Source organism: Nelumbo nucifera, chromosome 7 (genome assembly GCF_055504915.1).
Source record: "Nelumbo nucifera cultivar China Antique chromosome 7, China Antique-T2T, whole genome shotgun sequence".
In the NCBI taxonomy this organism is placed as follows: domain Eukaryota; kingdom Viridiplantae; phylum Streptophyta; class Magnoliopsida; order Proteales; family Nelumbonaceae; genus Nelumbo; species Nelumbo nucifera.
In genome coordinates, this window is record NC_142655.1 from 13,384,799 (window position 1) to 13,456,887 (window position 72,089).

The 72,089-nt window shown below is 40.3% G+C and overlaps 3 protein-coding genes and 1 pseudogene across 5 annotated transcripts; 1 reads left to right on the plus strand and 3 right to left on the minus strand.

Annotated features, from left to right (window-relative positions):
* Nucleotides 1-585: 585 nt before the first annotated feature.
* On the minus strand, nucleotides 586-2,029 carry LOC104611366 (transcription factor ORG2-like). Its single transcript, XM_088892363.1, has 3 exons — nucleotides 1,572-2,029; nucleotides 1,121-1,477; nucleotides 586-771 (listed from the first exon to the last, which is right to left on the minus strand). Exons 1-3 carry the CDS (start codon nucleotides 1,890-1,892, stop codon nucleotides 694-696), a joined length of 756 nt encoding a protein of 251 aa, XP_088748489.1. The 5' UTR covers nucleotides 1,893-2,029; the 3' UTR covers nucleotides 586-693.
* A 14,387-nt stretch (nucleotides 2,030-16,416) lies between these two features.
* Nucleotides 16,417-21,674, plus strand: LOC104611322 (uncharacterized). Of its 2 annotated transcripts, none has more exons than XM_010278336.3 (8): nucleotides 16,417-16,891; nucleotides 16,982-17,266; nucleotides 18,393-18,452; nucleotides 18,573-18,782; nucleotides 19,329-19,447; nucleotides 19,591-19,679; nucleotides 21,099-21,223; nucleotides 21,312-21,674. In XM_010278336.3, the coding sequence occupies exons 1-8, from the start codon at nucleotides 16,667-16,669 to the stop codon at nucleotides 21,441-21,443; spliced, it is 1,245 nt and encodes a 414-aa protein (XP_010276638.2). In that variant the 5' UTR covers nucleotides 16,417-16,666; the 3' UTR covers nucleotides 21,444-21,674. The 2 variants fall into 2 exon arrangements, with proteins under 2 accessions (XP_010276638.2, XP_010276637.2); XM_010278335.3 differs by having other exon boundaries at nucleotides 16,421-16,891; nucleotides 19,588-19,679.
* Nucleotides 21,675-24,358: 2,684 nt separating this feature from the next.
* Nucleotides 24,359-26,686, minus strand: LOC104611323 (L-type lectin-domain containing receptor kinase V.9-like). The gene has a single exon (XM_010278337.2). The coding sequence runs from the start codon at nucleotides 26,589-26,591 to the stop codon at nucleotides 24,570-24,572; it is 2,022 nt and encodes a 673-aa protein (XP_010276639.2). The 5' UTR covers nucleotides 26,592-26,686; the 3' UTR covers nucleotides 24,359-24,569.
* Nucleotides 26,687-64,027: 37,341 nt separating this feature from the next.
* On the minus strand, nucleotides 64,028-66,495 carry LOC104611324 (L-type lectin-domain containing receptor kinase V.9 pseudogene; annotated as a pseudogene). Its single transcript, XR_016078319.1, has one exon. The product of XR_016078319.1 is annotated as an L-type lectin-domain containing receptor kinase V.9 pseudogene (transcript).
* Between the last annotated feature and the right edge of the window lie 5,594 nt (nucleotides 66,496-72,089).

Here is a 72,089-nt window from a genome sequence, read left to right on the forward strand (position 1 = left end):
CAATCTGAATCCAATCCGGTTTTTACCCTAAATCTAACCCAACTTCTAAATGTTAATTGTGTATTCAGATTCTAAATTTATGATTAGGATTATGCTTTATTGAGTTTCATCGTCATCATCATCTAAACCTTGTCCCATCTATATCAGGGTTGGCTACATGTATCCTGTTTTTATCATTTCGTTCTATTGTTATATTCATTACTAAACTATGGATGCTTAAATCGTTGCTTATTGCACTTTGTTGAATCATTTTTTTTATATTACGTAGAAAAGAATATTAATAATTTTTTTATGGGAGAACTAACAGATTCATTATAAATCCCTTATGACTAATTAAGTTACGATTAATTCTTCATCATCATAATTATCTAAGCCTTTGTCCCAACTATATGGGTTTGCTACATGACTCCTTTTTGGTCATTCTGTTCTTTTCAGGCCCTAGCATGAGCATGAAAAGATAATTAAATTAAAACTAATTAGATTTTGAAAATGAAGTCATTGATTAAATAATCAACATATATTCCCTAGATAGTACTGGAATTTATTCCAATTTATAAATTCCAAACATGAAATGTTGTTGGATCCTCAAAGTGGTGATCATTATTTGTCTTTTCCATAAGTACTTTGGCTTGATTACAACCACTCCCCTGTTTTAAAATATATACAGTGAAAGCAAAATACAAAATTAAAAAACTACTCTTCCCGGCTGTGATACATTGACATTAGCTTCTGACTCAATACCTCACACTCCACTCCTTGGCTTTCTCTCACCTGTTCGACCAAATTCCACAAAGGAAACAAAGAGTTTAGAAGAGTTGCATCCTTGGGCCTTTTCTCGGAAAAAAAAAAAAATAAATAGCAAAGAGAAACTTCTCGAGCTAACCCCTAAAATATATGGAGAAGTCGGTTGATCAAATAGTTGAAACAATCCAATTATAGTGCAGATGGGTTCATGGGCATCCGAACTAATTGCACTCTGAAGTCTTAGCAATATATTTTGCATTCATTTTTCTTTCCCATTTTGAACAAAACTAGAATAGCAAAAAATTTTGTTTGAAAATAAGACTGAAGAAGCAAAAATGGGTAAAAAGAAGGGATGAACAAAATAGAGAAGTAGAACCTGAAGATGAAGATTGTAGAAGGCCGTTTCCCCAAATGTGGCAAAAGCTGAAGCATTCAAGACCTGAAGACCCTCTTGCTCCAAATGAAGCAAAACCTCAGAGAGTGGGCTTTTCTTGACCTTAACTGCACAAATTTGAATCACAATTTCCCCATCACCGGCGCGACTCGCCGAAACAGTAGGCGAAGACGTCTGAACCGTGGCTTTTCTTCTCTTCTCCTGATGGTTGTGATCTCTATGTCTAGTAATACTTGATAATATCTCTTGTTTCCTTTGTTTCAGCCTCTCGACTCTCTTCTGGAGCTCTGGAATGTATTTCAGTACTCGAGAAACAGTGGCCGGAATGCTTTGTTTCGTCTGCATTCGCAGTTGACCCAATTAAAATCGTTACAACTACACATCTAGCTATAAACATAACCAAAAATTAATGAAGTGTTAATTATGTCAATACCGTTTGGTCAGTCTCTGGAAGAAGCGAGCGGAGGGAGGAGTAGAGACTGTTCATTTTCTTCCGACGGTCACGTTCACTAGCATTGTGATTCAATTTCTTAACCATTGCAGGATCCCTGCTAGTTGTTCCACAAGACTTGAACTCATTGCACTCAGCTTCTGGTCGAGACGAAGTAAAGAGAAAGAATGATTCTGAAGCTTGTTTTTCTCTGAAGTTGCAATTCACAAAAGGGTTGTCGCTCATCCAGCTCTTCTGTTCAGGGCTTGTATCAGCTTCTGATGGCCACCCAAGGATTGAAAACTGAGGAGAAAGTGATAACATGATTGGGACTTCGGGCTAACTGCTTGAGTTATCACAGTTTGACAGGAAATTAAGACTCAAGACGAGCATATATATATAGCCTCCGCCTCCGATCAACCATCTAATCTATTCACATTCTAGCTCTAATGGTGGAGATGATCAGGAGAGAATAAGTATTAAAAAAAATAAAAGAAATCTGACTTCTTTTATTGTATTGGTTTAATTGGTGTATCAAGAAAACGATAATGTGTTTTTGTTAAATCAAAACAGTCAATCATTCCTCCCTAATCCCATTTAATTGTATATATATGTCCAAATAAACTAGTATCTTAAGACTGAAGCAGTGACGAAAATGCCTCTCTTTTTTTTATATCAAATATGGGTCATGATGAAAGAGTAATTTGGAGTCTTAATCAACAAAATTTTATCAAACACTTCAGAATAATAAGAATAAGTGACTAATTGATAAGGGTACTATATCATACCCTGGTTAAACTATCATCTGTATTGGTTTAATTTATGATAAAATTAAACCATCTATGAAGTGTGTAAAAAATTTTTGAAGTTTCTGATTGAATTGGCCGAATAAGCAAAGCATCCAGCTTATGAAGCATAGACCATATATAAATATAATAATATTAATCCATATTTCTAAGGCCCATGGCTTAGCATTTTGGTTTTTTTTTTCCAGTTATGATAATTAACCAAAGAAAATTTTCTCAAAAATGTGAAAAAAATAGTCTCTCAAAATTCCAAATTTTTTGAAATTTTATTTCAGATATTGGGCCCAAAATGGATGAAATTTCAGCTGAAACCTAAAATCTTGCTAATTGAGATCAACCTGTTTAGACAAAAATAAGATCAGAATCATGTTCATACAAGATTCCCATAACTCCCATTCCTCATGGCAAGTTTCAGATAAATAGCCCCACTTCATATGTGGCTAAAAAAGACTACTTTTATTTCTGTACATGGGAAGATACAGGACAATTACATTATCTTGTGGCTATTATTTTATATGCTGGCCCATAATACAAATAGGGGTGAAAGTCAGTCAGATTATTTTGTGACTATTACTTTTATTTCTGAAGTGCTGAACCCCTAACCATAATCCTAACCCGACCCTACCCGACCCATCTCCATCTGAACTATTTCGGACTTGGTTAAGTTGTATTCCTAATTACAAAGTCTACATAGAGGAAAGAATACCTTGTATTACTGTAACCATGCATATAAAAAAACATGATTAGAAATGAATAACCATTTAATACTTAATTCCATAGCTTGATTGTGCAAGGTGATGTTTGAATTTCAGGTTATTTTTAATCATTCCTCTACCTTGCCTTTGCTTACATTAGAAAGCACGTGTCTCCACGTGCCAGTCGTATGTCCAGAATCCTATTTCATGCGCATAAACCACTGTAACCCGTGACAAGCACATGCCATGTTGTTTCCAAAATAAGTTCTATGAACTCCTAGCAACTGTATATTATATTGCAGTGGTGATGAATTAGAGATAAATGACAGATAATTGTTTATTGATTATAGATATAAGCAATTGATGAATCTACCCAAAATGTTATTTATTTTAGGGTTATTTACTTAGACACTCCTCCTATAGTTCGATATATTTATTGAAAACTATCTTTTAGTTTGTGTATTATTAAAACAATCCTTATAGGTTGCAACCACTTCACTTGATCAATCTTTTATAAGGAATAATCATTTGTATTTCCATCTACAAATGGTTAGATGATCTCTTAATTAAAATGAACAGAAGGTTCTGAAATGGCATACTTCCCAGTTTTTATTCCAAGAATATACCTAGTTTCTCCAAGGTAACTCTGAGGAGAACTCGTGGGAGCTACTAGCTTAGTTAACCAATCTGCTGCTTGATTTCCCTCTCTTCAAGTATGGGAGTGCGCAATCCAGAGAGATCTATCTTCTCTGATGCTGAGGCACTCTTTCAATGGCTACTGTCAAGAACTTCTATGGTGGGAGGTGAGCTGTTGAGGAGGCTGTCAATGATTAGCTTGAAATCACCTTCGATCCAAATCCTGTTGCTAGAAAGTTGTGCGCACTGCAACCCTGTGGGCAGGGAAGGAGCCATGGTCCCCCCTGTGGTTCAGAAAATCTCAACTATATTACAACTTTCTATGTAAGTTTTTTCCTCCCCCACTCTCTACCTCAATGTTTGGCCCCCCTTATGGGTCCATCCATACCTTCATTTAAGTTTTGGCCCCCCTTAAAAAAGTTTCCTGACAACACCCCTGCCTGTGGGGTTCCAGAGAGGCTAGACTTGGCTGCGCTGATGGAGGTGGCTCCAATTGGACCTGTTTATGCCCGAATGGTTCTGCCTCCGTGATCCCTGGCTATACATCCAATCGAGCATATCACATTGCTTCTTCTTGAGGCATCACAATTGGTTTTAATTGTTACTTCCTGACACAGGTTCTATTTAACCCATGCCCTTGGTTTCGCATGTTCACTTTCTGAAGTTTTCGAGCAAAGTTTAGTTGAACGCTTTAGCTGTTCAACGAGTTGTGTAACCAATGATAAGGTTTTATGTCAGTATTAAATATATAGAGTGCCATGAATTTATTACTGACATAAAACCTCATCATTAATTCCACAGTCCGGTGAACAGCTAAAGCACTCAGCTAATCCAAATTCAAGGTTTTCATGTTAAAGCTATTGTATTCCAGGAAAGCCCTTGCTGCTTTTTCTATTAACTGCCCTGGATTGAGGCTATTGTTTTGATTCGGTTTATTGCCTTATGTGCCAACATGGAAAAGCAGTTCTTTCCCAGAACTTGTTTTGAATTAGGTGTATTCACTCTTCCTCGGCCCTATACCACCAATTGGTGATGGATTCATTATTTTCCATGGGGAATCTGGTAGTGATTTCCATTAGGCTCCAAATTTGTATCGTAAATTGGTAGTTCTTGAGGATGTGATCCAGATCTTCCAATTATAACTTGGTTTGATAAGCAAGAAGTACGCATGATATGAGATCTGCCAAAAATAACCTTGGATCCATACAATTTCACATTTTCCACTTGTTTTAAGAGGGCATCTGATTATAAAGCATGGAGTAGTAATACACAAACTAGAGGGTAGGTACTTGCATTAAAAAATAGAGGGTAGGTTTTAATAAAATTGTGAAGCAGCAGAAGGTCTCTAAATAAATGACCCTTTGTTTTATCTATTTGGTGTTTTGTCAATGTGAATGGTTTTGTTTTCTAAAATAAAAGTAGCTGCCATTTTAGCAAAAAATAATATATTTTGCTGGCATGGCAGCTATTAGTGTAAGTTCTATTTCAGCAAATGTAGTAATTATTTTTTGGGAAAATTCTTGATAGGTACCTTGTACTTTAGCTTGAATGCCAATTTAGTACTTGAACTTTAAAACGTGACAATCTAATACCCGAACTTTCAAAATGCGACAATTTAATACCTACCGTTATGGAACCGTCAGTTATGTATATCACGTGACCTCATGTACGATTTAAGACTTTCAAAAATGTTAAAATTACCCTTAAAAATAAGCACATTGTTCATCTTCTTGAAATAGAGTCCAAGCTCTCAATAGTTCTGACCATAGGCTAAATGTCAGATATTGTTGTGAGCGCTGGATCCCTTTTATAATCGTCATTTTCGATGATTCTGGGTTTGAAGGTTGTGTTATTCTGAACCGGATTGACTTCTAGAGAGGATGGAACCATAGGTGGAGCTGCTTACATGGACGTTGGAGCCAATGGACAGGTAATCCTGCTCCGACCTGCGTGGAATTGTTTGTCAAGAGACCACACCAGTGAGGGTCTATAATCTTTTATATCTTTATTATATAGGAAAATGTCGATGCCATTGATACAGTTGAGATCATTACAGTGGATGGGAGGCATCAAATTTTGTACAGAAGTGATCTCGCGTTTGGGTACCGCATGTCACCCTTTCAAGCGATGCAAGATTTGGCAGCAATTGTGTCTGTAACATTTCGTCTATTGCCTTCAGCATTAGCCAATGAGCGTCAACAAGCATACCTGAGAAAGTAACAAGATTTCAAAATTTGCTTCTTAAATTCTTCATTGTTCTCCTCAGAGATGCCAATGGGATATGGTTTTATTTATAGGAGGCGATGGTCTCAGTCTGTGCGGGAACGAACTACTGGATCGGTGTTCAGAAATCCTCCTGGCAAGGGAGCTTCAGCAGGGGAGCTTATTGAGAAGGCTAGACTGAAAGGCTTTAAAGTTGACAGTGCAGAGGTTTCCAAAGTTCATGCTAACTTCTCCATCAATACCAGCTTTAGGTGCCAGAACCATGTGGGTATAAAATGGCAAAACGACAACTGTTCCCATAGAGAGAGGAGAAAAAAAGAAAGAATAATGGCCATGGGGAGCGCTATGCACCGCCGCTGTTCGAGAGCTTGAAGAGGATGACCAGTGGCGGTGAACAGTAGTTTAGGGCAATGAGAAACATTGAGTCATCAGTCTTTGAGTTAAACGCATCTCAGCACTCATCAGTCTTCGATGGAAAAATCTGGAAGGGCATTTCTTACACAGTTGTTGCTGATGGATGGTAAAGAAAATTAGATGATACCTGAAGGGCATTTGTGTCTTTTACCATAATACTTAACGGCTGGTTAACGATAGGTACTAAATTGTCGCATTTTGAAAGTTCGGGTACTAAATTGGCACTCAGCCTAAAGTACAAAGTACCTATCAGGAATTTTCCCTTATTTTTATTTAAAATCCAAAACCATTCATATTAACTAGTGTTTTGAATTTGACATTTTAAGGAAAAACTGTAATTTGAACAATCAATTTTCTTTTTATTCAAATCCCTTTCATTAAGTGTTATATTTAAGTTGTAAACTCCCATTAACATTCATTGAATCCTATTCTTAACTAGAATACCCCCATTTTTTAATGGATAAATTTCTAAAACTTCTCCTGAATTTTCTAAGGGTCCGTTTGGTTCGTAGTCGGAATCGGAATCGGAATCAGAATGGTCCATTCCCATAGTCTGTTTGGTTCAGACAGGAATGAAAATGGGAATTAAAATCAGCAGGAATGTGATTTCATTCCCAAGGGAGGGGCAAGGAATGACCATTCCCTCAAATAGGGGAATGCCATTCTAGTAAGAATGGGAATGGGATTCCGATTCCGCCCAACCAAACAATTGGAATCGGAATAACCCATTCCAATTCCGATTCCAAACCCCTATTCTAGCAAACCAAATGGACCCTAAATGTAGTTGAAAATTAAGGTGAGCAAATAGTTATGTTCTACCTAGAACCGAAGGGCCCCGACCTTGAACCGGCCTTGAACTGGCCCTACCTGGTCTGTTACAAGGTAGGGTCTAGTTCTAAATTCTTGGAACCGACCCCCACCCAGGTTGGTTCCAGGGGCCTAGGGTTTACCTTGCTCGAACTGACCCGATAAATTGACCTTGGTTGGCCTTAGTGGAACCGACCTTAGTGGAACCTACTTTGGAATAGGACTTGCCTTGATCTAAACCCCAAAATACTTTTGGAGATGTAATGATTTGAACCCAAGCACTCATGGTTACAAAGGCCATAGTCTCACTTGACCATTGAGTTACTTTAAGTGATTTAATCATTTGTTTTTTTGTTAATATTTGAACGTGTATTATAAGTAATCTAAAAGGTAATATTTACAAAATTTAAATTCAAATTATAAGTTTTGAACCATATAGTGATAATCTACATGTTAACTTACTCAATTTAATAAATAAAAGATAATATAAGTTTTAAACTATATATATCATATTTATTGAAAATCAAGTTTTTTAAGAAACATGGTTTTTTTTTTTCAAGGGTGAGAGTAAACAAAGAACAAGTTCCATGGGTAAACCCTAGAACTGACCCCGGAACCACCAAGGCCAGAACCGACCTTCATAGGGCATGTTCTGGTTCCAAAACCTAGAACCACATCCTATAGGGTAGGTTCCAGGTTCTGCCATGGAATTGAACTGAACCGACCCATGCTCACCCCTAGTTGAAAACCTCCCCTTAAATTTGGCAATTCCAATCACCTCCCTTGAACTTTCTGATAGATTTGTAAGTAGACCCCCTCTGTTAAAATCCTCTAATAAGAAGTACAAAAATGTCCAAAATACCTATGTAGTTACTACTAAGGTTGATTTCTACAGAAAATAATACAAATAGGTGTTTTTGAACTGTTGTTGACTTAGATGATTGGATTGTTAAGTTTGGGAACCATCAAGGCAACTAGTTTCGTTTCACCTTTAACCTAGTCCTTGACCAAAAACCATTCATTTGGTCAGCAACCCGTTGACCCGGTTGGTCGAATTGTTAACTCATTTGACTCATTCAATGGATGTTTTTTATCTTAATTATTTTAATTATTTTTTATTTTTTAAGTTTGAATGGGTTGTCAGTTTCAATTGAACAATCAAACTATCAACTTGGAAATCGGTGGCCAAAATAGTACTAATTCTGGGTCGGTTTTTAAAACCTTGATAGAAACTTTATAAACAACAAAGAAAATATAGTTTAAATTGTAGTTTTACCTTTGAGCGATTGATATGAAGGGAAATTTTGGAATATAAATCAATTTCAGAAGAGAGACTGGAGAGGCTTGGGTAGTGATTGATGTGAAGAAAAAAATTGGAAAATCAACATTTTGGTCAAAAGTATCTGCATGGGTATTTTCAACATTTTTGTGCCTCTTGTTTGAGGATTCTAATAAAGAAGTCTACTTGCAATTGCGTCAGAAAGTTCAGGGGAAGTGATTGCAATTTCCAAACTTCAAGGGAGGTTTCGACAATGACCAAAAAATTCAGGGGAGGTTTTAGCAATTTATCCTTTTTGAATTTGATTCCTCTATTGTGAGGGAACAAAGTGTAATTTGAACTACCTTATTTCTTCTCACTCAATTCCCTCTCATTAAGTTTTATATTTATGGTATAACTCTCATTCTTTCATTAAAACCTATATTAACTAACCACGTTAATGAAAAATAAGTGTGACAAAGAATAAATGTTTTTATTGATGATATAAATAAAATACACATTTAAAACTAATACAAATATTGTTCATGACAAGGGATTGTGGGTTAAGACATATTTTCTAATCCTTAATTAATATTTAATAAACACTTGATAAAGATTATTAATATATTAGGTAAACTATTCAATATTATAAGGGTACAAGATTTTTTTTTCTTTTTGTGAAAAGCCATGCCTTTATGCTGAATTTATCCTAAAGGTGCTTGTAATACTCAAGTAATTAGTTTTAAAAAATGATTATATATACCGAATTAATTACAAAAAGAGGTTGTGAGTAGCTTTTTTTTCTTTGCTAATAAAGGAAATTTTGCCAAAATAAGAGAGAGAGAGAGAGAGAGAGAGAGAGCAAAAAATACAAAAGGGCTTATGCAAAAAAAACAAGGAATCCAACCCTCAAAAGATGGTCAATCAAGCAACATAAGAACAAAACCTATGCTATCTAAACATTTATGAAGGATGTGGCTTTGTAATTAATTCGGTAGTAATTGATATGAAGGGATTGGGGTAGTGATTGATATGAAGGAAAAATTTGGAAAATAAATATTTTGGTCAAAAGTAATTACATGAATATTTTCAATATTTTTGTGCTTTTTGTTAGAAGATTCTAATAGAGCGTCTACTTGTAGCTATGTCAAAAAGTTCATTGCTTTTACCAAACTTTAGGGGGGGGGGGGGGGGGGGGGTTCGGCAATGATTAAAAATTTTACAAGAGGTTTTAACAATTACCCTTTCATTTATTTAAATTAAAAGAAACTTGAAAGTACATCACATGTTCTCAATAACCAATGTAGGGTCACATTAACCACAACGAAGAGATTTCCAACTTGCAAATGGATGAGCAATTTATTTGTTAAACTATTTTCTTATTTTTTAAAATATTTTAAACCTATTTTCATTGGTCTAGTTCTTGATCATTAAGGTAGCATATGGTTTTCTCTTATTTATTCCCACTATATGGTGGGTTAATTTTTCATTTCCATTACCTTAAAGCCCACATCATTGGATGTCAAGATATCTGTAAGAGTAAGTGATACTTTTTATTGCAGTTCATTGTAAGGTTTTAGCGGTTGAAGGAGCTGAAGTTGGATTTATCATATAGAAGTTAATTCTTACAAGGGTAAAGAGAATTCAAATAAAATTCTGATGAAGGTAATTGATAAAAATTATTAATTTTATTAATGAACCATAATAAATAAGAACAATAAGGATTTCATTAATTCTCGTTACCCTTGCAAGAATTTTATTTGGACATATCTTTATGTTAATGAACCATAATAAACATGATAGATAAGAATACTTTTTATAGATGTAGAAATATAAAAAAAATGTAAAAAAATTTTGGAAATATATTATATACTATCATCCTCACCAAATTTGTCATATGCAAAGCACGTATACAAATACTTGTGTGTGTATCTATCTATCTATCTATCTATCTATCTATCTATCTATCTATATATATATATATAGACACACACACATACATATATTACAAAATATAATATATTTCTAGGTAGGTTTCAAAAAAGAAAAGATTTGCATGTAGTAATGACTAAGGCATGGTAGAGCAAAACCCGACCCCCCACCCCCACCCCCTTTGTATGTGTGCCTTAACATCCCCCATAGAACGAGGATAGGCCACACAGATTGCCATATAGAGAAGAAAAGTGAGAGCCCAATGGCTTGGTCATAACATTATCTAGTTGATCCTTGAAAGACAAAAATTGCAATTACAACTTATGGCAACTATAGATCGTGGATAAAATGGATGCCCAACTCAATATGTGTAAAGCGTGAATGAAAAATGGAGTTGGCATTGAGGTAGGTGGCACTAATGCTGTCACACAACATCACCAAGGTGAATAAGAAGAGACACCTAGTTTAATAAGGAGAAAAGTAATCCACATAATGGCAATATGGCTAAATTAGGTGGCACCAATGCTGTCACACTGCATTACTAGGTCCTTAGCGAACCATATGGTGGAGTAAATCAATGATGTAGGATTCATAAGAACCAATTACAAGAGTTCAAATTAGCCCCCCCCACAATTTCCCACAACACATCCCCATTGTGTATTGAGAACATCTCCTGATAATGCCTCATCATTTTTGGTACCTATCATTGGGAGATGTTTCCAATACACTGGGGATGTGCTGTGGGACATTGTGGGGGGCTGACTTCAACTCCAATTACAATAGTGTCATCTATGTAGATAAGGATGAATGTGCAAGAATGCACATACTAAAGAATGGACAATGAGTAATTGATAAAAACAATTATTCATATTAATAAAAATAATAATCAAAAGAAAAACTCTAATTCCATGGTCGTTGTTGTTTGTTACCACCTGGATATGAGTCCCACCCACCATCAAGTTCCTTTTGCCTCACTACCATTCTCGAACTTAATGACCATGATGCAAGCTTTATCTGTTCCTTAGCAAATCTACTTTTTCTCCTGAATAAATAGTTACTGGGAGACCCCCAATTCCCTGTTCTCACCTTTGGCCATTGTTAAACCTGAATTCAAATCAAGGCTTGGATGTGATGACCCAACACCATTCAACCCTGATGGAGAGCCAGGCATGCTCATAATGAATGATGGTTGGGAGTAAGAGGGGTTGGGGCTGGAGATCCCACTATCTATGGAACCACAGGGGCTACCATGTATGGAACAAAGCCAGGTCCATACATAAATGGTGAAAGAGATATAGAAGGCCCCATGTGAAGCCACTGTAACTAAACACCAGAGGTGTGGGTGTATATGTCATCACTGGATATGCTACAATGCCACTATCTAAGCTTGCTGAATTGATTCCTATTACATATTCAGCAACCTGCCCATTTGGCAAGAACGACCGAGTTGGAGGTAAAAACTCATTTTATTAACCTCCACTTTTGTACCCATGATAGAGATGGCAGGACCATTCATGCCTTAGGAAGTTGATTTCATCTCAACATGTCGATCATGAGAATCATCAAAGATAGAAAAGCTGTCATTCAAGTCTATATTCCTCATTGAAGGTTGTCTTGATGATGAAGCAGAGGAAGGAGACAAGCTTTGATTGCCATTACGGTGATGATAAGGGGGTTTTTCATCCATCCTCCAATTTGATGATGGGGCATCTTCATTTTCATCAACACTATTCAAGTCTAGCTCGAGTCTCTCTGCCCTTCTTGAACTCACTTCAATGGAAGATTCCTCGAAAAGAAAGCTAGAAGATATTGGCATTTGTTTCATCAGTGTCGTATTAGTGACCTGTCATCAATATCAAGAACATCCCACCTCTGCTTTGAACTATAATTGCTTCCCTTGACAGAGGCCATCTTTTCACCATCCAGAGTCCTGTGTGGAGATGGTGGGTGAAAAGCACTTGTTGCAGTAGACCCCTTCCATCCCAGTGCCCCCTCTATAGAGGAGTCACAGAGTAATACAAAGTACAGGATCAAGTTGGAAATAAATGTCCATGGTAGCGTTGACATGCCCACGAGAAATAATCATGGACGATATTTTGACCTGTCGTGTAGACCGACCCATAATATAGTGTGGTTCGATCTACACCATAGTGTAACCGAACAATAGATTTTGGTGTTGTGCATTTCTAAACGTAATATATTGTGGTGCATCCACACCACCAAACACCACCTAAATTGCAAATAAATAAACCCAACCTCTAGAAGGAAAGGATCCGATAAGAGGCCCGTGGGGCCTATTTCAACCCATAACAAAACTTCAATTGCAAACACACTATTCGGTCTAGAGGGGTCTTGAAACCAAGGGCAAATTCAGTCCTCATAGAATTGTCCTCACAAGCACAACCTTTTCCATCCGTGTATTGATAACATCTCCATATTTGAATCTTTTTATTCATGAAGAGATATTTGCAATACACGAGGCTATGAGGATAGTGTGAGGATGGTTTTGTGTAGACCAAATCTGATTTCCTCGAAACCGAAGAGGTTGTTAAATATAAATAGGTTTAGTTACCTAATTAAATTAACATAATTATCCTAATTTTAAATGAACTTAAATTAAGTAACATAATTAATCAACTTTAAATTATGTTACCCTAATTAACTTATATAACCTAATTAATGAAGTTAACCTTAACCCAATGTTTTAAAAGTCAAAATGAAAATGAAATCATTTTTGCCTTTGGGTTTTGAGTTAGAGGTTCAATCATTGGGTTCGAAATGGATCCACATACGATATTCATCCATGTTTTTAAAACTAAGTAGGAGCTGGAACTGCTTTGGCCACTGGTTTTTAGGTTAACAGTTCGACCATTTGGTTTGAACGGATGACCCATTTCAATTTTAAAAATAAAAATTTAAAAATAATTAAAAGAAAAATGGCCAAAAACTATTGTCTGGGTCAAACAGATTGACAACTTAATTGTCCAAGTTAGCAGTCTAACCATTTTGGCCAAGATATAGATTAAGGGTGAAATAGAACCAGTTGTCTCAACGGTTTTTGGCCAAATGGTACAACCATCAAGGTCAACGACAGTTCGAAAACCATGATACTCATCATAAATATAGCAAAATATTCAAATTATGAAAAAATAGTTATTAGTTTATGAATGGTTGTGCACTTTAGAAAGTTCAATGATTATACAATCTAGATCAAAGGTCCATTGGCCAAAATCAACTATATTTTACAAAATAATGAGATAATTGGTAACTAAACAAAAAATGTGACCAATTTTCCATTAAAAGAGCTAAGCTCAATGATCTTTGGTAGGGGAGGAGCCAAAATTTTTTACGGGTGCCAAAACCTAATTAAATGGATGGGGATGGGAGAATAAACATGGATGGGGGTGGGGCTTTGAGGGACTAATCATTGGATGAAAGTAGGGTGAGAGGGAAAATTTACATGGAGAGGTATAGTGTAAGTGGGGATTAGGGTTCCCCTGGGTCGCCCTGGCTCCACCCATGATCCTTGGGGTTGCTTTACCCCTTGCTTATCTTAGAGCATTTCCCTCTTGTATCCAAAAAAAAAAAGGAAAAGAAAAAAGAAAAAATAACCAACTTGGGTTGGCTTGACCTAATTAGGAATGTCATAAGAAGACTATTACCTTAAATATATTTGACAAACCCTTTGAATCGCACAGGTCCCAACTAGTAAAATCCAAATGAAAGGTAGAAGCGAAAATAATGAGCAAGACAACTTTAAGGCAATCAACCCACGTAAACCTGTTTAAATATACATTATTTATATATAATATATAATATATTTATTTATTAAATTATTATCAAATATTAATTTACTATTCAAAAAACATGAATTAATGTATTAAATTATTAAATTATTACCAAATTAATATAATATTAGTTTATTAAATTACACCAAAAATAGGATATTTTATGTATAGATTGGGCTTCGAACTTCAAGCCTTATATAAGGGCTGAACTCGGGCTCAAGATCTAGGCCTGAAGGTCAGGTCAGGCTTAGGCTCGGGCCTAAACATTTTCTGTTGATAAAAATGCAAAGCCCTACCCTGGCCTTGCCCATAAACAGGTCTAATTGGGACGTCCAACTCAAACTCATCAAGCTTTGACCTTAGGTTGGTAAGGGTCGTAAGGCCGGTATTCAAGACCAATCTTAGGGTTGGGCCAGGCCTTAAGAAAAAATAAAATAGATATAATATTTAGTAGATTTATTGTCAAATTACAACTTACAAGCTAACTGCCAACTAGACAACTACAATTGAGTCTTATTGGATTAAACCCAACAAGCCAATCTTTTACTAATTTACTAGCACATCAAGAGAAATCGAAGTCATTTTCTAAAACACCTCCGTAATTTTACAGATTTATTAAAACCTATCTTATAGTTTGTATTTTACTAAAATATCCCCTATAGTCTGCAACTGACTTTACTTGGGGCGGTGTTTAGAACCAATGGCATTTCTTGAGAGGCATTCTTTGAAAAAACGGTGCTCCATTGGTATGCTGTTTTCTCAGAAAACATTTTCTTTTTTCTATTTGGTACCATTGTTGTTGCTGCTACATAGATGTTTTTCAATGAACAATAGTAGAAAAGCAAGAAAACACTAAATAGGTGTTTAGCATGGATGCCATTTCCTTAGCATTTCTCAGACCACACCTTCCTGGTTTTCTCTACTGTTGCTAGTAATGGTATGCTAATATGGCATTGAAAAATGTATATGTGGCAGTAACAACAATGGTAGTAAATAGAAAATTTGAGAAAATAACATGCTTATGCTGGAAATGACATTGTTCCAAACACTGCTCGAAAAAGGCATTTTCTCATACCACACCATTCTTGATTTGTAAGGCATGGTCTGAGAGAATATTTTTCAAAAAAAACAAACAAACACATAACTGAGCCGAGATGTAAAAAAGAAAAAATGGAAAAATTGTTCTTGCATTTGTTAAAGTGTTGGCAACCACCTCATTTAGTTAGTTTAGTTTTATATTCAAAGAAGGAAGTCAGTGTTTTAGTCCGTTTGGATGGTCATGTGACTCGGGGTGGATTCAAGCTGAGCCGAGATGAATAGTATGAGGCTATGAGGCTCAAGCTCGACTCGCCTAGGAAGTAGAAGGCTCGAGCTTAGTTCAAGCTAAAACCTTGAGCTTGAGCTCGGCTCAGCTCAAGCTCGATTTGAGAAAAATATTTTATAAAAATTAAAAATTATATATAAAAATATTTTTTTATTTAATATTTAAAAAAATAAGAATTATAATATTTTTATTATATATATATAAACTATATTCGAGCTGGCTCGCGAGCCTCATGATCTGAGTTCTATTAGGCTTGAGCTCGGCTTGTTTGTTAATCGAACTTGTAATATGGGCTTGAGCTCGAACTCGGTTGAAACTAAGCCGAGTCAAGCTTTTCACGAGCCAAGCTCGAATAGCTCGTGAAGTGCTCGACTCGTGGCCACCCCTACATATGACCATTTTATAAATAGTTCTTAACAATAGGCCAATGAAGTATTGTAAACTATATATGAGTGTTTTAGTAAGGCTATATTTGAAATCAATGTAAAACACTGAACCATGAAAATGATCGTTGCTTTTTTAAAATAATGATGGGTGGAAGAGTATAAAGTTTTACATCAATAAAATCAATATAGATTTTACATCAATTATCGATGTAAAACTTTAAAGTTGATGAAATTTTACATCGATTGTTCACGTAAAACTCCACTCCATGTAAACCCATGCAAAACTGAATCAATATAAAATTTTACGTGAATAATAATTACACCCTCTTTACAAAAGCCTACAAAACCTTACTTTGATTTATATCGCATCCAAATGCCGACTAAAATTTTATTCACGTAAATGAAAGAATTAAAATCGTGTGTTATTTTCGGTATGGGACCAGGTCAGGTCTTAGACGCAAAACCAACCCGACCCATTTACCGTCATATCCACACGTATATTTATTTATTTTCGAAAGATATCCACACGTTTATCTGGTATCTGCAAAAAATTCCACACATAACAGTCTGACAGACAGTCCTAGATCTTTTCCTACTACGGTACAAATTACATGCAAAACAACAAAACAGGGTGGAGAAGATGAACAAAAATATCTCCAACCACTGAACTCTGCACAAATTTGTCTCCCCTGTTCTTATACATCCATTTCCAGAAATCTATCCACCAATACCCATTGCACAAAAGAGTACGACTCTGCTTTGTCTCTCTGACAGACTGAAATTTTCTCACAATCCAGAACCCACCTCTTCTCCTCTCCGTCGTCGAAACATGGTGGCCATGAGTTCTCTGACTCCATGGACTGCAGCAACATCCTCCCCTCTCACCACTTCACCCCCTTCCTCTCGCTCCAACTTCCCAAAGCACCTTCCATTTCCGTCATCGTCTCCACCTTGCCTCATCTTCCGATGCCAGAGCCAGAACCTCACCCAAGACCACCAGTTCGTCCTCCACGACGCCCTCGACGCTTCTGGGTTCGACACCCACCATGCCCGGGTGAGATTTCCTTCTTCTGTCTCAATCTATGCCTTCATTTCCTTTCTTTTATTCACTTAATCCATTTCCCGGACGGCGACCATTCTGCAGGCGGCGAGAGACAGTTTCTGCTCTCAGATTAGTCGGTTGTCGAGTTTGGAGAGGGAGACTAGCATTTGCATTGACAGAGGAGTTGACTTGGGGACAACGGCCCTCCACATTGCTGCCGAAGATCATAACCTCGTATCTCAATCTTCAGAGGCATTCCCGGTCGACGAGTTCGTTGATAGGTTGGATGATGTCTCAATGGGCTGCTTGTCTCGCTGCAGTTCTTCCTTCAGATCGTCTCCTGAGGATTTTCTTGGCAGCCTGGAGAGATACTTGTATGGCTACATGGTATATGAGTATATCAGCTTCCTTGCTTCTCCTTTCTTCATGTTTTCTTCCCTAATTATCCATAAAGGTTAATTTCTTTGTCTTTTGTTTCTTTTATTCTTTCTGCTATTTAAATATAGTTTGAAGTAGAACTTAACCAATAAATTATGAAAAGCATAATTCCAGTCCAAACCTGCTGGTTGAACCATAAACCTATGAACCATCTTCCCTTTAGCATGACCATTGGATTTGTATTAAAGCTGGATGCTGGTTTTTCTCATTTGGTGTTGAAGGGTCATTAGTGAGACCGCAGGAGTTTGGGGCTAGACCTGCTTAAATGTTATGTTGGTATATACATCATTGCAATTATTTGGTTAATTAATTGGTTGGCTTACAGAATGAACCGGGTGGTTCAATTCATCCCCTTTCTGGTTTGATATCTTGGATTGTTATGACTACTGGAGCACAGGGGTCTTCTTATACTAACAATGATGTGTACATAATGAAGTAAAAGCATCAGTTGCCAGTTCATGCTTGGGTGCAATCAAGAGATTGGTATTTACCCAAAATGAATATCAAGTGGATGAGCAAATATTCTTCACTTGAGCCCAAAATGTGCATCCCAAAACAGAGTACTTTTACAGCATCTGATGTGGATTTTCAGGAACCAAAAGCGGAAAAGTGCATTTTCATGTAAAATATTTAACTTGTTTTTATGACCTTTCAGAACAAATTATTTCTTAGCTAATAGCACTGACATGCTAGTAATGGTTTAAACTTTTAAGATATGTCATTCGAGTTCATTGTTGAATAAAAGTAGGTAGCCAGATGAGTTAAAGCTGTGTTTATTTGTGGTTAAATTGTAGGAACCCAAATTTCATCTGTCAAGGGCCCATTTAATGTGTAGATATACAAATTTCTGGATTTCTTTTTCTTTGTTTCACAGACAGTGCACTCATGATTTCCATCAGTTTCAATTTATCCTCTCTCAGTTCACTGGGCTAAAATTGAGCTTGTTTTGTCTATTTTCAAAGAGAATTTAAAGAAAATAAAACCTCATATAACATACTTCTGCACTCGGAAATTTCTCTGGTGTTACCCATGTTACAATTGTCTTCGTTCCTTATTTGTGGTTCAATTGTATCAGGGTTTCCGGAGAGCCACTGCCAGGAACCAATCAGAGACACAAGCTTTATATCTTGATTCAGTATGCCTCTCCACTTGTCATTTTGTTTTAGCCTACTATTAAATAATGCATATATATATATATATTGATATTTGTAGCATTCTCTTCAATACTTTATTGATGTATTGATGTTGTTGACAGGTTTTGACACATCGTTCAGGTTCTGTTGTTATGCTTTCGCTCATCTACTCAGAAATCTTAAAAATGGTACGCATGTGGGACCTTTTGAACTTCGATGTAGAGATTTACTTCCCTCATGATCTTGTTAGTCTTCCTAGAGGCTATCAGAAACAAAAAAGCAAGGTGGCTGACCAATCACATATAATGACTTCACAGTCACTCCTAGCGGAGGTAGGTTTTGATTTGTGAAATCTGTTCTGTTGTCAGTTTGCCTTGTTCTCTATCATTAGTAATTATATTCAATATTTGAATGTTGATTGTCTGTGCAGAAATTGATTCTTCTGCTACTATATTCTTCATGTTTAGTCATTACACAGACGGAGTTAATGATCAGAAAAATAAAGAAGTTTTAGACAATAAGACTTGCTGCAAAATTCTATCTTGATGAATTACACGTTGAATTTTATGTGATCTTTGCCCCCTTTTATACTTAAGCCACAAAATTACTTAATTTTAGTACAAAACTGATGTGTCAGATGAGTTGAAACTCCTAGACTGAAATGTCTAGGTAACAAAGTTACAACAACTCAATTAGACATCAAAAGTTTGCAAATGAGCTGTCAAGTGCTAAATGTTGTGTTTGAAGTGGGGTTAAATTTTCACTTCCGAATTGAATATCCTTGCCTCAGTCTCATTCTGTATTATGTTTAGAATCATCTTTACCAGAAGTATTGTTTTGTTACAATTTATGGTAGTACTAGCATTATATACATGCAGGTCTTGAGAAATCTGAAGGAAGCTTTTTGGCCATTCAAGTATGATCATACCATGAGTCTGTTTTTAAGAGCAGCCCATGCAGCTAACTGCATTGGTAGACCAAGCATTCTGGAACAAAGGTCATTCAACTCTTGCAATAATTTGATTTGTACCTCATTGTTCTTTGTATGAAAGCTTGTTGTAAACTTCTTCTCATAGTACATTGACATCCTTTATTTCTATGCCTGGTTCTTTCTTTGTGTCATCTATTTTACATTAGAAGTGGTGGCATTGAGATTGCATCAGCTAAAGCTATTAAACATAAGGCCGAATATGGAGTCTGGAATGGAGATATGCGCTGTGCATTGTCAGGTATGGACTACATCATCTTCTTTCCTAATAAATAGTTGAGTGAAATCCAGTTCACGCTATTGATAATATGGAAATTTAGTTTATGCATATACAGATACATATTTGTACATTGGTGGCTATCCATATCATGTAATGTTAGTGGAGTCACCTGCTTGGCTGATTGGTAATTTGGTTGGAGACTTTGGCTAGCTAAAATTAAAATGAAATCCTCGTTGAGTTTTGAGTTTTGTTCTGGTCATTTTTCAACCTATGATTGTGTTGTAAGGATGAATTGTCCCAGCGGTGGTGTGCTTTTGAATCCCGCTATTATCATATCTGCAAGAAAAGAGCTGTTGATGTGATGTTGTAATGTTCACTTGAAAGAGTATCCACCCCTATGGGGGTGTCAGGCAGTGGAAAAAAAACAGCCAACCATATGATATTAAAAATGAAATGTACAGAATCATAGTTTCGGAATAAACACAAGAAGCTGATAATTCTTCTTCAGTGCTTCTCCTCTTTTGTGGTTATATTTGGCTTGCATATATGTAACTATGTAACCAAGAAGCCCATTGTCTAGCAAAATTTGCAGTTAGACATACAAGTCTATGTACATGGTCTGTTGTACCAGACTTTCAAAACTCTATCTTCTAACTTCTCTATCCAGGAAACTGATGAACTGTGGCTCTGGAGCCAAGATTGTGGCTTCTGTTCACCGAGATTTGATATTCCAACCCATGGTTTTAAAGCAATTACCATCTCCTCTAAGGAACTTCAGCTCATCATATCCATTCATGGGATAAAAGGATCAACTCTAAAATTTTAGTCTGAGGTAGATAACCCTAAATGGTCTGATAAGAGGATCCTAATATCTCTCCCTTCATTGATTTCTCTGAAGCATATGTGCAAGTATGAAATAGATTTTGATGAGTCAATTTTGAAGCAGGCATTCTTTATGAATCCCTCCATTAAGGATCAACCCCAACTTGAGCTTCATTAGTTATTTTAAATTCAAGATCAACTCTCCACTCTTGTGAGAATATTTTCGAAACGGAAAGCAATCAGTACGAACTCCGCCAGTGTGAGCTTGTCTTACACTGCCAGTCCCAAGCCTGGATAAGGGAGGGCAGAGGAGGGTGCATCTGGTTGGCAGCCTGCACTAAAATGTTTTCCAAACTCTCATGATATGGATCCTGATTATGACGAAAGCAATCAGTACCAAGTTTAGCAATATAATGTATTATTTTTCGATGTCCATAGCATGGGCACTGGTCTAGTGGTCTGTTATCATCTAATATGTCATCACTTCTTTCAAAATATGTTTAAAAATATAATTCATCATCTTTGACATTCCTATCATCATTTTGATACACAGAAAATCTAGTTTTCGTAATCTTTTGCACCAGGTCTAATGTTGGTATTTGTTTTCCTGTTTTACAGCCTGTGAGCGTCTTATTCTACTGGAGTCTGGTTCCAATGAATTAAGAGATTACAGTGTTCTTCTTTATCACTGTGGGTTTTATCAGGAATCTCTGCATTACCTCAAGTTGTATCAATCCTTAAGGGTAAAATATCTGCACCTAATTTGGATACTCGAAATGTGGAGGAACTTTTAACTCTAGCGTAAAAGAAATTCCATTTTTGTTATTGCAGAATTCTTGCATACAAAAGCAATCTTCCAATGCATCAAGAAACCTGGAGGAAGATGAAGTGGAGAAACTGATGATTCGTCTTAATCTCATTTTGATGGAGCAAGGCTGGACCAGGTCATCGTGTGTTGCATAAAATACTTGTTTTTGCAACTGCAACATCTACGCAAGTCAGAGTAGAAGATGATCTTCTTTATTTTAATGAGAAGGATCAAATTGTCATATCGATAGATTGAATTTTATATTCTAATTCTTATGTGCAGTGACCTCTTGAGAGTTGCAGGAAAATTAACATTGAATGTATACGGGACCTTGGGATGAATTATTTGTACCCATAATGCATGTATTATACCACTTATTTCTTACATTTCATCCCTGTTGGTTTGCTGCTAAGTTAGTTGGTCCATTGCTCCATTGATCTTGGGTTTTTCAAGCAATCTTTCTTATTTTATTAGAGTGATGGATTCGTTTTTTGGTGGCTGTTACTGTTAAACTTATAGAAGTGAAAATCAGAGGTAGAATGACAAAAAGTTCTGAAAATCCAATGAGCTGAAATCTTTAAACATGAGAACGATATAGATATGTTTGTGCAAGTACTACTCTCCTTTAATGGTGTTCCGTTATCCTTGAATTATTTTCTGAAAGGGAAATTCTCAATTCACAAAACCAGTCTTGGCAAGCATGCAAGATAAGGGATATATCAGTGAATAAAAATGGTATGTGAAGGTGGTTGTGTATAGGCAACTAACGGGGTATTGGTCCTAGTGTGATTCTATTCGTTTGCTATTGACCAGAGACACTGATCAAGTAGTTAAGGTTTCAGACTTCGTATGGTAAGTAATACTTGATCAATCACCCTTGGGCTGTATTTGATTTGAAAGAAAAGGTGGGAAGGAAGGGAAAGGTAGGGAAATCTGTACAAGGCTTTGGGAGAGGGAGAGCTCAATCGATTAGCATCTGCTAGAGTCATCCGATCCATTAGCGTGGTCAAAAGAGTAGGAATTGCAACGGGGGTCATATTTTTTTTTCCCCGATTCTGATTCTAAAATTAATTCCCATCCCCGTCCTCAATCCCTGCCGGAGATAAAAGTTGTCTTCTATCCCATGAGACCCAAATCCCATGACCCAAATCTCTGAAATTTTTTGAAAATTTAATTTACTTCAAATAAATAAAATTTTAAAATACAAATAATATTTTAAATATATTTTAATTTATACAAATAATATAAAATATATAAATAATAATATAATACCATATATATAACATAAATAATATTTACCATATACATAATCGGAGTCAGGATAGAATAGAGACTTCAATCCCCATCACTACAAAAGAATCATCCGTTAGCTTTTCCATGTAAGAGATTTCTAGGTTGTCCAGGGAGCTTCCATGAATGAGAAAACTTCGACAGCTTTGTGATGTCTACAAGCTCTCTCTCCATGTGACACATTCGCCCGTATAACTGTGTACCTCCAGTTTTGTATGGGCTAACGTGTCTTGCAGGGAGAACTCTGCAGAGAACAGGCTGTCAAATGTAGATAGTCAATAGTTTTTCCTCTATAAACGATTTGATTACCTAGCAAACCTGTTGGTATTAATCCTAGGTGGGCCAGGGTGCCAAAAGATATTGACTTGAAGGTGTGAAGTGTTACAGTTGGAAATGTTGGGTTCAACCCAATGGTTCAGCCACCTTGGCATCGCCTCTGATCTGAGAATTCCCCTTCTTTTTCTGATATAAATGAAGCTTAAATTTCTTTAATAAATAAGGCGTGAAGTGTCAGCTAGGGTTGCAACTTGTGCGTACCCAATTCAATAGAGGTTCAGGGTGGTACAACCCTATCTTTTGCAAGATTGAACCTAGATTTCTGGTTTGGGATGAGCCTGGTTCGGAAAAGTTGGACACAGCTTTCACTTGATCACTTTGGCTTGGATTAAGGCCTCTAGTAGCCATAGCCTGGCCCAGCAAAAACTGATCCTTATTCGCCTTGTGTAATACTTTTATATCCAGAATCGGAACTGTTTGGCTATTGGTTTTTAGGTCAGAGGTTTGATCATTTGGTTCGAATGAACGATCCTTTTCAAATTAAAAAAATAATTAAAACAAAAAAGTCAAAAACTATTGTCTGAGTCATGCAGGTTAATGGTTCGACCATCTATGTCAGTGGGTTTTAAGTAGGGGTGTTCACGGGTCGGGTTGGGTCGGTTTATTGGGGTTTTCCCAACCGACCCGACCTGGTCGGGTTACCTGAGGTGGAAACCGAAACCGACCCACTGATAGGCCAAACCGACCTGGTCGGTTTGAGTCGGATTGGGTCGGTTTCGGTTTTGCTCTGTACAAAATGACACCTAATTGAATTCTAATTGTAATTGCCTAATGGGTTGCCTATTTGGTATAAAAGATTATAGAAAGTTAGAAACTATGATAGATTGCCTATTCTAATTGTAATTGCCTAATGGGCCTTCTAGTTTTAATAGAAGACTAGTTATAGTTAAGTAGGAAACTACTCAAACTAGGAACTACCGAACTAATAGAAGACTAGTTCAGTTCAGGTCGGGTTGGTTTCGGTTTTCACACAAGAAAACTGAAACCGACCCGATATATCGGTTTATATATTTGCCCAACCCGAAACCGACCGGTACTGATGAAAACCCGGCCGACTTGGGTTGGGTCAGTCCGGGTTGGTCGGTTTGGTCAGGTTGGGCATTATTATGAACAGCCCTAGTTTTAAGTCAACAGTTTTTGGCCAAAGAAAGGGCCCGTGTTCCATTTCCAGGTCACAAAGGAAAATTATCAATACTTGAATGGAACAAAATTGTCTCTTTTAGTAACAGTTTTTTTTATGATTAAAATAGTTATTATCTTATTTATTTAAAAAATAAAAAATATGGATAAATACACTAATAAATATATTTATACGAATAAATAGCTAGTTGAAAAAGTTGGTATGATTTAGCTTGGGGTAAAGCTTGAACCAATCATTTTACTATTGGGAATTAATTACCTTAGGTTAGAGGAGGTCTGTGGCTGAAGGATGAAGTCCTACTGTCCTAGCCTTGGGTCTGGCCATCTGGGTTGGGGTCAATTTGACTTGGAAAAGTCAATTGATGAGTCAAGGCATCAAAGTCATGCCGGGCAAGGAATGCAATATGAAAGTTTGAATGTTTCGTTGATTTAAATGAACACAAACATGTGTGATGTTTTGCCACGTGGCAAAAATTTGGGAAAACTGCAATAACATTTTTCAACACCCAACTACATCAACGACCAACAGAGATGAATTGCTCTGTGATTGTCAATGACCGGCGAGAACCCTTCTCGGACGAAGGATTTGATGTAGCTATTTCATTGGAATTCTCATTCCGCCCCTGAACTAAAACATTGGCATTGAAATCCTCCGGCAGCGGGGCATCGCCATTGAGATATCGTACAACACTTAGCATGCTCGGCCTAGCTGCGGCCACAGGGTGCGAGCAAAGCAACCCAAGCTTCAACACCAACTCGGCTTCCTCCACAACATACTCCATCCCTAGCTTAGGATCCAAAGTCTGCAGAATGTCTTCCCTCCCCCAACAATCTGTGACCCAGTCCACCAGAATTATCTTCTCTAGCTCTACTCGTGGCTCCACTGGTCTTCTGCCACAAGCCACCTCCAGCAAAAACGAGCCAAATGCAAACAAGTCAGACCTCGTAGTAGCTTTCCCCGTTCTAGCAAGCTCAGGTGCAATATAACCCAGGGTGCCTGCTAGGTTTGTAGTTTGAGGATCAGTTCCGTGATCGCACCATTTCGCAAGGCCAAAGTCTCCCAATCTTCCATTCATTTCACCGTCTATTAACACGTTGCTGGCCTTGATATCTCTGTGAATGATCACCTGTACCCATTGATGGTGCAGATAAAGGAGCCCAGAAGCCACATCCCTGATTATCTTAAATCTTTGTGCCCAGCTAAGCGTCAACCTGGGTTGATCGAAAAGGAACTTGTTGAGGCTGCCTTTGGGCATATAATCATAAACCAAAAGCAGCTCTCCTTTACGCCTGCAGTAGCCCAGGAGTCGTACTAGATTGGGGTGTCGGAGCCTGCCGATGGTTGCAATTTCTGCGACGAACTCTCTCATGCCTTGTCTTGAATCATGAGAAACTCTCTTCACGGCCACATGGATTTTGGAGGTGGGTAGCACTCCTCGATAGACCCCACCGAAACCACCCCTTCCGAGAAGCTTCCTCTCTTTGAAGCCTTTGGTGGCAATAAACAGATCCTTGTATGTGAATCTGTGAGGTCCATATTGGACCTCCCAATCTTCCAGTACTTCCATGTATCTTCTCTTCCACTTCACGGTTATAAGGGCGATGACCGATATGGTTGCTAACAGAAGCACAAGTGAAGCAGAGGACAGAGAAATTGCCAAAACCTTGGGCTTCTTTTTCTTTTTGGTAGGATTTTCCTGCTGTCGACCTTGAGGGAACTTAGGGAGGCGTGAGAGGTCGAAGTCTTTAGCTTGCCCATTCATCTTAAAGCTCCAAGCCAATATATAATGAGTTGCTCGAATGGAGCCAGTAGATGATGAGAAACCTACATACATATCATCCAAGATGAATGGGGAAAGATCTTGTCTCAAGGACAAGAGAGGACGATGGGGTCTGGGTATGTTGGGAGGATACAGTGTTACATTAAGTTGCTTTTCAGCACCGTCATATTCCACCCATATCTGCAACGGATCTCCACTTATTAGACTTAAATTCATAAACCCACCACCATTATCATCAGCGTGATATCCTGCTTTAGCGGATTCAATGGATATTAAGCTATTGATATCAATTCCTACATGGTTGTCGTTGATATCACTGAACTCGCGGCTTAAGATGGTGTCCACCTCCACTGCAACGATATGATTGGATGGATCACCAATGTTAGAGTTATTGAATAGGCCAAGATATTGACTGGGTAAAACTCCAGGGAGGTCTTTTGAAGGTGAAATGACAAAGGCAAGTCCATGCCCACTAATGTGATATTGGTCATCAGGAAGTATTGCAAAGATAAAAGAGGTAGAGAAAGAGAGAACACTACCGTTCGGTTTCTTAAATCGGAGAGGAAGGGAGTAGAAGACATGGCCTGTTGTTTGCCGACCAGTAGCGTTTGTCAGTTTGAAAAGGCCGTCGGATTCGATCTCTGCAGTACCGTCCACACTCAAATTGTCTCCGCTAAACATGAACTCATCGTGAATATTTGAAGATACAAACTTCAGACGATGGAGTAAAAACAGTATCAGAACTATGAGAGACATGGCTAAGGCCTACTAAGCTGCAACTTGCAAGAATGTAAAAAAGGTGGGCAGAGAATACATCTAAATCTCTCTCTCTCTCTCTCTCTCTCCCCCTCTCATTCGTGGATTTGACGAGGTTTGGCAATACTTCCATCTTGCCCCACAATTTTCTTACTTGTGCAACTTCCCGGAAGGAGATAAGGTGGGTGCTTTCAGGTTTCTTTGGAGAAAATATGTCCTGGTCACTGGTGCACCCACTTGGATACACCCACCGATGCACAGATTTTTTGATGCATTTAAAAACTCCATGCGGTCATTATAAAATTAAAAAAAAAAAACCTAAAAAAAGCATGACTATCGGTACTTTTCTTCAACTTTTTTTCTCTGATCATTTGTAATAAATTTCTTTTTTTCTTTCTATTAGTTAAAACATAGAATGAAGCAATGATCAAAGTATTGGTATCGGCTATCATATGGGATAGTTTGGATGCGGATTCAGATATAGATATGCGTGGGAAATGCATTGATACGAACGAAAGATATGGAAATACATGGATACATAGGAAAATAATACAAATTTCATAAATACATCAATATACAAATTTAAAAGTCAAAATATCTATAAACAAAGTACAAATACATAAAAATGCATATTTTAATGATAAAGAAATATATTACTAATACAACAAGATACATAAATATCATAGGATTGTGTTGATAATCTATCAATCAAGAGTCCAAGATTCATATTATATAGTTTTTACAAAACAGAACATGCACAAAACCATTATTATATTAAATTTTATAAGTTCAAGACACAAAACATATGCAATTATTATATTCTAATTACTATAGCGATTATTTTTCAACATTAACAAAAAGGTCAATTAAATATTAGATTTTGAAATGTTTGATAGTATCAAAATTATTAACATATGACATTCATGATTTTTCTAAGATACATATATTATTATCATATTTTTACTTTTAATCTTAACTGAAAATATGTCAAAATTATTAAAATTTCTAAGATACATATCATATGAAATTCATAATTTTTAATTACTAAAGTAACAATTCCATTATTTTCTAAAATAACAAATCATTTTTTATATAAATTTAAAATAGCGGGTTTGATAAATTCAATTTAATACTACATTCTTCATGGTGCAGCACGATCCGGGCACTCCTAGCTGGCTGCTGACTAGCTCCTCGCTGGCAACCGGCGGCACCTGAGAAGATGAAAGGAAGGACTCCCGAGGATTTTACCCGGTGGGAGTACTCCAACGCTTAAGTTAGAACGCAGGAAAGAAGGAAAAGAAGAAGTCGGTAGCTAAGAGTGTAGGTCGCGCGTTACCGGTATATTCGAGATATTAGAGTTCTCCCCAAGCCCCTTTCCCTTCTGCCCCGATGGATTTTTATAGGGGTGCTCTTGTCAGATCGGGTATAACCGCCACTAGGCCCCTTCCGCTGCCGTTACCTGCCAGGGCTGCGCAGGTGGCCGTTGTGGCGTACTCCCCGCCCGGGTGGGTGACACGTCTCCAAGGTGACAGGCATGCCTTCGCCTGCTGAGAGACATGGATGCAGACTGTCGAAAGGACAGGGGCTGCACCGTCAGTAGAGGATATGGCGCAGTCTGACCGGTACGGTCTGTCAGTTGGAAGCTTCCTAGAGGATGCTAGTGCGGCTAGCTTGCGAGCTATTTCGTGGTGAGCTTGGAACATTCCAGGATTACCCTTAGTGAAATTGGTCATCAGAATGACCTGTTTGCTAGGGAGCGTGAGCGAGCTGATAACTTTAGTTCGCGAGCTACAATTGCTTCGAAGTATCCCTTTAGAGATAGCTCGGGGGACCCGAGGCTCGCGTTGTGGCGAGCTCTTCCTTTGCGCGCTGCGATGTAACGAGCTGCTTTATGGGCCCATTACTTGGTTGCACTGGGCTACAATGTTGAGCTGTCGCTTATGCTGAGGCAGTGTCTACGCATCACCGTTTCACAAGTTGGGTCAAATCATCCTTCATCAATTGCCCCCCACTCCTCGAGCTAAGAATACCGCCTTAGCGCGGGGAGTTTAAGAAGTGCGATGGACTGATTTGACCGAAATCCAAACTTGATTGACTATCCTTATTAAATGCACTTGTGGGAATCAAGAGATTTCATGACTTCCCTGGCTTTCCGGATTCCGAGAACGTGCTGAGGTGTCCTTCAACTCCGAACGTCGTGCGGCTACGACTACCTTAATTATGGAAGTCATGCCACCAATCGCCTTCGGTTTTCAAAAGGCGTGCAGTCAGGGCGCCCGCAGACCGTTGGATCTGCTTTGATCTGAGCCGTCAATTTGAAAGGGTGGAGGCTATAAATAGGGGCCCCCTCGGGCCCTATTTTCTTCCACACTATCTTTGTTGTCTTTGGATTCTAAGGTCGCGCGCTTATCTGAGTTCCTCAGTCTGCTCCGTTCCGTCTACTTTGGTGAGTTCCAATTGCTGTCAGCCATGTCTGGGTACCCGTACCTCACCTATCATAGGAGCGATAGACAGGATGATGATGATGCTCCCTCGAGCTCAGGGGGAGCCTGGGAGCAGACCCCGGAGGCTCTGGAGGCCTCCGGTGACGTGGCGTCTACTTCTAGGGGGAGGGAGCCTGATACCTTTGGCCCTTCCTTAATGACAGCGGAGAGACTCAGGTTTCTGATCCGCTACTTTCGCCTCCCGGGGGACCTGGTTTACGGCCTCTCTACTGGTAACTTCCCTTGGGAACATGGCCCCAACGACATAGTAGTCTTTCAGGAACAACTCGAGGCTGGCTTGCGTCTCCCCCTACACCCCTTGATAGTGAAGGTGTTAAACCACTTCAACGTCACCATTGACCAGCTTCATCCCAACGCTATTCGAAACATGGTTGGGACTGTGCTACGAGTACTGCCTTCCTCTGGACCTTGGCATTTTTGCCTCTATCCTTTGTATAAAGAACGCTGCTCCTGGGGTTCCTCCGGAGAGGCGCTTTTATTACCTCTCTCCCCACTGCGGCTATAAGCTCTTGTACGAGTTACCGAATAAGATTCCTGCCTGGAAGCGGGATTACTTCGTGGTCCGTAACCCCGAGGGGTGGCCCTTCCCTACTGCTTGGAGGGGCACCATCCATGACCCCGGGGCCAAACTGGACCTCAAAACATGGAAAACGATGTTGTTCTGGGCGTCGGTAGGCTTTCTTTGCTCGGAATATTTGACCGAGGAAAAGCTCGTGCAGGCAGGCTTGAGTCTGGGTAGGTCGGCCTTCTAGGTCGTGTAGTGCCTTACACGTGTATTTTGTTCCTTGTCGAACTAACTAATATCTTATGGTTTTTTGGCAGCCATCATGTCCAGTGCCGATTCGCGCCGCCTTCTCTCGGGCAACCAGGGACGCCATGCGAAGAGGACGCGCCCCGACCGGATCCCTCCTTCGGGAAGCACAAAGCTCGGGTCTGCGGAGGCGGTTCTACCCTTTCCTCCGCCCGAGGTTCCTACGCCCCATCCTGAGGGGGCTAGTGGGATTAACCCTGGGGTAGATGAGCTCCCTCAGCCGGGGGAGTCTCCCTGTAATCCCCTTCAACCCCGTCCTTACCCCTAGTTCCCAGTGGGGAACTAGGAAGGGGTAAATGATTATATGGTGGCTCGCCGGAGGAGTCGGAAGGCGATCACTAACGACGAGATCGCATAATGGGGAAACATGGAGCCCGGGGACCTCTGCGCGTTCGCCTCTCGGCAGGTGAATTCCGCCATCCATGCCATGGCTCTCTAGACGCGCATCCATCGCGTCGACACCCTCGACCAACGGACTACCAACCAGAAGCTCCAGAGCGAGCTCGACCGGATCTGGGGCGAGCTCCATCACACCCGCAAGGGGAGCGAGTCTCAGGAGCTGCTCGTCCACGACCAGGAGGCCCAAATTGCCCGGCTTTCTGAAGAGAGCACGCGTTACAGGGAGGAATCGTCGAGGATAGCGGCGGAGAGGGAGATCCTCAGGCAGCAGGTGCGGGAGTTGGAGTCCACTCTTCTGAATCGAACCCGAAACTTTGATCAGATGGTGGATGCTGAGCGAGAGAAAGCGGTCTGGGATTTTAAAGACTCCCAGGAATTTCAGGACCTCCAGGCGGAGTACGATTCGGGTTCGTATCGCTCGGGATTTAAGCTTTGCCAGTGGTTGGTTCGGAAGAAGTTCTCCAGACTCAGCCTCGACGGCATTACCATGAAGGGTCTGTCCCCTGAGACGACGGACCAAGCGGAGGAAGAGGAGCCTGACTCCCCAGAGGATGAGGAGGTGGATCCTTGAAGCGGCATTTCTCTGGACTTCTGGTGGCTTCCGGGTGCCATAAACCCGGTCTTGAAAAGATCTTCTTGTTGGGCAGTTGTGCCCTTTTTACCTTTTGTTAAACTTTTTTCGAGCTGTTTAGCCCGATTTGTTCCGTTTAGCCCGATTTTTTTTTGCAATGGAACTTCTTTCTCCTTTCTTAAGTATGGCGTGCTCCCTTTATTTTTGCTAAAGCGATCTCACCGCTTGAGCTTTTAGAGCTACATGCCCGAAGTAGGACTTCTTGGTAGTCGTTATCTTGATCTGTTTTCAACGCTTAAGGCGTCTCCATGGTACACCGCGAAGTGATTACCATGTATGCCCGAACTATGCACCCGTTGGTTATTCCTTAATTCAACCAACGTATTGAGACGAGGTATGCTTTGTAAGGTTTAAACCCGAGCTGCTTACGCCTCTGATATTTCATACTTTGCCACAAGTGCCTTTCTTGATACCGAGGTCTTCGTTAGCTCGGTGGTCTTGGCCCTTAGGCCGAAGGGGTGATAGTCTGCCTTTAGAGTCCGCCCATGCCATGGAGGCGACTGGGTCTTATAGCACCGAAGTCGTTAGCTCAGCATTTTGGGCCCTTAGGCTCTGGGAGTGACTTGTGGTCTACTCAGTAGTTACAGGTAATATTGCCTTAAATTGACAATATTCCATGCCCGAGGTACTTGTTTTCCTTCAAGAGTTTCGAGCTCGTATGTTCCTTCCCCGAGCACTTGCTTCACTCGGTAGGGGCCTTCCCAGTTGGACCCGAGCTTGCCAGCGCTGGGCTCAGGTACCATAATTTTACGAAGTACCAGGTCGCCGACGCGGAGGTTCCGCCTCTTAACCCTGGCGTTATAGTAATGAGCTACTTTCTGTTGGTAGGCTGCGGTTCTGATGTATGCGAGGTCCCTTGCTTCATCGAGTAGATCGAGGTTGGTACGTAGCTCATCTTCATTCGTCTGATCACTGTATGCTTCTAGTCGCAGCATGGGCACTTCAATCTCTGCGGGGATTACTGCTTCAGTGCCGTAGGTGAGATTGAAGGGAGTTTCTCCCGTGGCGGTCTTCTCTGTGGTCCGGTATGCCCACAGAACACTAGGTAGTTCATCTGCCCACAATCCTTTAGCTCGGTCCAATCGTGCCTTTAATCCCCGGAGGATGGCTCTGTTCGTTACTTCTGCTTGGCCGTTTGCTTGAGGGTACGCGACCGAAGTAAAGTTCTGTCGGATTCTCATGTCTTGGCACCAGTCTTGGAATTTTATGTCTTCGAACTGTTTGTCGTTGTCGGAAACCAATACCCGAGGTAATTCGAAGCGGCATACAATATTTTTCCAAAAGAAGTTTTGAACGTTTCGTGCTGTGATCGTTACGAGGGGTTCAACTTCTACCCACTTGGTAAAATAGTCCACTGCTACCACTAAAAACTTCCTTCCACCCGTTGCTGGGGGAAATGGCCTGAGTAGATCAATGTCCCACTGTGCAAAGGGCCACAGACTGGTGAGATACTTGAGGTCGGCAGCGGGTTGGTGGTGGATATTGGCATGTCTTTGGCATTTGTCACATTTTCTAACGAGTTCAATGGCATATGCCTTCATCGTTGGCCAATAGTACCCTTGTCGAAGTGTTTTTTGGGCAAGGACTCTGCCCCCCAAGTGCCCGCCGCACAGTCCCTCATGGATGTCGCGGAGCATGAGTTCAGCTTCGGTAGGCCGCAAGCGACGCAAATAGGGGAGCGTGTAGGATTTCCTGTACAGCCGCTCATCTATCATGACATATTTGGCTGCCTGGCGCTGCACTCTTCTGCTTGCATTGCGATCTATGGGGAGGGTCCCGTATAGCAAGAAGCTCGCGAGCGGGTCAATCCAGCTCGGCTCTGCTTGGACGACGGGAGCGACCTCCTCTGCCCCCCTGAGAATGCTAGGCCGAGACAGGTTCTCTATGTACACGGTTCTCATGGTGATGTCGCTAGTGCTGGCTAACTTGGATAGAGCATCGGCCTCAGCGTTCTCAAACCTAGGGATCTGTGTGATGAAGTGTGACTGGAAGTCGAGCAGGAATTCTCTAACTTTTGTCAGGTAGGCAATCATGGTCGGCTCGCGAGATTCGTATTCGTCGGTGACCTGGTTAACCACGAGCTGGGAGTCGCTGCAGATAACAATGTGCCTCGCTTTTACTTCTTCGGCTATGGCTAATCCAGCTATCAACACCTCGTACTCTGCTTCATTGTTAGATGCCGCGAACTCGAAGCGTAGCGCGTATTCCAGTTTTGTTCCGCTTGGGTCATGCAGAACTATTCCGGCACCGCTGCCCTGTTGGTTCGAGGAGCCATCTACGTGAAGGATCCAGGGCTCCTCATCCCAGCTCGTGGTTGGCTGAGTTAGGAGAGGTGCCACACTGGCTGCTACCTCACGGGGTTCGGACTCGACCGACCCGGGAGCTTCGGGCTCACCCGAGGTAGGAGCCTTGCGCTCAACCGACCTGGGAGCTTCGGAGCTGAATGTGCATTCGGCTATGAAATCCGCTAAGGCTTGGACCTTAATGGCAGTTCGCGTTTTGTACTAGAGATCGTACTCGCTGAGCTCAACGGCCCACTTCGTCAACCGGCCAGAGACCTCAGGCTTAAGCAACACCTGCCTCAGAGGTCTGTCGGTGAGGACGACGATTGTATGAGCTTGGAAGTACGAGCAGAGCTTCCGAGTTGCGATTATCAGTGCGTACGCTAGCTTTTCCATCTCTGGGTATCTCGTTTCTGCTCCCTACAATACCTTACTAACATAGTAGATGTGTCGTTGGACCCGATCTACTTCCTTTATTAGTACCGAACTGACTACTTCGTCGCTCGCCGAGAGGTACATTTCTAAAACATCGCCCTCATCGGGCCGGGTTAAGGTCGGCACACTAGCGAGGTATTTCTTGAACTCGTCAAACGCGAGCTGACAGTCTTGGGTCCATTCGAAACCCTTGCTCTTAATTGCCTTAAAGAACGGTAGGCAACGGTCCGCCGATTTAGACATGAAACGGTTCAAGGCGGCTATGCGGTCGTTCAACCTCTGAACCTCCTTCAGTTTCCGGGGTGGTCTCATATCTAGAATGGCCTTAATCTTATCCGGGTTGGCTTCGATGCCGCGCCGGTTAACGATGTATCCTAGGAACTTGCCCGAGGTCACACCAAACGCACACTTGTTTGCCCGAGGTCACAGAGCGCAAATCTTGTATTAATTCTTGTGAGAGTTGAGTTTTGACGACCATGTCATCTACATAGCATTCTATTTTTCTGTCGATTAACGGCGCAAACAATTTATTTACAAGCCTTTGAAAGGTCGCCCCTGCGATCTTCAACCCGAAGGGCATAACCTTATAACAGTACAGACCGAACTCCGTGATGAAGGTAGTCTTTTCTTCGTCTGTTGGGTCCATCTTGATTTGATTATAGCCTGAATAGGCGTCCAAGAAACTTAGCAACTCGTGCCCTGAAGTTGCGTCTACCAAGCGGTCGATTCTAGGGAGCAGGAAGCAGTCTTTTGGGCAAGCTAGGTTTAGGTCGGTGTAGTCGACGCACATGCGCCACTTGCCGTTGGTTTTCCTTACCAGGACAGGGTTGGCTACCCAGCTCGGGTAGTGGACTTCTCTTATGAAGCCCGCTGCGATGAGCTTTTCGACCTCATCGTTGACCACTTTCCACCGCTCCGGGGCTAGGTTGCGTTTCTTCTGTCTAACGGGCCTAACTACAGGGTCAGTGTTCAGCTTGTGAGTTATGAGTTCGGGGTCTATACAGGGCATCTCTACCGTAGACCATGCAAAAATATCTAAATTTTGAAGTAAGAAACGTACCAGTTTTGATCGTAGAGGCTCCCGGACAGAAGCGCCGATTTGAAGCGTTCGGGCTAGATCCGTTGCTGAGGTCAGAACCGCGACTGTTTCTCCTGCCGGCGCGGCTCATTCTTCGCCTAGCTCCATAGGCCGCTCCAGCTCGAGGTCATTGGCTACCTTGGTTTTTCCCTTCAGGGCGGCGACGTAGCACTTACGGGACTCGAGCTGGTCTCCCCGCGCTACCCCCACACCAAAGTCAGTAGGGAACTTCATAGCTAGATGGTAAGTGGAGACCACCACCCGTAGGACATGGGTGATCGATCGACCTACTATGGCATTGTAGGGAGAGGGGTTTGCGACTACCAAGAAGTCGTGCTCGAATCTGACCACACAAGGCCACGTGTCAACCTCCACAGGTACTGTTATTTTCCCAAGGGGCCGGACCTCTTCTCCACTGAAGCCTACCAAAGGAGTGTCTGCGGGCTTCAGGTCGCCTCTCTGCAACTGGAGCTGGTCAAATGCGGTTTTAAAGAGGATGTCGCCTGAGCTGCCTGAATCGACGAGTACACGCCTGACCTCAAAGTCGTTGATCCTTAGCTTTATCACGAGCGCGTCGTCGTGGGGGTATTGGACCCCTCGCGCGTCATCTTCTGTGAAGAAAATTGGCTCTTCTGTCCTCGACCGCTTTGGGGGGCTCCTCCCGAGTGGCTTCACGCACCGAGGTCCGGTCTGCTGCCGAAGTGCAACCCGTGACGATAGAACCTCCTACTATCATGTGGATGGTTCCCCGGACTGGCCTCTCTTCCGGAGGCTGCCTCTGCGGCTGTTCGGCTGGCCTTCTATTGGACTCGGGAGCATCCTTACAGTGCTCCCCTTGCCGACCTGTTCTATTACTGTTATTGTTATTCTGTACAAAGTTTCTTAGATACCCGCGACGGATGAGCTCCTCTATCTCATCGCGGAGGTTTTTACAACTCTCGGTACTATGACCGTGATCTTTGTGAAAACTGCAATACAGGTTCTTATTTCTTTCATTGGGATGGCCTCTCAGACGGGGTGGCCACTTCACGTACGGGGCGTCCTTGATCGCCATTAGAATTTCAGCCCGCTTCACATTCAGTGGGGTGTAATCAGCCCGGTCCGCTACAGGAGGTCGGAAAAGCTGACCCAGCTTTGCCCCCCGAGCCGTGTCCTTTTTCTTTCGGTTGTCCCCTTGATTGAAAGGCTCTCCTTCTCTCTTTCTTTTTTCGGGCACGCCCTCGCCCTTCTGGCTGATCTCCTCTTCGGTGGCTATGAACCTGTCCGCAAGCTTCAGGAACTCTGTTATGGTCGTCGGTTGGTTGACGACCATGTGCCACTTGAACTCTTTGTGTGTGACCCCTTTCTTGGCTGCTGCAAGGCGTACGGCGGGGTCCAGGCGCGGTATCTGCATACAAGCATCGTTGAACCGCTTGATGTAGCCTCGGATGGACTCTCCCTCTCTTTGCACTATGCCGAAGAGGCTTTCTTCGGTTCGGGGGCACCGTTTGCTGGTGACGAAGTGGGACGTGAAGACTTGCACAAACTGCGCCCAACTTCTTATCGACCCAGGTGCTAAGTTCCGGTACCATGTACGGGCTGCTCCTCTAAAAGTGGTGGAGAAGGCCACGCACATGCACAACTCGCTAACTCTCGCCAGGTGCATTTGCGATTGGAAGGCATCCACGTGATCATTTGGGTCGAATGACCCGTCATACTTGTCAAGAGGAGGGAGCTTGAAGTCTTTAGGCATTGGGACTGCCAGCAGCTCGGGAGACAGGGGGGATGGAACCGAGAGGAGGGGGGCTTTTACTTCGGCTGAACCTACCTCTTCTTTGCCCACGAGCTCAGGCAAATCGTGGGTGACAGATCGACGAGCTCAGCGGCGACATCTCTGCCTCTTGGTGGGCTCGACGTTCATGCTGCTCCTCTGTACTGTCCGAAACGGTCTACGCAGGGAGTAGCCCGATCCGCTGGTGATGGCTGCGGATAGAGGGGTCCTGCTTGGAATCTGTTGCCAGGACCTCGAACCGATTCTCAAGGAGTGGGGTTTCAAACTTCGACTGTCGCGGTGACGTAGACCTGGCGAGCTGGGGTCCTCCTAACCAGTCCGCCTGCAGTGAGATCGGGGTAGCCGGTCTTCCTCGTCTGCTGCGGGGGGAGGCCTGGCTTTTGGGGAGGTTTTGGGGGACCTCTTCTTGGCCTGAGGGGCGCCTGTCTTGGCGGCGAGACTTAGCTTGTTGCGAGGCCGAGTGCCGAGGCGGGAACTGTGGCGGCTGAAGTTGAGGTTGCGGCAGCTGGGGGAACTGCTGCTGGTACTGATGCTGGGAGACCTGATGCAGTATGTGTTGTTGATAGAGCTGAAGTTGCTGGAACTGTTGCATTTGGGTCTGCATGGCTCGCATGCACTGCATCAAGTCCTCTAGTTGGTTTGAGCTGGCCACTGGGGGCACAACCGAAGGTTCGGTGAACGTCGCTCCAACAGTAGCAGGGAGTGGGGCGACAACAGGTGCCACTGTGAGAGGCACATTCAAGCTGGGGATTCCGTCCGCTGAGAAGGGGACGGTGAACTGTCCAATGCAGACAATAGGAAGTTGGGCTTGTTCCCTAGAGTTATCCATTTCCGTGCTTCGCCCGATGTTGCTAGAGGAAGCCATGAGTGTTGGGTTTCTGGAGAGTAATGAGACGTGAGAGTTTGGAGAAAGGCTTTTTGAAGCGTATCCCACAGACGGTGCCAAATGGTGCAGCACGATCCGGGCACTCCTAGCTGGCTGCTGACTGGCTCCTCGCTGGCAACCGGCGGCACCTGAGAAGATGAAAGGAAGGACTCCCGGGGATTTTACCCGGTGGGAATACTCCGATGCTTAAGTTAGAACGCAGGAAAGAAGGAAAAGAAGAAGTCCGTAGCTAAGAGTGTAGGTCGCGCTTTACCAGTATATTCTCCCCAAGCCCCTTTCCCTTCTGCCCCGAGGGCATTTTATAGGGGCGCTCTTGTCAAATCGGGTATAACCGCCACTGGGCCCCTTCCGCTGCCGTTACCTGCCAGGGCTGCGCAAGTGGCCGTTGTGGCGTACTCCCCGCCCGGATGGGTGACACGTCTCCAAGGTGACAGGCACGCCTTCACCTGCTGAGAGACGTGGATGCAGACTGTCGAAAGGACAGGGACTGCGCCGTCAATAGAGGATATGGCGCAGTCTGACCGGTACGGTCTGTCAGTTGGAAGCTTCCTGGAGGATGATAGTGCGGCTAGCTCGCGAGCTATTTCGTGGTAAGCTTGGAACATTCCAGGATTACCCTTAGTGAAATTGGTCCTCAGAATGACCTGTTTGCTAGGGAGCGTGAGCGAGCTGATAACTTTAGTTCGCGAGCTACAATTGCTTCGGAGTATCCCTTTAGAGATAGCTCGGGGGACCCAGGGCTCGCGTTGTGGCGAGCTCTTCCTTTGCGCGCTGCGATGTAGCGAGCTACTTTATGGGCCTATTACTTGGTTGCACTGGGCCACAATGTTGAGCTGTCGCTTATGCTGAGGCAGTGTCTACGCGTCACCGTTTCACAGGTTGGGTCAAATCATCCTTGATCACTTCAATATTTTGTAAACAAAATTTTTTATTTTTGTAAATAATAAATATGTTACTTTTTAGTCTAAATTAAAACATCAATGAATAATTTATAAAAACATATTAAAATTTGAAGATACATATAATATACAAATTTATGAATTTTAAGTATAAAAATAATTATTCTATTATCAATAATTTTATTTGTATAAATATATTGAGAGTAAAAAACAATTTTTGATATAAATGTAAATTTGATAGATTGTTACTTCATTAATGTTTATAAAATACTAATTTTTAATATTATCTTTTTATTTTAAGTTTTTTAATATAAACATATGTTACTTGTTTAGGTTGCATGTTAATAATGAAGTTAATAAATTTTACTTGATATCACAAGGTACATGATGGTGTAGTGGCTCAAGATATTAGGCCTACATTGGTGTAGGCGTGAGGACTTGAGTTTGAATCTTTGCAAAAGCGTTTTTTAAATGAGAGATGCACGCATATCTGTGTGTATCGACACATATCGGATATACTTCATTGCAATAATTTGGTTAATCAAACTGATTGACTTACAGAATGAACTGGGTGGTTTTTGACTTACAGAATGAACTGGGTGGTTCAATCCATCCCCTTTCTGGTTTGATATCTTGGATTGTTCTGACTATAGTATGAGCGCAGGGGTCTGCTTATACTGACAATGATGTGTACATAATGAAGTGGAATACAGAGTAATTTAACAGCATCTGATGTGGATTTTCAGGAACCAAAAGTGGAAAACCGCATTTTCATGTCAAATATTTAACTTGCTTTTATGTCCTTCGGAACTAATTATTTCTTAGCTAACAGCACTGACATGTTAGTAATGTTTTAAACTTTTAAGATATGTCATTCAAATTCATTATTGAATAAAAGTTGGTAGTCGGATGAGTTAAGACAGTGCATTTGTGGTTAAATTGTAGGAACCCAAACTTCATCTTTTCAGGGCCCATTTAATGTGAAGATATACAAATTTTTTGTATTGTTTCACAGAAATTCCACTCATGATTTCCATCAGTCTCAATTTATCCCCTCTCAGTTCCTATCTACATTTTTCTTTAATAACCTTATGGCCTCTTTAATATTTGTACATCTAATTCACTGGGATAAAATTGAGCTTGTTTTGTCTATCAAGTCCTTTCATCTCCTCTATCAACATTTTCAAAAGAGAATTTAAAAGAAAATAAAACCTCATATAACATACTTATTTCTGCACTTGGAAATTGCTCTGGTGTTACTCATTTACAATGGGCTCCTTCCCTTGTTTGTGGTTAATCTGTGTCAGGGTTTCCGGAGAGCCACTGCCAGGAAGCAATCAGAGACACAAGCTTTATATCTTCATTCAGTATGCCTCTCCACTTGTCATTTTGTTTTAGCCTTCTATTAAATAATGGTGCTATATATTGTCTAGCCTTCTCTTCAATACTTCATTGATGTTGTGGACAGGTTTTGACACATCGTTCAGGTTCTGTTGTTATGCTTTCTCTGATATACTCAGAAATCTTAAAAATGCTACTTATGCTACTATATTTGTCATTATGCAGATCGAGTTAATGATCAGAAAAATAAAATAGAAGTTTTAGACAATAAGCCTTTCTGTAAACTTCTCTCTTGCTCATACAGTTAGAATTTTATGATCTTTGCTTCCTTTCATACTTAAGTCAAAAAATTACTTCATTTCAGTATAAAACTAATGTGCCAGATGAGTTGAAGTGGGGTTAAATTTTCATTTCTGAATTGAATATCCTTGCCTTAGGCTCATTTTCTGTATCATGTTTAGTCTCACCTTTGCTAGAAGTATTGTTTTGTTACAATTTATGCATGGTAGTAATAACGTACATTATATATATGCAGATCTTGAGAAGTCTGAAGGAAGCTTTTTGGCCATTCAAGTATGATAATACCATGAGTCTGTTTTTAAGAGCAGCCCATGCAGCTACCTGCATTGGTAGACCAAGCATTCTGAAACAGAGGTCATTCAACTTTTGCAATAATTTGATTTCTACCTCATTACATTGACATCCTTTATTTCTACAGCTGCTTTTTTTTTTTCTTGTGCCATCTATTTACACCAGCAGGGGTGGCATTGAGCTTGCATCAGATAAAGCTACTAAACATAAGGTAGAACATGGAGTCTGGAATGGAGATAATTACATCATCTTCATTCCTTATAAATAGTAGAGTGCAATCCAGTTCATGTTGTTGATAATATGGAAATTTAGTTTATGCATATACAGGTACATATTTGTGCATTGGTGGCTATCCATGTCATTTAATGTTAGTCGAATCACCCACCTGCTTGGCTGAATTAACTGGTAATTTCCTTGAAGACTTTGGCTAAAATTAAAATGAAATCGTCATTGAGTTTTGAGTTTTGTTTTGGTCATTTTTCAACCTATGATTGTGTTGGATCTTCATTGTTTTTCTTTTACCCAACTAGCAACCATATTACATTAAAAATGAAATGTACAGAATCATAGTTTTGGAATAAACACTGGAAGTAGGTAACCAAGCATTCCGTTGTCTAGCAAAATTTTCAGTTACACATAGGGGTCTATGTACATGGTCTGTTATACCAGACTTTCAAAACTCTATCTTCTATGCAGAATAAACATAGGAAGCTATTCCAACACACTGTTCAATAGAGAAACCAGACTACTTATAACATGAAAAAAGGCCAAGCTTTTGTCTGAACTGTGTGTGTGTGCGCGCGCGTGTTTGTGTGTGTATTGTTTAGATTAAACAAACTATGCTACTACTGTCTGAATTCTAAAACACAAAGTAAATTTTACTGAGAAAACATTTTGAATCTGGTAATTCTGCCATAGAAGTTATTTTTCTCTAAATATTTATCCTATCACTACTATTGCATAGGTTGTCCAGCTTAGGTTATGATTACCGAATGGGAACTTCTCTATCTTGGAAATTGGTGAACTGTGGCTCTGGAGCCAAGACTGTGGATGGTGTTCACTAAGATTGGATATTCCAACCCATGGTTTTAAAGCAATTACCATATCGTCTAGGAAACTTCAGCTCAGCATATCCATTCATGGGATACAGGGATTAACCCCAAAATTTTAGTCTGAGGTAGATAACCTTAAATGGTTTGATAAGAGGATCTTAATATCTCTCCCTTTCTCTGAACTATTATGTGCAAGTATGAGATAAAGTTTTGACGAGTCAATTTTGAAACTGGCATTTCTTATGAATCCATCCATTAAGGTTTAACCCCAACTTCAGATTCATTAGTTATTTATATTAGATACAAGAATAACTCTCTCATCTTGTGAGAATATTTCCAAACAGAAAGCAATCAATACCAAGTTTAGCAAAATATGATTCTGTACTGTTTTTCAATGTCCACAACATGGACACTGGGGTAGTGGTCTATTATCGTCTAATATATCATTACTTCTTTCAAAAGATGTTTAAAGATGTCATGCAATCATCTCTGGCATTTATATCATCACTTTGATACATAAAAACTTGTTACAGCTAATGTGTTAGAAAGTTAAAATATTTTATATTTATTTTGTCTTTTCAAGTAGTAGGTAAAAAGTAAATTTAATTGGATCATTTTTTACTTTTTTTTAATCTGGATTAGTTGAAAAGTGTACTTGAAGAAGCTTCTTACTTTACTTGGCTTGTTCAAGAAGCCATTCTCGTATGACTCTAACCAAGAGAGGAATCGGAATATGTATGAAGTAACTTTCAGCCCATCTCCTGGTATGTTCTTGCTTTGTGTTTTACTATAATTTGTTGCATGTAAGTTCTTTGTTTCTCCACTTTGCATGCACCCATAGTTAGCTGAAACTACAACCAAATCCCAACTGGTATTAGAGTTGCAAGGTTCGTAGGAACAAATTCGGGTGAAAGAAAAGTTGAAGAAAAATTGATTGTGGAGAGCAAACAATGGCCAACACTAATGCGGTTAATTTCAGCACAGTCCAAGTTCCGATTTTTTTTATGAAGGCTATGATTTTTGGTATGTTAAAATGAAAACCTTATTCTTGTCTTTGGATTTATGGGACATTATTGTCCTTGGATATGAAAAACCAGAAAATGTAACAAATCTTACAGTAGCTCAACAAAAGGAATTGAAGGACAAGAGAAGTAAGAATGCAGAAGCACTTTCAATGATACAAAGAGGAGTTGGTAAATCTATTTTTCCAAGGATAATGAGTGCTGAAAAGGTAAAATAAGCCTAGGAAACACTTCAGCAAAAGTTTTAAGGAGAAAAAAAGGTAAGGGCTGTTAAACTCCAATCTCTTAGAAGAGATTTCGAAAATATGAGAGTGAAGGAAAAGGAAAGTTTAAATGATTATTTCAGTAGATTTATGGAATTGATAAATCAAATGAAAGCACATGGTGAAAATTTTGATGATAGGAGGATTGTTGAGAAGATTTTAATTAGTTTACCTGAGAAATTTGATCATATTGTGACTATTATTGAAGAGACAAAGGATCTCACTGAATTAAGTTCTCAAGAGTTGTTGGCATCTCTAAAATCATATGAGCAAAGATTGGCACACCACTCCGAAAAATTAATATAGAGTGCATTCCAATCCAAACTCAACGTCGGTTCCAAAAATCATGATTGAACATCCTCAACTCATGAAAATGGAAAATGAGACTCCTATAGAGGAGGTAGATATGCAAGAGGAAGATGTAGGAACCAAAGAGGAAGAAGCAAAAGTAATTTTGATAGAAAATCTAATGATGAAGGGTCATCACAACGGTGTTTTATTTGCAAAAGAAGCAGCCATGTTGATAAGGATTGTTGGTTTAAAGGAAACCACAATGCCATTTTTGCAAAAAGTTTGGGCATCTACAAAAGGACTGTAGATTGAAAAACAATTAGCAAACAAATTTCATAGAAGAAAAGGAAGATGAAGGAAATTTGTTTTATACATGACAAGGCACCCAAATATTTTTATTGAGATGGATACATCATTTAGCTCAAAGGTGAAGTTAGGAAATGGAGGAATTGTTGAAGTGAAAGGCAAAGGCACAATTGGTGTTGAAACAAAGAAGGGAAGAAAATTTATATATAATGTCTTATTTGTACCTGAGTTGAATGAGAATCTTCTAAGTGTTGGATAGATTTTGGAGCATGCTTATTCGCTCCATTTTGAAGATCTTGGTTGTACCATTTATGACCATGAAAAACATGTGGTCAAGAATGTGAAAATAATGACAAATAGAAAGGTTGCTACGAATGCTAAGGAGGTTGATAAATCTTGACTATGGCATAGAAGATTTGGCCACCTAAATTTCAAGGGGCTGAAACTGTTAGCACAAAAGGAGATGGTTCAAGGGATTCCAAACATTAAAGAAAAACATTAAGTTTGTGAAGGTTGTGCACTTGGAAAGCATCACCTACAACCATTTCCAAAAGGAGTTGCATAGAGAGCCAACAAGTGCTAGAATTAGTTCATACCGATGTATGTGGACCAATGAGGACACCCTCTCATTCCCAAAACAGGTATTTAATTATAATACCTTTTATTGTGGGCCATGCCTCGTGCCTCTGTTTGAATGCTTTTATTGTAATACCTTTTATTGTTTTTAATAAAAATATCATTATATACCAAAAAAGCTTTTATATGTCTTGACTTGGTGTTCTGATTTCAATGTTGCTATTTGTGGGCATTCCCTCAAGTGTTTTTCTAATAATTTTGCAGAATATAGGCAGGACAGAGAATGTGAAGCTACAAGAGGATGGGCAACTTTTGGAGTGCTTTCTTGTGTGTATGTTGAACTCAACTTTCTCTCTTTGATGCTAATGATGTCTGTTATACATTTCATTTCTGTAGATAAATAGATCACAAAAGCTATATGAGAAGGAAGCTGCATTCTAAGCTTCTAATCCTTAATTGGGACCTTTCTATAAAATCCATTTAGCAATGATTTTTGATGTAACCATTTCTGGTCACGTACCAATTTTTGTGATGTATCAATTTTTTTTAGCTAAGTACCTCGTCATTTGACCTGCTCCCAAGAGAGGATGGTGAGCTCCCTAGTGGTGAACTGCCTGGGGGAGAGCTATGCCGAGCTGCCCGAGCTATACCGAGCTGGGGAGAGCTATGCTGAGCTGGGGAGAACTATGCCGAGCTCCCTGAGCTATGCCAAGCTGGGGAGAACTATGTCGAGCTCCCTGATGGCGAATTGCCTGGGGGAGAGCTATGCCGAGCTCCCTGATGGTGAGCTACCTTGGTGGACTCGTCATTTGACATGCTCCTAAGTGGCCTATAACTCAGAGGGTGGTGGAGCTCCTTGGTGTAGCGCAACCCAACTGCCCTCTGCATGAGGTGATCTCCTCTCCTTTGTAGGCGGGGGGAGCTGAGGGACCTGTGACAACTCCATCTTTTCCTCCTCCTTGTAGGCGGTGGGACCTGAGAAACCTGCGAGAACTGAATCAGAGGACCCGGGGGTATTTACCTGGCGGGGACTCTCTGATGCCTAAGTTAGCATTCTGATTGCAAAGAGCTTGGAGAGAAATGAGAGAGCTAGAGAGCTAGAGAGCAAGGATTACCTCCATTTTTTCCCTCCTCTCCCCCTTTGGGGGTTGGAGTCCTTATATAGTGGTGTCCTATCAAATCAGGCGTGACCGCCTCTGTCAAGTCAGGCATAACCGCCTCTGTCTCTCTGCCGCAATCGACGCTGACAGAGCTGAGGCGGCGGGTGCAGGCAGCTGTTACAGAGTACGGCTCTGCCAGGCAAGGCGCCGCTTGGCGAGAGACATGGGCGCAGGTCTCCAGATCTGTCAGGTATGGTTGTCAGGCAGGAGATCTTCTTGCAATATGCCAAACTGCTCTTCTGTACCGAGCTACCTATAAGTGGCGAGCTGCCCGGGGGAGCTATGCCGAGCTCCTTGGGCTATGCCGAGTTTATCGGTGGGCATGTCTTATGGGTTGCCAGGTCGGGCCATGTGCCAGGCTGATCCAGGTTGGCTAGGTTGGCCAGGTCGAATCATGTGCCGGGCTGATCCAGGTCGGCTAGGTTGGCCAGGCCGCGCCAGGCCGGCCAGGGCAGTGCCCGGGTGGGACACCAACTTGGTAAGTTGTTTCCTGGGTGTCGCCTAGTTGTCAGGAGGTGCCACATGTCACAATTTCACTGGAGGGCCAAATCTGCCCTCATCATTTGCCCCCCACTCCCGAGCTGAGAATAACTCAGTGAAGGGAGTATTCTTCTTTTGGCCTGTAAGTCGACGAGCTAGTAAGTGCCGATCCAATTCCTTAGGCCTTGGGAGTCGCATGTATGTGGCGAGCTGCCTATAAAGTGAGGAGGTCTCCGCCAGTTCAGTAGTGTAGCCCTTAGGCTCTAGGGGCAACTTATAGTTCACTTTTGCTGATTTTGCCCATGTTGAGGAAGCAACTGGGTATTTAGCAATAATGTGGCCCATAGGCTTTGGGAGCGACTTGTAGTCCACTCTTCTTTACTCTGCCCATGCCGAAGGGGCGACTGGGTCTTAAGCAGTAATGTGGCTCGTAGGCTTTGCTTGTGAGGTGTCGAGCTACCTATGAGGTGTCGGGCTGACCAGGTGCCAAGCTACCTGTGAGGTGCTGAGCTGACCAGGTGCCGAGCTACCTGTGAGGTGCCAAGATGACCAGGTGCCGAGCTACCTGAGGTGTCGGGCTGATCGGGTGCCAAACTACTTGTGAGGTGCCGAGCTAACCAGGTGCCGAGCTACCTGTGAGGTGCCGAGCTAACCAAGTGCCGAGCTACCTGAGGTGTCGGGCTGACCAGGTGTCGAGCTACCTGTGATTGCGCTGAATCAGCCTCGTAATGCTGGTCAGCCACTCCTACAAGAAGCTACTAGGAGCCCGACCTTCGGGGGCAGCACTACTAACTTTAGGTCACCAACTCACACGGGAGCCTTGGAAGGCTCGACCAACAAGGGTCCCTATGTAGTCCGTTGGCCGCCAACTCCCGCGGAAGCCACAAAGAGCTCATCTTTGTAGAAGGGACCTTGCGGAGAGGACTGATGAGGTTTTATTTGAATTGAAAGTAAGGTTGGTAGAGCTACTTAGTCTGTTAGCTCCCTGCATAGTCTTTGAGTCCATAAAAAATGTAAACTATAAAGCGATAGCTTCAATTTCTAAAAAGTGAGGACTTTGCTTTCTGGGAGAAGAGGACCTAGCTTTCATAGGATGAGAACTTAGCTTTTGTAAGATGAGAACTTAGCTTTTGTAGGATGAGAACTTAGCTTTTTGTAGCATGTTCCCACAGACGGTGCCAATTGATGTAACCGTTTCTGGTCACGTACCAATTTTTTTGATGTATCAATTTTTTTTATCTAAGTACCTCGTCATTTGACCTGCTCCCAGGAGAGGATGGTGAGCTCCCTGGTGGTGAACTGCCTGGGGGAGAGCTAGGTTGAGCTGCCCGAGCTATGCCGAGCTGGGGAGAGCTATGTCAAGCTGCCCGAGCTATGCTGAGTTGGGGAGAACTATGCTGAGCTCCTTGAGCTATGCCGAGCTGGGGAGAACTATGCCGAGCTCCCTGATGGCGAATTTCCTGGGGGAGAGCTATGCCGAGCTCCCTGATGGTGATCTACCTTGGTGGACTCGTCATTTGACCTGCTCCTAGACGGCCTGTAACTCAGAGGGTGGTGGAGCTCCCTGGTGTAGCGCAACCCGACTGCCCTCTGCATGAGGTGATCTCCTCTCCTTTGTAGGCGGGGGGAGTTGAGGGACCTGCGAGAACTCCATCTTTTCCCCCTCCTTGTAGGTGGTGGGAGCTAAGGAACTTGCGAGAACTGAATCAGAGGACCCGGGGTTATTTACCCGGCGGGGACTCTCTGATGCCTAAGTTAGCATTCTGATTGCAAAGAGCTTGGAGTGAAATGAGAGAGCTAGAGAGAAAGGATTACCTCCATTTTTCCCTCCTCTCCCCATTTGGGGGTTGGAGTCCTTATATAGTGGTGTCCTGTCAAATCAGGCGTGACCGTCTCTGTCAAGTCAGGCATAACCGCCTCTGTCTCTCTGTCATAGTCGTCGCTGTCAGAGCTGAGGCGGCGAGTGCAGGCAGCTATTGCAGAGTACGGCTCTGCCTGGCAAGGCGTCGCCTGGCGAGAGACGTGGGCATAGGTCTCCAGATCTGTCAAGTACGGTTGTCAGGCAGGAGATCTTCCTGCAATACGCCAAACTGCTCTTCTGTACCAAGCTACCCTACAAGTGGCGAGCTGCCCGGGGGGGCTATGCCGAGCTCCTTGGGCTATGCAGAGTTTATCGGTGGGCACGTCTTATGGGTTGCCAGGTCGGGTCATGTGCCAGGCTGATCCAGGTCGGCTAGGTCGGCCAGGTCGGACCATGTGCCGTGCTGATCCAGGTCGGCTAGGTCGGCCAGGTCATGCAGGCCGCGCCAGGCAGTGCGTAGGCCGCGTGCAAGCCGCCCGCCAGGCAGCGCGCAGGCCGCACCAGGCCGGTGCCCGGGTGGGACACCAACTTGGTAAATTGTTGCCTGGGTGTCGCCTAGTTATCACGAGGTGCCATGTGTCACAATTTCACTAGAGGGCCACATCTGCCCACATCAATTTTCATATAAAAAACCCAATCAAACCCAATTTTCACATTTGAATCCAATTTATTCATTGAGAATAAAACAACTAATTAAGTCGAAAATGTACATGACACATTGAAGTAGATAGAGGACTTGTTACCGTTACTGCTAGATCTCAATTCATAAATTGTCTATCTATTGGTGGTTAGGCTTCTCTCTCTCTAGCTGGTTCTCTATCTGTTGTAGTTCTTCTAGAGAACATGACCCCAAGTTATCTGTTTACTCAGTATTGGTGGTTTGTCACAACCAAGTCAAAGCCAAGGCACAAGTTTATTTTGTAACATTTATTATTGTTTATATTGATGTTAAATAAACTGTACATTGTTATCTGTTTACTAAATTGAATTATAAAGACTATTGGCTGCAGTAATATTAAATTTACTATTTTTGTAAAAGAAAATCAACTACATATTAAAATGATTATTCTATTAGAAGATTAAAAGTAATTATTAGTCTTCATGATTGTGAAACTTCTCTTTTACTGTTCCCATGGCCTTATTATATCCTTGATTTGGTGATATGCATTGTAGTCAGAATTGGATGCTCCTATGCTGCAAGGGCATAGGCTTTTCTTCTACTAATTCCCTTACTAATTTTCCCTCCCTGATCCAGTTATGCCTTTGAATTTGAACATGATTTCCATTCCATATTTTTCTTGGTTGATTCAGTTTGTAATCATTCTCCAAGAAGCATGATAGGGTTAGATTTGGTTACCATTTCCACTGATTTTTGTCCACTATGCTTTCTCATTGTCTAAGGGTATGAATTTTTTTGTTATGAGGTTATGAATTGAATTGTCTTTTTTTTTCATCTAGCTTCTTTCTTCATCATCTGTTGTGATGCTTCTACACATTCAGTATGATTTGGAAGAACCGAATTCAGCCTAGAGCTGGTTTCATCGTTGGACATCCTCTCATTTTTGGATACCACTACCACAACCAAAGGTGGTCAATGATTCAAAGTCTCAAGCAAAGCAAGGGAACATTCAAACTGCAGAAACTAAACATGAGAGTCTTTGAAGAAGAGTAGAAAGCATCTAAAGTTGGTTACTATTTTGATCAACAGAAAATACAAAAAGAAATAGAAGAAGACATGAGAGAGCAGTTTGAAGAACACATTAAGTCCATGAGAACAACTTTACCAAGTCATCCATCAAGAAAATCAAGAAGACAATGAAGATATGAATCATTGTCTAGTTACTACTATGTATATGAGAAGACAAGAAGAGGAAGAGAGTTCGAAGACTGTAGTATACTATGCATGTAGACTAATGAAAATAAATTTTCATTTTATTCTTTCTTGTAAGATTAAAGTTCGGAAGGTTGTCAAGAAACAAGTTATTTTGTATTGAATTTTAATTTGGATGAATAAAATTACAAGTTTATTTAATAAATGAGATTTGTAGCCAATTACAATTAAATTATAGGTTATTAGTAACAATTTCTAGGTTATTTTGGTTAAAAAAGTAGATATAATTGTGGTTGCCACTATAGACTTATAGCGGCAGTTTTCGGTGTTCTACCGGCAGTTGCTAAAACTGCCGCTAGAACCATTTAGCGACACCTAGTTTAGCGGCAGTTTGGCAACTGCTGGTAAACTTTTTAGCGGCAATTTTGACTGCCACTAAAAATCATTTTTCTTATAGTGCAACAACAAAAAAGTGATTGGTGTTAAATGGGTCTACAAAGTGAAGCACAATTATGATGGTTTTGTGAAAAAAAACAAAGCAAGGCTGGTTGCTAAGGGCTATGTGCAACAGCCCAGTGTTGATTATTTTGAAACATTTGCTCTAATAGCACGGTTGGATACTGTTAGAGCTCTCCTTGCACTTGCTGCCCACAAGGGTTGATTGTTATGGCAACTTGATGTTAAATCAGCTTTTTTGAATAGAGAATTGAAAGAAGAGGTATATGTAGAACAACCACAAGGCTTTGTGATTCAAGGCAAAGAAGAAAAAAGTGTACAAGTTGAAGAAGGGTCTATATGGGTTAAAACAAGCACCAAGAGCATGGTATAACCAAATTGATGCTTACTTTGTTGAGAAAGGGTTCATGAAAAGCAAGAGTGAGCCTACTTTGTATGTGAAAAAACAAGATGCTGGTGATGTTTTCATTGTTGCTCTTTATATTGATGACTTCGTTTTTACCGGAAACAATATAAAAATGATTGAAGATTTCAAAAATGAAATGGTAAAAAAATATGAAATGAACGATATAGGACTGTTACATCACTTTCTTGGTTTTGAAATTTATCAAGGTGATGATAGAGCATTCATTTGTCAAAGCAAGTATTCTATAAAGGTTCTCAAAAAATTCTGAATGTTGGGATGCAAACTTATAGCTATTCCATTGGTTGTTAATGAAAAATTAATGCAGGAAGATGGTGGTAAGAAAGTGTATGAAACCTTGTATAGAAGCTTGGTTGGAAATTTGTTCTATCTTACTGCTACAAGGTCGGGCATCATGTTTGCCACAAGCTTACTGTCCAGATTTATGAACAACCCCAGTTACATTCATTTTGGGGCTGCAAAAAGAATGCTAAGGTATGTGCATGGAACCATGGATTATGGACTAAAATAGTAGTGATGATGACAGTGATTGGGGAGGATGTGCTGATGACATGAAGAGAACATCTAGTTACTATTTTTCCTTTAGTAGTGGTGTGTTTTCTTAGTGCTTAAAGAAGCAAAAAATAGTGGCTCAATCTTCAACAAAAGCAGAGTATGTTTCAGCATCAATGGCAATTATGGAAGATGTTAATGAGAAGCAAGAGAATGCTACGGTGATTCATTGTGACAACAAATCTACCATTTCTATCTCAAAGTACCCATGTTATCATAACATTACTAAGCATATTGCTCTCAAACATCACTTCATTCGAGATGCCATTGAAGATGGAGAAATTGAATTAGTATATTGCAGGACCCAAGAGCAATTGGCTGATATTTTCACCAAGCCATTGGCAAGAGAGAGGTTTGAAGAATTAAGAGATGTAGTAGGTAAGAAGTAACTTTAGTTGGGTCATTTTCTACTTTTTGTAAAATTTGGATTAATTGAAAAGTGTACTTGAAGAAGCCTCTTACTTGGCTTGTTCAAGAAGCCATTCTTGTATGACTCTAACTAAGGGAGAAATCAGTAATTTTCAGCCCATCTCCTGCTTTATTCTTGTTCTGTATTTTACTATAATTTTCTGCATGTAAGTTCTTTATTTCTCTACTTTGCATGCACCCATAGTTAGTTGAAACTACAGCCAAATCCCAACAAAACTCATTTTCCAAATCTTTTTAACACCAGGCCTCATGTTGGAACTATTTGTTTTCCTGTTTTACAGCACAACCAACCGAGGGTTGGCTCATTGGTGTGTGTTAGCTGGTTTGTTTCAGCCTTGACTCGGAATTGAATCTCACAACCAGCAATATGGGGAAAAGGGATCAAGGGGGGAGTTATTAATGGTGCATGGCACTGAATTCCAAAAAAAAATCTACTAGAGTCTGGTTCTGATGGATTAAGAGATTACAGTGTTCTTTATCATTGTGGGTTTTATCAGGAATCTCTGTATTATCTCAAGTTATATCAATCCATAAGGGTAAAATATCTGTACTTAATTTGGATACACAAAACGTGGAGGAACTTCTAACTCTAGCATAAAACAAATTCCATTAGTGTTAAACTTATAGAAGTGAGGTAGAATGACAAAATGTTCTGAAAATCCAATGAGATGAAAATACCTTTAAACATGAGAACAGTACTACTTTCCTTTTTTGGTGTTCCCTTATCCTTGAATTATTTTCTGAAACTGATTGAAAAAAAAAAGGAGCAAAATAACACAAATAACTGATTTGAAAAAATGTTCTAAAAAACAAGCCATTACCCAATGTTGGTCCTAGCTATCTTGAGTCTTGAGAAAGGTATGGTCCTAACCTTTTGCAGAATGGCGAGATGTTCCACAATGCACGGGGAATGTGCTGTGGGGAAACCATCCAAAGTGGCTATGATGCAGTAGGGTATATATATATATATATATATAGAGAGAGAGAGAGAGAGAGAGAGAGAGAGAGGTGTAAATTGGGTCGTGTTGGACTGACATGGCATGGTCCATGGGTGGTTTGTGCTTCCCTCCCTTAGAATACTTCGGGGGGTCAGCCCGGCATGGCCCACACAGGCCCATGCCATGCCGTCGAGCCTTGGGCCAGGTGGGGCCAAGCCATGAGAAATATATTTAAAAAATTGAAAAAAAAAATAATAATTTTGAAGTAAATTAATAAAATTGACAAAAACTTTAAAAAAAATATTAGAATTTTATTTTATATGAATTTTGATGTATACAAGTGTTTATATTTGCAATAATAAAATGAAATAATATAATAAAGTTGAAAATAAAGTTATATATACACATATATATTATATGCATTATATATATATGGATAAATTTCTTAAACTACCCTTATGGTTTAGCTAATTGACTAAGTTTATCCTTACTATTTGGAAATTGACTAACGCTACCCCTATTGTTTCTGACAATTGAATAATTCTATCCTTACCGTTAGGATATGTTCAGCTGCAGAAAGCAAGTCATGTCAAGTTGTCAAAGCATATCGTCTTCCACGATATGGTCTTCCACGATGACCACCTCGTCCAAAACCCAACTCTTCTTCTAGGGCTGACGATGGCACTCTTGGTTTGGTTAGCATCTGTAGCACCAAAGAGGAAAAGGCCGCGACCGGTAAAGTTTGAAGAAGAATCCAATCAGACTTCCAATCGAACCCCATATAGCCTCTCGTTTCTGGAGTTTTTTTTGTTCAGATTTGAAGATTCGACAGTCACAAATTAGGTTAAATCCATTTTTAGCGTCTGCTTTCACTTTTGCTTTGGCGTCGCCCCTTCAAGAAGGCAAAGAGTCCTGGCAAACCCCCCCGATAGAATCGGTTGGTTGACCTTTCTCAACGATTCACATCCTTCCTAGAGATTCTCATCGATGAGATTTTCAGCTAAGTTTCGAACCATTTCATATTTGCCGGAGTTGACTGGGATATCATTGATGATGGACAAAATCTGAGAGAGTGCTCAAGCAATACCGAAGTCTCCCTGGGTTGGGAATTCCCGTTTAACATGGTGGGGTTTGAGAGGAAAGTCAGCCGCTGATTTGGCAATTAAGGAAGGGAAGATAGAAGGTAGGAAATGAAGAAAAAATAAGTTGGATAAGAAGGTAGCGAATGAATTGGAGAAGCTTATATCTTTCTGATAAATTGAGAAGGGATTTGTCAACGAAGATGAATATAGAGGTTACCAAATTCCGAAGAAGAAAAGGAGCCATAGTGGTGGCCGAGTTCTCCATCGTCATCCTATCCTATCTATCTGGTTCTGGTCTGAATGTCTGATTCTTCTCCCTCCGCTGGTATCATTTCTGAACTACATTATTTAGCAGATTTATGTATCTTTGTAAACATGGGTTAGACTGCCACCGGCAGAACCTTTCCTCTGGAGATTAGAAACCTGTTGCAGCGGCAGCAGTGTTCATAAGCTCAAAACACTTCTAGTGTTTAGCCGTAGAAACACTTCCTGCCCAAGTCTCCAAAGTCTCTAAGCAACATTATTATTTCCCCTTTTCTTTGTTTTATTTTAAAAATTTGAAAATGAAAAGGGTAAAATAGTCCTTTTGTCTTTCTGTTAACGGGCACTAAAGGTAAGGGAAGTATTAGTCAATTGTCAGGAACGGTGAGGATAGCATTAGTCAATTTTCAAACAGTAAGGATACACTTAGTTAATTAACTAAACCATAAGGATAGTTTAAGAAATTTATTATATATATATATATATATAATATTGTGTTGTGTCGTGCCATGGGGGCTTGATGTATCTTGAATTCTTGATTTATCTTGAATTCTTGAACTTATCTTGCTTCCTATTAACTGCCGCCCATATGGTGAGATGGGCCTCCATGATGGGATGGGCCTCAATCTTTCTCCCCCACTTGGAAAGAACTCGACCTCGAGTCGTGACTAGGATATGCAAGTGTCATCTCTGGTAGGTAGTGATGAAGGTCAGCCACGTTAAATGTCTTAGAGATACCCATATGATCTGGTAGGTCCACGACATAGGCATTGTCGTTGATCTTCTTTATGATCTTGTATGGACCGTACTTCCGAGGTTGCAGCTTGTTCTACTTTCCCACGGAAATCCTTTCCTTCCTCAAGAACACCATAACTTCATCACCGACGTCAAATACTTGGTGCCGACGATGCTTGTCTGCTGCCAACTTGTACTTGGCGTTGGTTTGTTCCAGTTTCTGCTTCATGGCTTCTTGGACGGATTGGATCTAGTTTGCCATCTGTTCTGCGGAGGTACTGACACCGGGCATTCTGGGTAGCTTCACTAAGTCCAGTGCATGATTAGGAACCTTCATGTAGACAATGGAGAACGGAAACCTACCTGTAGAGCTGTGGACTGCATTATTATATGCGAACTCGGCCAGTGCTATGACAATGGAGAATGGAGACCTACCTGCGAATTAAATTACCAAGGGTCTAGTTCACCACTTCTGTTTGTCCGTCTGTCTGCGGATGGGCTGTACTGCTGAAATTTAGTGATGAGTCAAATAACCTCCACAGGGTCATCCAAAAGTGACTTAAGAACCTTGTATCCTGATCTGATGTAATAGTCTTGGGTACCCCATGTAAACGGACAACCTCCCTGAAAAATAATTTGGATGTCGCTGATGCATCTGCTGTTTTCTTGCATGGAAGGAAGTGAGCCATCTTAGAGAACCTGTCGACCACTACGAAGATGGAGTTCATATTTCTTTGGGTTTTTGGCAAGCCTAGCACAAAATCCATGGACGAGTCTTCCCAAATAGCAGTAGGAATGGATAGAGGCATGTAGAGACCAGTATTTTGGGTTCGTCCCTTAGCTGTCTGACAAATATAACATCTACTCACAATAGTGGACACATCCCTTCTTAATTTCGGCCAGTAGTATCGCCCTTTAACTGCTTCAATTGTTTTGCCCCTTCCCAGGTGTCCTGCTAATCCACCCCCATGCAGATCCCTGATGATCTTTTCGTGGAGGGAGGTGCAAGGGATGCACAACTATTCCCCCTTCAGAAGGAACCCATCATAAATGTAAAAATCATCTGCTATCTATCGCTTCACACATTTCTCCCATACTTGTTGGAAGTCCTCATACTAGGCGTATAGGTCTTTTAGGCACTCAAAACCCACAATCTCAATACCGAGGGTCTTGATGAGGGCTACATGTCTACTAAGAGCATCGGCCACTTTATTTTGTTGTCCAGCCTTATACACAATTTTGTATGGGAATTTGTCACGGAAAGCAGACCATCTTGCATGCAAATCACTTCTTAATTATTTCTGCCCACTGAGATACTTTAGGGCCTGGTGGTCAGTGTAAAGAACAAATTCTTTTGCAATTAAATAGTGTTCCCATGTTTTCAAGGCTCTCACCACAGTATAGAACTATTTGTCATAAGTGGACCACTTTCTCCTAGATTCACATAACTTTTCACTAAAGAAAGCAATGGGTCTCTTTTCTTAGGACAATACAGCCCTTATGCCAACTCCACTGGCGTCACATTCAACTTCAAATAATTTATCAAAATTTAGTAAAACAATGACAGGAGCAGTGCATAACTTTTCTTTTATGAGAGCAAAACTTTGCTCTTGTTCTTCCCCCCATTGAAGTTTTCCCTTTTTCAAACATTCAGTGATGGGAGCTACAATACTGCTAAAATGTTTAATAAATCGCCTGTAGAAAGTTGCTAACCCATGGAAGTCTCTTACATCTATGACATTTGATGGGATCGGCCACTCCCTAATGGCTTTCACCTTTTCTTCGTCTACTTTGATTCCATCCTTGCTCACAATGAACCCCAGGAATAACAAATTATCACTCATGAAAGTGCATTTCTTCAAATTAGCATATAATTTATTTTCCCTTAATGCCTTTAGGACCTCCCTAATATGTCCAATGTGCTCAGTGATAGATTTGTTGTAAATTAAAATATCATCAAAATATACCACAACAAATTTACCAGTAAATGGACGTAGTACCTGGTTCATCAGCCTCATAAATGTGTTGGGTGCGTTGGTTAGTCCAAAGGGCATGACTAACCATTCGGACATGCCATCTCTAGTCTTGAAGGTTGTCTTCCATTCATCTCCGGGGCAAATTATGATATAATGGTATCTAATCCTGAAATCGATTTTTGAGAAAACTACAGCCCCATTAAGTTGATCTAGCATGTCGTCCAGCCTAGGAATGGGGAATTTGTAGCCAATAGTAATTTTATTAATGGCCCTACTGTCGACACACATCCTCCAACTTCCATCATTCTTTGGTGTTAGCAATGCTGGTACTTCACAAAGACTCATACTGACTTGAATGTGTCTCTTTTTCAACAATTCTTCTACCTTTTCCCGTAAAATTTCATTCTCTTTAGGACTCATCCTGTAATGTGGGAGGTTAGGTAGACTAGCTCCTGGAACAAAATCAATATGATGTTGTATGTCTCTCATGGGTGGGAGTTCATTTGGTAAGTCATCTGGAACTACATCATGGAACTCATCAAGTAGTCCCTGCACTTTCACTGGAATTTTATTCCCATCCAGGGTCTCATTCACATCTTCTCCCTTTACTACCAACAAATGTACCTCGTGGCTATCCTTACATTCTTTTACAAATTCAGCATGATAATGTGTAATAGTAAGGAATTTTTTCTCATTTGTTTTTGGGGCATTTGGAACACTTTTTTCAGCCATGGGTAACAAAGTGTAACGTATACCCTCTTTTTCAAGTTGGTATGTATTCTTCCTACCCATGTGTCTTGCATCTGTATCAAATTGCCAAGGCCTACCTAACAAAATATGGCAAGCATCCATGTCTACAATATCACAATATACTTCACCATTATACTTACCAATAGAAAATGGTACCTTGCAGCGTTCCTCCACTCGTACGCCGCCTCCTTCCTTGATCCACCCAATTGTGTATGGGTTTGGATGTTTTTCAGGAAGTAGTTGTAATTTTTGTATTACAACCATACAAATGATATTTTCTTGACTGCCACTATCAATAATTAAATCAAATAATTTACCCTTGATAGTACATCTAGTACGGAACAATCTGTGCCTTTGTGAGGTATTTTTATTTCTTTGGGACAGCATTAATTTTCTCACAACACATGTATATTCTTCATGTTCGTATGGACCTTCTTCATCTTCCCCATCAGGTCCACAATATACTTCTTCTTCAATATCTTCTTCCTCCTCCCTCTCTATCATATTAACTACCTTCCTTCTGGGACAGTCATTGGATCTATGCCCAACCTCATTACATTTAAAACATTTAAAATGAGCAGGTTTTGCATAGGGATTACTGGGTTTAGGAGGGTTGGAAGGGTTACCTTGAGTATTTCCTCCCGTGGTGGCCTTACCGGCGTTAGCTGTACTTGTCGGGTGAGAAGGTTGTACTACCGGGGCTGATTTGTTCCTGTCGACAGTTGTCGGTCTGTTGTCGCTCCCGCTGTACCGGCGATAATTATCACTACGGGCCTTTTCTTGAAACATTAACTCAGCTTTCAAGGCTAGGTTCCTTGCTTCCTGCACACTAAGAACCATTTGGACACCAATTTTATCTCTGATAGCCGGCCTTAAACCGCTCAGATAACAGGTTGCCTACTGGTTATCACTTTCAGATAATTGATTTCTTTCAGCTAATCTTAAAAATTTAGATGTATATTCATTAACACTTCGGGAACCCTGCGCACATCGTTGATATGATTCAAACATATATTGTTCATAATCTGGGGGTAAAAATCTACCTCTGATTAACTGCTTCATGCGCCTCCAAGTTCGAACAGGACCCCTTTCTTCTCTGATCTGGGTCTCTCTCATGCATTCCCACCAAACAGATGTGCCTCCTTTTAGTCGGAAGGCTACCAGTTTAACTCTTCGCTCTTCTGGGATTTCCATGTACTCGAAGAAATGATCGACCTCTGTGATCCAATCTAGAAGACCCTCTATCCCTAGATCTCCACTAAAAGTAGGAATGTCTACCTTGAGCTTAAATTCATCATTATTTTGACGGGGATTGAAATTACTTGGGTTGTGCCAATTTCTGCCATTTTTGCCGTTGCCGGGAATAACTGGAGCAACACCGAACTCTAACTCGTCGTCACTTTCATCATCGAAAACTGGATGCCGGGATGCAGTGTTGATGGGTGGTCTGTCGTGATCGTCTCCTTCGATTGGATGTGGATTTTCCCGGTTCCGTGGAACAACCTCCCGTAACAAGGTCCGCAGTTGTTCAGCCATCTTTGCCAACTGTTGTTCGATGTTACGTGTGGCCGTGCACTGCTCTTCGGTTGCTCTCCAAACAGCTTGTAACCCCTGATCTCCGTCACGGAGTGGGTTGCGATTGCTACCGTCTTGGTTGGCCATCTGACTAGGCAAATTTCCTACTCTAATACAACCTGACGCAGCGTGGAAGTAATGAAAACTGGGCTGGCTACGCAAGCACCGGGCAAACACCAGCTTCTAGCGAAGCTAAACGTAAATCTCTAGAGGAGAGAGAAAAGGTGGCGAAAACTGAAGTTGTCTATTAGCTTGGAAAATAACAATATTTATAATACATCTGGAAATTGTAGAATAACTAGGAAAGAAAAATAGTGATAGATCTCAAACATCTAATCTTCTAGCTAGGTTCGAACTCTTCTTTGATCTTGTCTTGATCTCCACCGTCCGATCTCCCTAGGTGCATGAGTTATCTATTCTTCTTGGAATTACCTTGGATCTTGAACTTCCTTGAATCTTGGATCTTGATGTATCTTGAATTCTTGAATTATCTTGGATTCTTGAATTCTTGAACTTATCTTGCTTCCTATGAACTGCCGCCCATATGGTGAGATGGGCCTCCATCAATGTATCTTTGTAAACATGGGTTAGACTGCCACCGGAAGAACCTTTCCTCTGGAGATCAGAAACCTGTTGCGGCGGCAACAGTGTTCATAAGCTCAAAACACTTCTAGTGTTTAGTCGCAGAAACCCTTCCTGCCCAAGTCTCTAAAGTCTCTAAGCAACATTATTATTTCCCCTTTTCCTTGTTTTATTTTGAAAATTTGAAAAAGAAAAGGGTAAAATAGTCTTTTTATCTTTCTGTTAACGGGCACTAAAGGTAAGGGAAGTATTAGTCAATTGTCAGAAACAATAGGGGTAGCATTAGTCAATTTTCAAACAATAAGGGTACACTTAGTCAATTAACTAAACCATAAGGGTAGTTTAAGAAATTTATCATATATATATATAGGGTCGTGCTGGTTGTGCTGCCATGCCGACTGCACAATCATATTGTGTCATGCCAGCCCATGGACCTGAAACCTCACGCCCGACACGACTCACACTCCGTCATTCTAGGCTGACTCAAAATCGTGCCAAATCTTGCACAAATGCTCTCAGTAACATTTCTCTTGTTGCCTGCCATTAAAAAAAGAGTGGCCCAATTGAAATTTTAACAAATCCTTAAATCATATTAGGCATGAGCAAATGGCAACGGTAAAATGCATTAATCACCAATAACTTCTAAATTAGCAGGAAGTTGATGTTATAATTGTCACTCTTAGTGGAGAAAGGTAAGTTCATGGAGACCAAAAATGGCCTGTGGCCCCCTTTCATCAAAACCTTCTCTCCACCTTCTCAGAATGATTGCTGCCGCATTAACTACCCAAAAATGGAAGCTAATTGAAGGAAATGACGCTCTATCAATAAAATCCCTTGTTTGCTTTGTTTTATTTTCATATCTGTAGTTAGAATTCTCTTGCTTTCCAATTTGGGCTTTTAGCTTGCTGCTGGTCTTCAAGTCCCTACATACATGGACCCATTTGTTTGCTTATCCTACTAAATGATTTTGGACCTTTACCCAAAAATTAAAAGAAAAAGATATCTAAAACAAAAAACCAAAGTACCAAATGATAGCTTGTATTGCCTCGTAGAAGTAGGAATTTGTCAAAAATAACTAAAAACAAAATAATTTACATTTGTAAATCTTTTGCATCTGGCGTTATAAGACTTGTGGTTTGAGGCTTGTAATTTGCCATGTGTCCCCTGCTTTAAGGATTGGAACCCAGTTTGTAATGGGTTTGAATTTGAAAATTAATCAAAACTAGAAATCTGCTTAAAGGGTTGGGAGCCTCTTCAAGGCCTCACTCATCTAAGTGGAGTTCACTTTCGCTTCTTTTACAAAAGAGGGTAATGCTCTTTTTCGTTGTGCTGTGAGATGGAGATTTTCCTCCTTTTAGAAAAGGAGAAGTTGGCTTTTTCATCAAAGTTCAATCTGGATCTGCTACAGAAAAGATGTGTGAACGGTTAAATTGAAAAATCGAGCCGAAAATTTTAGTTTTTGTTGTAATTTGTTTTTTTTTGTAATTTTAATTTTCAAAATTTTGGTTCATTTGATTCATCTTTTAATTGAATAAACCAAATGCTCACCCCTAATGAAATGGAATTCGGATTAGCTGAAGGTTAAGCTGCTTAGCAGGCTGTAGAACCAATGATAGTGCTCCACACTAGTGATACAATATATAAGGCTCACACTGAGAGATTGGATGATTGTGGGCCCATGTATATTGTGACTGGTATGAGTGTTATTATTGATTCCACAGCCTGCTGAACAGCTAAAGTGTTCAACTAATCCCATCTCAATGAAATGAACAATACACTCCAATTACAAACAAACACCTGAGTGATCAATGTATTATGCTGTAAGAAGTAACAAGTCATTGCTTTGACAACACAAGTTATTCAAAATTTCGAACAGATGAATCAATAAGAATGCATAAAGGCGCCTATGTAAACTCATCGTGAAAAAAGTTATGAGTGAGGATTTAAAGCTGGTTGGAGTAACACAACTTAAAACCCCATTGTAAGGGCTTAAGCTTGGTTGAAATGCTTGAGCTAGGCTGCTTTGAAGAAGTGATTAAAAGAAGCTTCAACAGAAAGCCATGTAAATGTGGCTGATCAATAGTGAAGATGGGCCCTCCCATTAAGTGCCCGTTTGGGAAGGCTTTCCAGTCGAAACTTTTGGCTTTGTGAGGTGGCCTTACCCAGATAGCAACAATGTTTGGTGCAAAATCCGGAAGCCCAAATTTACAGTTATTCAGCCGAAAGTAATTGTCCATTGAAGTTTCTTCCATTGGCTTCTCCAAAGCAGTTCAATGGAAGCTTCAGCCCTTGCAAAAGCAGCAACATGGCCAGCCTGGATCGGCTGCCAGCAAAAGTGTACTAATATATTTTTAGGCTTCGTTCGCTTTTCGAAAAGTTATTTATCCGGGTAAGTGTATTTACTCATGTTCTTTTATTTCCCATGTAAATAAGGCAATGACCATTTTAGCCATAAAAGTCTAATTCCATTTAATTGTTGGAAACTTTCCCCCAAGTGGGAAATTTATTTACCCACCTAAGAGATAGGAATCAGTTACCTAGGTAAGTGGTACCAGGAAAATAAATTTTCCTTGATCCCCACATAAATCTGAAAAAGAACATGACTTTCTTGATCAATGAAAACAAAAATCTCATTGACCAACTCCCCCCCCTCCCCCCCCCCCCCCCCTAAGTCCAGAAAAAGAACACCCCCTCAATGGGCAGGGATCTGCTACCAACAAGCGCTACCAATCCTGTCCCCACAAGCCACTGCAGTCCCACATTGGGAACATCTCTCTTGTCATTCATGGCCTCATGGGGAGATGTTGTTGTTATACAATGGTCGGTTGGGACATTCTTGGCATCCTGTATTGGTAGTTGATCCAAATACGGCAGTGTAACCATACATTGGGAACATCTCATCATTCATGGGAGATGTTCTCAGCACTGTTTTCAAAACCGGACCGGACCGGAGGGTCGGACTGGAAAAACCGGGAACCGGTTACCTGATCGGTTCCGTTTTCCTCCAAAACCATTGATTGTGGTCAGCAAACCGCTGAACTGGCTGGTTAATCGTTCAAACTGTTTGAATGGTTTTGACCGTTTTCCAATTTTTTAATTTTTTCATTTTTTTGTCAGAACAGGCTCGCCGTTCTGGTCGAACGGTCAGACCGTTCGAACTGGCAACTAGACCCTGACCAGTTCAGTCACTGGTTCGTTTTTAAAAACCATGGTTCTCAGTTATAAAGCTATAAGCCATATTTGGTGAAAAAATTGGAGAGCCCAAATCTGCTGTCAGACAGTCACCTGAAGAGTTCTAGACCTTGCAAAATGTAGATCCAACCTATTGACCCGGCCCAAGCCTACTGCCAGACAATCACCTGAAGAGTTCTAGACCCGGCAAAATGTAGATCCAACCTATTGACCCGGCCCAAACCTACTGCCAAACAGTCACCTGAATAGTTCTAGACCAGGCAAAATGTAGATCCAACCTATGAACTTTACCCCGAAAATGCTGGTTGGGGTCCTCGACGTACAGTCACCCGCCTGAACTAGAATGTGGTATGACCCAACCCGACCCAATGAGATTCTGGGTTGTCTCGGGTTGAGTCACAAGTCACCGCCAGGTCATCACTGATGTTCATTTCCAAGTGTTTCTTATGATCTAGAAGCAATGCCAGGACAAAGAAAATTTTAGTTAGTTGATGAAATCCTTTGGCTGTCTACCGACATGAGATACACACCATGCATCCACTTAGAGAGAGAGAGAGATTTCAACTCATGTGGGGTTAAGATGATCTATTTCAACTTCTTTTCTTTTGTCTTTTCTTTCAAGAATGAAGACCACGAGGTAGTTATGCAGAGAGAAAGAGAGGACTTTTCAGATCATGTAGGTTAGATGATCTATTTCAATTCATTTTTGTTTTCTTTGGAAGGAAGCAACAAGGCCTGGAGCTGGTTATGGAGAGTATCTGGGGTTTTCTACATTAATTCTTAATAAAAGAACAAATTAAAAATGAAATTAAGCTGCATTTCCAGTTCATAAATCATGAACTGACACCTTGGTTAATGCATCCTTAATTGCAGCCTTTAAATAATCCAAAGAAGAAGAAGCTAAATTCCCAGCTAACAAACCTTAAGAGGCATTTGTCCTCACATAGGTAAGAAAATTAGAAGAATAAATTAATCTATTATAGTTTGAACTCTTGGGGTTTCTTCCCACCACATATTCTTTCCTTTGTTCTACCATACCAAAGGTCAACATTGGCAACCAAATCTACATCAGATATATATGATTTTACTTGAATACCCTCAATCTCTCCTCTTTTTTCACATAAATTAACTTCTTTTTTTTTTCTTGAGAACTACTACACCCTAATTTGCAGCTTCACACTATTTTTCTTTTTTTAGGGGCATCAATTTACATTATATTTCTTCCCAATATCAATTTATCACTTTGCCCCTTTTAGTCGTATTTTTTTTTTGGCATTTAGAAAATACTAGGTCATAAATATTTCTCTAGTAATTATCTCCTATAATTAATTATATATTCATAAAATTACAAATTATTTAAACTTATAATTTTCTTGTTTTCAACTGTTTATTCGACAAAGACAATATAAAACTTGGCCTCGTAGAAGGCAAACCAAAGAGAGCTGCTTCTAGCCCAAGAGGAACGTGGTTTTAGACCCAAATTACAGACTAATCGTCAAATTTGACCTCACCTTAGAAGAACATCTCTTATATTTCTAGACTTGATCGAAGTCATTCAAAAAAGGGGTGCAATCGACTGGTAAATTGATCGAATTGATAACTGGTTGAACCCAGCAGGCCCACAAGTCCAAAGTGCATTAACTTCAATTTCTGTGGTTACCGTTGCAGATAAGAACCAGAAACCACCTCTTGTGATCCATGAGTGGTCCATATGTAGGGAGTATTCAACACGTCAGTGCCTGTTAATTAATTTCCACCATTCCACAGGATAGACTCAATTTTGGGCTGGGGACACAGGACCCATAATCTGTGGCTGTGATGGATTAGGATGACCAGGATAGCCAAAAATCATCTCAAATTCTAATCCAAAATTACCTCAAGATTTGCTCTCATTCTTTTCCTTCCATGTATGTGTCTATGTGAAAATTAAAGCTTGATCATACTATGTGAAAAGGGTGAGAATGGGGTAGAGTTAGACCCATTTAGATCTTTCCAACAAAAAAAAAAAGACTCATTTAGATCTTCGAAGCCATAGATCAGTGTCTGTGATTCTATAATCATAAATCTCAACATCCAAATTCACAAAACAAAGTGAAAATATCAAACTAAATTAATTACAGAAAATGCTCTGAAGCAAAACTCAGTTCTATTTATCTACCAGCTAGGCCATACATGCCCAGAGGTCATCAACGGCCGCTAGAGGTGAATTTCTCTGTGAGTGTTAACATTGGGATGGTTTCCCTTTCCGACAAAGGAGAACCAAATAACTCAGCCCTTTCTTTGGTCCGTCCTTTGTTCTCCTCCGCTATAGACTTTGCACTGAAATCCTCCGGCAGGCGAACTTCACCCTCCAAATACAGTGCCACGGCAGACATGGTCGGCCTAGCCTCGGCCAAAGGGTGTGAGCAAAGCAATCCAAGCTTCAGCACTAACTCGGCTTCCTCCGCCACAAATTCCTCCCCCAGTTTCGGATCCACAGTCCCCAGAATGGCTCCCCTCGCCCAACAGTCCGTCACCCAGTCCACCAGGAACACTTTCTCCGGCTCTTCCTGCAGCTCCACCGGTCTTCTTCCGCAGGCCACCTCGAGCAGAAATGTGCCAAATGCAAACAAGTCGGTGCTTGTGCTAGATTTGCCGGTTCTGGCAAGCTCCGGTGCAATATAGCCTGGAGTGCCTGCCAGATAGGAAGTTTGAGGATCGACTCCTTGCTCGCTGAGCTTGGCAAGGCCAAAATCTCCTAACTTTCCATTCATTTCACTGTCTAATAACACATTGCTGGCCTTAATATCTCTGTGGATGATAACCTGCACCCACTGTTCGTGGAGATACAGGAGTGCAGAAGCCACATCTTTGATGATCTTAAACCTCTGTTCCCAGTTTAGTGTCAACTTGGGTTGATCAAAAATGAATTTGTCGAGGCTGCCGTTGGACATGAAATCATAAACCAAGAGGAGCTCGCCTTTACGCCGGCAGTAGCCCTGTAGTCGGACCAAGTTTGGGTGGCGGAGCCTGCCGATGGTTGCGATCTCAGCGATGAATTCTCTCATTCCTTGGGTTGAATCATGCGAAATTCTCTTCACTGCAACTTGAATCTTTGATTTGGGCAGCACCCCTTTATAGACCCGACCAAAACCGCCTCTCCCCAGAAACTCTTTGTCTTTGAATCCATTGGTGGCAAGAAAGAGATTCCTGTAAGAGAACCTGTGAGGTCCATACTGAACCTCCCAATCTTCGAGCACTTCCTTGTACTTTATCTTCCTCACAATGAAAACGATTAGCCAGGCGAGCAATAACCCAACAACAACTCCAGCAAAGGGCAACGAAATCGGCAAAACTGGTGGCTTCTTCCCTGGGCCGCTTGGTAGCGTAGGCAGCCGTGACAGATCAAGGGATTCAGCCTGTCCGTTCATCTTAAAGCTCCAAGCCAATACGTCATGATCTGATCGAATAGCCCCGAAAGATGCAGAGAAGCCCACGTACATCTCCTCCAAGAGAAACTCTGAAAGATCTTGTTTCAAAGACAAGAGAGGACGTTTGGGTTTGGTCATGGTCGCCACGGCAGGAGCAATTGTAACATTAAGTTGCGTTTCGGCACCGTCATATTCTACCCATAACTGCAGTGGATCTCCGCTCAGGAACAATAATTTCGTAAGCCCACCCCCATTATCGTCAGAATAATATCCTGCTGTAGCAGATACGTTGGAGATCAAGCCATTAAAGTCGATTCCAACATGGTTGTTGTCGATATCACTGAATTCTGGGGTCTGGATCGTGTCCAGCTCGACGGCAACAATATGACTGTTTGGATTCAAGTTGGTGGTGATATTGAACAAACCAAGAAATTGACTGGGCATGGCTCCAGGAGGATCTTTGGTAGGGGAGATGACAAAAGCCATTCCATCGCCAGTTGCTTGGGAGCTCTTAGTGAATGCAACAACAAAAGTAGTAGAGAAGGAGAAAACGCTACCATTGGAGGAGTTCTTGATTTGGAGGGGGAGAGAGTAGAAGAGGCGGCCCTTCTGGTAGAAGGGTCCATCGCTGTGAGTCAGTCGGATATAGCCAGTGTCTCCGACTGTTGCGTTACCATTTAGCTCCAAGGATTTGTTATCGAACCCATAAAAGATGAAACCATCCTGAGCTTGAGCAGATGCATGGTTGAGGTAGAGTAGCAAAATAAACGGTAAAAGCTTCAGCACACAGGACATGGCTGCGCACATAAAGATGAAAAATCATAGCTATCAGCCACATTTAAGGGCTTTGATGATTTATTAATATGTAATTCTTCGTCGAGACGAGGGAAAAATGGGGCAGACTTGACTTGTCCAGACTATTCCACTTGTTTTTCTTATTTTATTTTATTTTATTTATTTATTTTTTGCTGCAAATTGTGGGCCAACATTTGACGCCATTAGGTATTTTATTTCTCTGTTTGGGGAGCAAATTAATTAATTGACTGTGACATGGCTTGAAACTCCCGACCATGAAGTTGAAATAAATAAATGAATAACTTGGTTGATTATTTGCTGTAGTCCGTACAATAACAAGTTTGTTATTTAGGGGTGACAATTGAATCGGATTTTGATTTGGACAGTAAACGATTCAATGTGTTAAAGATATAGTCTAAATTCTCAAGACAGAGGAAAAGTTAAAAAATTAACCTGGGTCTTATCTCAGAAAGAATGAAAACTATTGAATATTAATTAAAAAAAGAAATGATGAAAGATAATCTATATTAATGTTAGCCTGAGCTAATAAATAACTTCAATGGACCAAGACAGGGAAAAAGATAAGCGATTACTAAGTTGGAATCTCTCTCTCTCTCTCTAAAAGTATTGTGCATATATATGTGAGAGAGGAAATACCCATTCAACTTCTTTTATTATTTTATAAAACTACACATGACAAAGGATTATGGATTAAAACTTGTTTACTGATCCTTAATTAATATCTAATAAACACTTGATAAAGATTTATTATATATTGCGTAAATTATTCAATGTCATATGGGTGTTAGTTAATATTTATTAGAATTAATTAATCTTAAAAAGCTTAATATATCCACCAAATTACAAAACCAACAGCATGTGAATGGTAATATATTAAAGACCCATAAACCATGAATCCATGAATGGTACTAAGTCTTCACATGATGACATATCATGCCATGTATATACAAGTAAATTGAAGTGTTAAATAACCTCTCAAACATCGGCAACTTGGCATTCTTATATATCCACCTCAGAAGAACCTTTTCATACTTCATTAACCTGCAGTCCATATAAGAAGAGCCCCAGTCATGTAAGACATGCAAGACTGATGACCATTTCATAACAGTTGAAGCGCATGTTGAATCTGAATATTTTATTATTTGGGTTTGATGGTATTGTCATTTGTACTTGAAATATTTTGGATTGATCAATACAAATTGATGAAAGATATGTGATGAGAATCAATTCTGTTAAAAAAATTAGATTTTATCCTTGGATAAACAAAACTACAATTTGATATTTTAATTATAAACGTCAATGATCAATCCCACATTTGATGATCATATAATCTTTTCTTTCTTGATTGAGAAAGGAAGGTGCATGTAAAGGAAAGAAATCCACTTTTTTATTATTTCATGGAACAAGCCGAGTAGCCCATCCCGGCCCTTCTTTTAACCCCCAACCCTGGTGGCAGCCGGATTTGATCGCAAATATTTATTTTGACTTGTCAAGATCCTACCAACTGAGCCACCAGTAAAAGAGAAACCCACTTGCAACATCATCTTCCCACCTTCTTAGAATAATGTTGCCCTTATTAACTACCCAGAAAATGCCAATACAGGTGAGAAACTGAAAGCTAGATCAGAAATTGCGCTTTATCAAGCAAAGAATTATGAGTGCTTTTTCTTATTTTTTTTTCTGAGCTTTTAGTTTATTAGTCTTGGATGAGATATGAAACCTGACCTCTTGTTTGAATTTGATCTCACGCCCACTGAATCCTAGTCAATTTGTAAATTAAATTTAACAATTTGGTATAGGGGTTGTTAAGTGAATCAAACTCGGCTCTGATTGGTCCAGTCCGAATTTGATCCAATTAGAGCTCTAGGCTGTGTTTGTTTATGGTGTAAAACCTCATCGATGGAGTTTCACACCAAACTGTTTGAAACCTCTGAATTGAGCATCAAAAAACGTGATTATCAATGTAAAACCTCACTATAAGTGATGTTTCCAAATGCTGGCAATTCTGTACTGGTGATATTTTACATCGATTCACAATGTAAAACTTCGCTCCATCCAAACGCCGATAATTCTGAACTGGTGGTGATGTTTTGCATTGATCTTGATTCACACTGCAAATAAACACCAACAAAACTGAACCGGTGGAGAGGTTTTTAATTGTCCCCCCTTTGGTTGTATTTGGAACTTTTGCCATTTCAACTTGAAACGTTTTGGGTTAAGGGGGAAAAATCTAATCATTCTAACTGATGTGACTCTCATACAATACATTATAGGGGTGGTGTAGAGCAAGGACCATTGGCCGTACCATAGAAATCCCATACTTTTGTGGGTTTGATCCCAACCTCCTATTTGGAGGGGTGTCAATTGATCATCTTGATAGTTGGACCATTCACGATCCTTACTCGAATTGGGATCTGCGCCTCACACCGAACTCACAGCTACATCCCACCGTGTATTGGGAATATCTCTCCATGAATAATAAATATAAGGGAGTGTTTCCTATGTGTAGCCATGACATTTTGTAAGGTAGGTGCAAGGAGCAGATCCAGACTCCCTTTACCCAATATTGTCATAAAAAGGAATCATCCACTGTGAACCTTATCTGCAATTTATAACACACTCCTGAATTGTGTTATATTCTTGGATTGGGTCATGATTCGATCATATATTCTTGGATTTGGATACCCCTATTTCAGATCTTCGGATCAGATCAGGTCGAATATTAGGATCTAATCAGAAATTGGATCAAATTTGGATCACCTCTTATCCAATCCAATATATATCTTATTTATTTATTTGTATAAATATATATAACAAATATATATGTTATTTTTTATTTGTAAATATATTATTTATATTTCTTTTTTGTAAATTTTTTATATTATTTATTTTTATAGAAAACATGTATATATATGATGTAAATAGTTGAAAAGATACTTGTACTTTTTGTTTTTCTTTATTTAAATTGTTATATTTTATTTTTCTTTTAATGTTTATGAGATCCAATCGGACCTTCGGATTGAATGGAATTTGTAATTAATAATGTCATATCAGATTCTGATATACCCAAATTCGAATATAATCCGATCCGTTTGCATCTCTAGCTGAGACCAACATTGAATAATGTCCCAAAGAAGGATTAATTCTACCACATGGCAAGAGGTTTCAAGCAAATAGGAAGAGGATGTTTAGAGGGTTCCTATTTGTAATGTTTTTGCCACGTAGAAATTCCCCTCTCTCTCTCTCTCTCTCTCTTCTCAAGTGTTTAGGGAACCACCTTTAAGAGGCTCCACTTAAAAGATAACCATACCACAAATCAGTACTTTTATACACGGTAAATATAAGGGTTCAACTACAATACCCAAAAACATTAGAACCAATCACCCGATATCATAAAAGAGATCCCATTGTCTAAAACTCGCCATGAGTTTTCAGCATTTCTCTTAAACTCACCATAACTTTTCAAAATATCTAAAATTCACCATGTCACTAAGTTTTTATTTTCCAAAACTCACCTTCTGTTAGTGCACTGTTAATGTTTCTTAACAGAGGTGTTCACATAAGCATAAATAACAATTTTATGACCAAATCACCCTTGAATGGCGAGTTAGAGGAGAAGGGTCTTTTTCATTTCTCAAATTTCTTTTTTTTTTACATTTTAGTGTTTTGTTATAATTTCTAATGATTTTTATAATTTCTGTTTTTTTACATTTTTTCTATTTTCTACAACCTATAAAATTTCCTGTATTTTTTGTTATTTATTTGCAATTTCTGTGCTTTTCTATAATTTTTGGTGTTTATTCTACAATTTCTATTTTCTGATTTTGTTTTTCAATTTCTATAGTTTCCATAATTTGAAAATAATTTTTTATTTTGTGTGCAATTTCTATAGTTTTTTATATTTTTTGCAATTTCTATGTTTTTATGTATTTTATATTTGAAAATATTATTTGAACTTTTCCTTGTTTTCATATTTAAATGTTAAAATATATGTATATATTTTATATATGTTTATATTTTATATTTTTCTATGAAGGTTAAAATGGTAATATATTAACAACCGTTAGTCTCTTTAACATCAAAAGTGGCATGGTGAATTTTAGACATTTTGAAAAGTTGTAATGAGTTTAAGAAAAATCCTGAAAACCCATGGTGAATTTTTGACAATTTCCCTTATCAAAATTCACAGGAATGTTTTAATTGATCAAAGCTATTCGGATATTATGCCTTTCCGGTATCATATTTTCTAGAGCATTTAACTGGATAGCAGTTGGAACAAAAGAAAAAATCTAGTAGGATACACAGAAATTTCAATGCTGCCTTCCTGATGAATTCTTTCGCCATAACTCCATTAGTTGAAATGGTCATCACTATATATATACTGATTATAATTCGAATTTGGTTCCAATCTGCTAGATATCTGATGGATAAGATCCCATTTGAATTCGAATAGAAACGAATAAAATTTGCAGTTTTGGTTGAATTGCTTTCATTAAGCTGCTGCTTTGGAGAAGCCATTGAAAAAGCTTCATCAAAAAGCCACGTTTCTGTGAAACAGATAGCTATTTTGGGATTTTCGGGCTTTTACTAAACATTGTTAATTATAATCTGGACCAATGGGATCACACTTAATAAAATCAGAAGTTACTACGTGAAAGCCCTCCCAAACAGCACCCGATACTAAAATGTTTTAGTGGATCAATACAAACCAAGGTTTTTAAAATTGGATTGGACAGGGAACAGTTCTGGGACCGCCCCAGTTCCTAGATTGAACAGTTTGACTGTTTGGTCCAAACAGATGGTTCATTCTAACTCAAAAATAAAATAAAATTATAAAAATTATAAAAAATGGCCAAAAAGTTTTATCTGAGTTGATGGTTTAACACCCAGTTCAGCAAATTGTTAATAAAAAATAAACAGTTTTTGGCCAAGGGTGAAATGGAATCAATTACCTAACCGGTTTCTGATTTTTCAGTTCGATTTAATTTTTTTCTGTCTGATCCAATTTTGAAAACCATGATATAAACAGGTAAAAATGATGCCAAATACATCTCGTCTATGAGATATGCTACAAACACAATTGTGTTAAGTGTGAACAAGTTTACTTAACCTAACCAATCTTGATCGAACACGCCTGTTCCATAAACATAAACATGAGACTCACAGCACATGTGGGTCCAACGTGTATAAAACAGTAGGTGTTCACTCATGATTGGTCACATACCCTGGTCCACAAGCCTTGAAGATCTCATGTCGTTGGCAACTGGATCATTGGCAACTATTACCTACCATTGTCACAAATAAGAATCCACCATTGGACAGTGGACCTTATACGAGGTTTTCATAGATTAATTTATAAGATGAGTTTGGATTTCTTATATTCCCCTGGGCCCATAATGGGCCATGTATTTTATCATGGCATGGAGAGTTGTGTTTGGCTCCACAGCTTGTTACAAAGCTAAATTGTTACAAGCATGAAAACATAGATTGAAGTGCGGAAAACGCCACCCTGTATGGGGAAAATGCCAAAGGTTTAGACCATTTCTGACCCAGATATAGCTGAGACCAACATTGAGTAATGCATCAAAAAATGTTTAGTTATGCCACGTGGCAAGAGGTTTTAAATAGAAACGAAAAAGGGGTATTAAGATCATGATTTTCAAAACTGGACCGAATTGGATGGTTGGACCGAAAAAACCGAGAATTGGTCAAGTGACTAGTTCCATTTTTCCTCAAAATTGGATTTTTCCATAAAACCATTCATTTAGTCAGCAAACAGCTGATCCGAGCAGTTGAACCATTCGAACTATTCAACAGTTTTGACCTTTTTTTTTAGAATGGGCTGACCAT

Coding starts and splice junctions, on each gene's coding strand:
- LOC104611366 (XM_088892363.1), bottom strand. CDS start 1,892: ATGTTATCACTTTCTCCTCAGTTTTCAATCCTTGGGTGGCCATCAGAA. Junction 1,478..1,571: donor TTCCAGAGACTGACCAAACG/GTATTGACATAA, acceptor CTGCGAATGCAG/ACGAAACAAAGCATTCCGGC. Junction 772..1,120: donor TCTACAATCTTCATCTTCAG/GTTCTACTTCTC, acceptor TTGGTCGAACAG/GTGAGAGAAAGCCAAGGAGT.
- LOC104611323 (XM_010278337.2), bottom strand. CDS start 26,591: ATGTCTCTCATAGTTCTGATACTGTTTTTACTCCATCGTCTGAAGTTT.
- LOC104611322 (XM_010278335.3), top strand. CDS start 16,667: ATGGTGGCCATGAGTTCTCTGACTCCATGGACTGCAGCAACATCCTCC. Junction 17,267..18,392: donor GATACTTGTATGGCTACATG/GTATATGAGTAT, acceptor CAATTGTATCAG/GGTTTCCGGAGAGCCACTGC. Junction 18,453..18,572: donor AAGCTTTATATCTTGATTCA/GTATGCCTCTCC, acceptor TGTTGTTGACAG/GTTTTGACACATCGTTCAGG.